The sequence below is a fragment of the Scyliorhinus torazame genome, chromosome 28 (genome assembly GCF_047496885.1).
Source record: "Scyliorhinus torazame isolate Kashiwa2021f chromosome 28, sScyTor2.1, whole genome shotgun sequence".
Classification (NCBI taxonomy): domain Eukaryota; kingdom Metazoa; phylum Chordata; class Chondrichthyes; order Carcharhiniformes; family Scyliorhinidae; genus Scyliorhinus; species Scyliorhinus torazame.
The window spans coordinates 8,725,342-8,797,430 of NC_092734.1; the positions used below are offsets into that span (position 1 = coordinate 8,725,342).

The 72,089-nt window shown below is 50.1% G+C and overlaps 1 long non-coding RNA gene across 1 annotated transcript; it reads right to left on the reverse strand.

The window, feature by feature from the left end:
* Positions 1-17,392: 17,392 nt before the first annotated feature.
* On the reverse strand, positions 17,393-38,831 carry LOC140403447 (uncharacterized). The gene is made up of 3 exons (XR_011938318.1): positions 38,703-38,831; positions 21,234-21,354; positions 17,393-17,711 (listed from the first exon to the last, which is right to left on the reverse strand). It is a non-coding gene; the product is annotated as an uncharacterized lncRNA (long non-coding RNA).
* Positions 38,832-72,089: the final 33,258 nt, after the last annotated feature.

Here is a 72,089-nt window from a genome sequence, read left to right on the forward strand (position 1 = left end):
TCGCTGTCTACACCTGGAGTGCATTCAGCTCGCTGTCTACACCTGGAGTGCATGTAGCTCGCTGTCTGCACCGGGAGTGCATTCAGCTCGCTGCCTACACCGGGAGTGGATTCAGCTTGCTGTCTACACCGGGAGTGCATGTAGCTCGCTGTCTACACCGGGAGTGCATTCAGCTCGCTGTCTACACCGGGAGTGCACTCAGCTCGCTGTCTACACTGGGAGTGGATTCAGCTCGCTGTCGACACCGGGCGTGCATTCAGCTCGATGTCTACACCGGGAGTGCACTCAGCTCGCTGTCCACACTGGGAGTGCACCCAGCTCACTGTCTACACCGGGAGTGCACTCAGCTCGCTGTCTACACCGGGAGTGGATTCAGCTTGCTGTCTACACCGGGAGAGCATGTAGCTCGCTGTCTACACCGGGAGTGCATTCAGCTCGCTGTCTACACCGGGAGTGCACTCAGCTCGCTGTCTACACCGGGAGTGCACTCAGCTCGCTGTCTACACCGGGAGTGGATTCAGCTTGCTGTCTACACCGGGAGTGCATGTAGCTCGCTGTCTACACCGGGAGTGCATTCAGCTCGCTGTCTACACCGGGAGTGCACTCAGCTCGCTGTCTACACCGGGAGTGGATTCAGCTCGCTGTCGACACCGGGAGTGCATTCAGCTCGCTGTCTACACCGGGAGTGCACTCAGCTCACTGTCTACACCGGGAGTTCCCAATCGGAACCGCAGATCAATTCGGTCCCAATCCAGGCCTGCTGTTAAGGATGCCATGAGCCACATTCGAGTCATCCCCATGGGTCTCGTGAGGGTTATTTCAGAGGGAGTTCCAATCCTGCACCCCTCTTCCTGCACCCCTCTACCCTCACTAAGTCATTGGCTTTAGTGGCTTGGCCCAAAGTGACAGACAACCAAAGATAGGCCAAGCAAGAGCGGCACTTTGAGCTGAGCTGGGCATTGACGGATTAAACTGCAGCTTCATTGAAAGCGAAAGGCATTAACAGGCGGGCTGATATCATATTCTCCAATACCTATTTGCTTAGATTATTGAATGAGTCAAGGACAAATGATCTCGTATCAGGCCTTAACCAAATGTATTGCAGAATAAAGTGGAGTTTGGAATGAAAGAGTCTCACTTTGATATAAATAATTTGCGCAACTGTATGGGGCAGACAGTTTTCCAAACAGGACTTTGTTTTCTTGATTGAAATCCATTCCCTTTTGGCACATTGTGTAGAAAAGCATCTGTAGATAAATAGCATAATCGATGAGTGCGCTTTTAGAAGCAGAATCAACGAACATTAAGTACAATACTGAGCACCGTATCGACAAGCAGAGTGATCGGGGACACGTCGCTCAGTCCTGCACACTCATTCCCCGATCGAACCTGAACTAGTGGCGCAACAACCAAAACTTGCATTTATATAGCACTATCAACCACTTGATGCATGTTTCATAACCAGGCCCTGCTGCCCACCCCCACTGACTTGTCCAAGCTCATTTACTGCTGGTTTTACAGAGAAAGGTCCCATTACGCCACCAATTAAATTTGAATTCCTTCGCCCTGCCTCTCTACGGCCGTGATAAGGAGGTACCTTGAAGTAAGAACTACTTTGCAGGACCACAGTTAATCTATATTCAATACAGCCCTGCAATCAATTATCCTCACAAGTGAAATCTGGTGAAAAGTTTTGAATCAATCAGCCTGTTGTGGTTAATTGTTGTAGATTTGGCTGCTATCAGCTTGCAGACTCTTAGATATTTGCTGATCCCAGTGTAAATATGCCAATCTCAATTGATTTCCCATTAATTACCCTGATGATCCTGCAGATGGCTAAAAATGAATAATTATTATTTACGTTGATGCATAAAAGATCAAAATGAAACCTTTTTTCAACGATGGCATTATTTTCCTTCTCATCAATTGATATGGTTTTATTAAGTTGGATCATTGATGGAGGTGACAGGGGGCTGATCCATCGACAGGCAGGGCAGTGAGAGCACCCCCCCCCCCCTCCTCCCACCCGCGCCTCTTTTCAGGAAGGGCCACCGCATCATGGGAGATTGTGGCATGGCGGTAATGTCACTGGACGGGTGACCTAGAGGCCCAGGCCAATGCTCTGGGGTCACGGATTCGAACCTCACCATGGGAAGCTGGTGGAATTTAAATTCAATGTAAAAGCTAGTCTGAGCAATGGCGACCATGAAACTATCATCGATTGTGGTAAAAACGCATCCGGTTCACAAATGTCCTCCAGGGAAGGAAATCTGCCGTCCTTACCTGGTCTGACCTACATGTGACTCCAGATCCACCCTAAAGTGGCTGACTCTTGACTGCCCCCCTCTGAAATGGCTGAGCGAGCCACCCGGCTGCACACCCTGCACTGGAATTGACTGCGGCGCTTCATGAAGTCAGCTGGCCAACACCGTTGTGAAGGATGGCAGATATAAATACAAAGTTATAAGAGAATCCAGCTACAAATACGGAGGTATAAGATGAAAATATTGATTCTGATCCGAAGTACGGATTAAAAATTGAAAGCAGAGTTGAAATGAAAAGCAGGATTCATCTGCTGGACGAAAGGAAACGGTTAAAATATTTACAAGGAATAATTGTGCGCTCCGGCATCCTGCAGCAGAGATTATGGTCTGACCGCTAGCATCAGGCAGTCTGGAGAAAAACAGAAACTGGCCCCCACGTCATCTCACCAAGGGATTGATGAATTGTAAGATTGTGCAGTCAAATGATGGACCCCTTAAGGTTGACCCTCAACAACTTGTTAACGGAATCCTGGAAACTGGGTCCTGCCCGTAAGTGACTACTGTCTGCACTTCGCAGTATCCAGTTAGATTGAAGGATATTGACAAGAAACAAGGGATGTTGTCCAACATGGGTGCTCAACATGCTTCCTGCTGGTTTAGCTCTTCTGAGGTATAAATATTAGAACCATGCAGTAGGATTTTTACTTTCACTGGATTCACTCCAGTGTCTCTCGTGTCACGGTTATGGTTGTTGTAGTGAATTGAGATAGTTTCCCCCTTAATTGGGATAGAGGTATCTTTCTAGACTTGTTCGCTTTCTACTCAGGGATTTAAGATAAATATTACCTTAAATATTGATCGATAATTGAAATATCTTTCTGTAACAGTAATAAAACTTGGCTTCTCTATTAGGAACAAGATTATACCTACATATCTTAGAATGGTCAATGCTGTGATTGAATTAGCATCAAAAGTGCATGTTTGAATCTTTAATTAACTTTTATGCAATTTAGAAAATATATTTGTCTCATGTCTTTTTCAAACTCAAAAAACCATCCCTGTGCACTCTTCACTGGAGAGGTATGTAGTTACGGCGAAATTCTCATACCCCCCTGTCCCCCTGTATCCCATGTGTATCTGCCTTCTTTATAAGCCTCCCATGATGCATGGTAGATCTTTCAGCAAAGGTTTTTTTTGCAACAAGGAAGCATGTTGAGCCTCGAGGGGGAGAGTTGAGGAGCACCTGCCAAAATGGACCAAAGAATGAAACGCCCTCCCAGTTGAAATTGTTGGTCATGGGGAGACGTTTCAAACAAGACTGAAGAATGAAGAGTTTCGGGAATTGCTTGATCGAAGCCGAATGTTCGGCCACTGACGGCCAATCCTATTGAATCTTACAGGACAGAAGGAGGCCATTTGGCCCATCACGTCCTTACTCCAAATAGTCTAACTATCCAATGTTGGCGGACACACAATTTGTACATAGAACATAGAACATAGAACAATACAGCGCAGTACAGGCCCTTCGGCCCACGATGTTGCACCGAAACAAAAGCCATCTAACCTACACTATGCCATTATCATCCATATGTTTATCCAATAAACTTTTAAATGCCCTCAATGTTGGCGAGTTCACTACTGTAGCAGGTAGGGCATTCCACGGCCTCACTACTCTTTGCGTACACAAACAGGTCAATCAGCTTGCATGCTTTACACCGGTAGTTATGCTCCACGCAGTCCACCACCCCCCTCCCTCGTCCCTCTTTTTCTCCAGCCTATCAGCACGGTAGCACGGTGGTTAGCACTGTTGCTTCACAGCGGCAGGGCCCCAGGTTCGATTCCCGGCTTGGGTTACTGTCTGTGCGGAGACTGCACGTTCTCCCCGTGTCTGCGTGGGTTTCCTCCGGGTGCTCCGGTTTCCTCCCACAAGTCCCGAAAGACGTGCTCGTTAGGTGAATTGGATGTTCTGACTTCTCCCTCGGTGTACCCGAACAGGCGCCGGAGTGTGGCGACTAGGGGCTTTTCACAGTAACTTCATTGCAGTGTTAATGTAAGCCTAGTTGCGACACCAATAAAGATAATAACATCCTTATTCCATCACATGTTGATCCAGCTTTCCCTTGAAGACACTTGCTCTACTCTCCTCAATTTAAAAAAAATCTTTTTATTGGCATTTTCATCTAATCTCCTCAATTACCCCCCCCCCCCAGTAACTAGTGCCTCATTCGCACCATTCTCCCAGGTCAAGAGGTTTGTCCTGGATTCTCTCGCGCGCTCTTTTCCCAGTTCGCCATTCAGCCTGTACGTTATAGAAGGATCACAAATCTCGTCACTGAGCTGGCCTCCTGCCCGGTTTAGACTGACTCACTCTGCAGCCGACGGGTGACTCCTCTTCTGGCAATGGTTTGCAACCAACATCCCTCCGTGTGACAGGCATGAACTGTCCGGACATCATCGCCCCTATTGTGTCAGCCCAGTGCACAGCTTGAATTGATTAAAGCTAAACTCTGTGTGGCGCCAATAAAAGTGTTTACTGCGACAGATGTAACAGTGCCAAATGGCACAACAGTCAGTGACAGTCAAGCTAAGGACTAAGAACAGGCTATTCATTCTGGGAACTGTCCCTATTTAATCCCACTTTTAACCGTTTTCTGAAGTGATTTCAACTTTCAACTGCGAGGGATTCAATACTGGCTCGATCTCACATTCCACTCCGATCACTGCTAAACACACATGGAGTCGGTCTGTTGTAAGTGGAGCTTAGCTATATCAGCTCCCGCCCAGGCCCCGGGAGTGCTGACAGGCTGCCGAGAGGGACAGGAGACATTATTAGATGATTTAACCTGATCTTTGCTGAGGTTACAAGCTGCGCTCCCCTCTGAAGTTGTGAGAGAGAGAAAAAAAAACCTTTGATCCAATCATCGGGCTTTCTTGATCTGTCCGTGTACAGTAAGGATTTCTGCAGGCAAAGGGGAGGAGTTGGAAACACAAGTCAATCATTTAACAAAAATAGAGAAACCCAGAGTTTTTCAGGCATGTTACAGGATCTCAGTGATATATGGGATGACACGCACAAAGCTTAGAATTATATCACCCTGTTCGTCATTCAGACTCCATCCTCTGCTTTTATTCCAGTCCTTCCAAAGCATTTTCTTCTCTTAAGCTGCTTAATTACAGGCAAAGTATTGATCACAATTCATTTGCAGTGAATCTTTATTGACAGTCCTCCTCATTAAACCAGCAGGAGTAGTTTATTAATCCCTTTGCCTTGCGTAGGGTGTTCAGCATGTAATTCTGGCAAACTCCATCATTCCATTAATCTGTTATTGCAGCAAGAATTGGAAGAGAAAAGGGTTCTTGGCAATAATTCATAGAGAAATCAGGAAAACAGATTGAGCCGAGCTGATGGGGTTAGATTCACTTGGCCCTGTATTTATTCTTGGCCACAAAGATGCAGGCGCAATTGACCCATTGAGAAAGCATCGCTGGCCCCAACCTTGCTGGAACAAGGTATCGCACAGCGTGCATCATTATGTCGACTTCGTCCTGCACCTTTTAGCTTGAAAACGCCTGCAGTGTGACTTGCTGGGGGTGTGAGCTGATGATGGGGCTGTGGTGGCGACAAGGCTTCCAGGGCCTCAGTGAATGGTGGGACCAACAGTTTACCTCCATGACCAATCCTGTTCAAGGATGGGCAATGGAACAAAGAAACCATGGGGAAGAATCAGTGAGAATTCAAATCAAATTAGGTCCAAAACATCTGTAAAGAAGTGGAAAGAATGATAGGGTTACGAGAAAGAGAAAACAGGAGAAAGGAAAAAAAACAAGATTTGTTTAGAAAGCCTCTAAACAGAAATGACAACATGCTGGAATGAGACGGAACAATCTAAATTGTTACTATACTGGGCCACAGAGGCTGAATGGCATTGCATCAACAGTTGTTGCGTTATTAAAAGTAGACAGACCCTCCCAAACATCAGTCCTAAATCGATGCACAGATTAGCAACAGTGTGTGCTCATATCCAAACACCAAAACCGAGGACTTGGCTCCTCCCTCTGCGACTGGATCCTCGACTTCCTGACCCATAGACCACAGCCAGTAAAAATAAACAGCAACACCTCCTCCATGATAGTCCTCATTACCGGAGCCCCGCAAGGCTTCGTACTTAGTCCCCTACTATACTCCCTATACACACACGATGTACGGCAAAATTTGGCTCCAACTCATATACAAGTTTGCTGATGACACGACCGTAGTGGGTCGGATCTCGAACAACGATGAGTCAGAGTACAAGAGGGAGATGTATATTTATGTGTGTCCTATGTTTTTTCATGTATGGAACGATCTAGGTGGACTGTACTCAGAACAATACTCTTCACTGTACCTCGGTACACGTGACAATAAATCGAATCAAATCTAATCTTTATTACATTGTTATTTCCCTGGCAAGATTTGACCTACTTTACCTGGACTGTGCTGCTATTTTAGAAACCAACCATGATATGATGAACATCATTTCTACAGATTCACACTTTTGTATTTAAAAAGGTACAAGACATCCCTGAGTGGTCAACTTGCCGAGGAACATTCATTGGTGGTCTTAATAAATACCGAGAGCTGACTAGTCCAATACACATGGGACGGGATTCTCCACTCCCGCGCCGAAGTGGCTGCGCCGTCGTGAACGCCGTCGAGGTTCACGACGGCGCGGAACGGTCCCGGTCCCGACCGATTCAGGCCCTGACAATGGGCTAGGATCGGGGCCGCGTCAACTACATGCGCCAGGCCTTGTCGCCCGCGTAAAAGCGGCGCCGCATAGATGACGCGGCCGGCGCCGCATAACGGGCGTCATCCGCGCATGCGTGGTTGCCGTCCTCTCTAAATCCGCCCCGCAAGAAGATGGGGGACGGATCTTGGGGGGCCGCGGAAGGAAGGAGGTCCTCCTTCAGAGAGACGGCCCAACGATCGGTGGGCACCGATCGTGGGCCACCCCACATTCCAGGTGAAGCCTGGTGCAGGATCCCCCCTCGCCCCCCCACAGGCCGCCCCCCCAGCGTTCATGCACCGCCCACGACTGCAGCGACCAGGTGTGGACGGTGCCGGGGGGAACCCGCCGTTTTGGCCTGGCCGCTCGGTCCATCCGGGCCTCAGAATAGCGGGGGTGCCGGAGAATCGCCATTTTGCGTGTCTCCGGCCTGCGGCCCGCGAAACTCGACCGGGCCGTTCCCGCCACTTGGGAGGGCGTCGGACCGGCGTCCCCGGAAATGTTGGCAGCCCAGGCGATTCTCCCAACCGGCGTGGGAGTGGAGAATCGCGCCCATGGTGTGGATATAGTTGAAGCTCGCAGGCTGGTGTGTGAACAATGGCTCGCTTGATCGGCTTCTTTAACAACGTTGTATTTTCCGTTCACAGCGATACTAAAGTTGTTTCCTATACATTCCTACGCACTCATATACATTCCTCCTACAAATTCCTATACATTCCCTTCGCTTCACCAGTGGCTGGAATGCCTTCAGCCATCTTGTCCTCACACTCTGGAATCTGAGTATTGCTGAAAGGAGGGACATACTGTCAAAGTTTTCCATATTGCACTTATCAGTACAGATACAAGAACACCAACTTTCAGAAGTACCTGAAAAAGGTGCCGATTGGATCGGCGTGATTCAGCGACCGTGTTGGACCCGGATCTGCGCCGCATCGGGCTCTGCACCGGGTGTCGGTCGATCGTGAGTCACCCGACTCATCCGCCCGGCACAATCTGGGTCTCGCCCTCACTAGGCGAGATCCAGATCTGCATATTTAAATGAGCCTGTATGTGGATTTACCGGGATTCATCCGGTACCTGAGACTCAACGGCCACGCCTGCAAGGACGCCATTTAGTACTCATCCACACAAACGTGGACCAGGTGTTATGGCACCGCGGGAGGGTCTCGCAAGGCATGAGAGACTCCCTGGTGGTCAGAGAAGGGTGGTACCCTGGCATACCCTGGCAACTGAACACCTGGCATCCCGGCAGTGCCACGTGAGCACATTAGCAGCACCACTCTGGCACCACCAGGTTTCCCAGGTGATGCTACAGGGTGCTGTGGGCACTGTCAGGGCACCTGGCTGGCAATGCAAGCGTGCCAGATTGGCACTGCCAGGGGTCAGGCCCGTGGTGGCCTTTCCAATTGGCGCGGGGGGGGGAGGGAGAGGGGTGAAGGGGAATTCCTAGGGGTTTCCACAAGGTTGAGAGCTGAGAGAGGGAATTCAGAAAACCTGGGGTGCGGGGGGCTGAAAGAGGGGGAAGATTGGGGCTGCCGATCAAAATGGCGGCCCGATCTGCAAACAGCTGTTCCTGTTGGTGAAATCGCCTTGCCAGCAAGAAATCTCTCTGAGTGCGGCCCCAAAGGGGAGAACCCTCCTGTGGCCATAGAAAAGGCAAAATATCGTTGAATAGCGGGGTGATTCTTGCTGTTGCAACCAAACGTTTCAGTTTTAATTCCGCAGAATTGGGCCCAAGCTCCCTGATGCCTTCACCATGGCATCGCCTCAACCAATCAGAGTTGGCTTGCTGACCAATCAGCATTCTTTCCTCATGCGGTATAAATTGTTGCTCCCTTTGAAATTTGGTGATCCTGCCTTTGCCCTGATGAGTGCAAGATAGAAAGCTTCGGGAGCTTGTCTCTTTTTCTAAACAATTCTCTGGAATTCCCTTCTGCGTTCTTCCGCCTTTCCACTTGCCATTCTCACTCCCAGACACTCCCATTATATTGAACATGTTTCTGCCCACCATTTCTACCATCTTATATCGTCTCAATGTCCCTTTTGATGATGACATCTGAGAATATTTTTTAATGTTAAAGGATGGTAGGTGTTCTTATTGAGTCTTGTGAGACAAATCAATACACTTTCAAAAATGATTAATGAGGACTTCTCCAAAAACCCAGGGGCCTCACATTCAGGAAAAGGCTAGCTTATCGCAAAGTTAGAAAAACAAACAAGAAATTATGGCCTTTCTTTCCCTTTTTAAAAGGGATGTTTTGCTATTTTGATGTGCACGACATGGAATACTAGTCAGCATTGGAAGCTGGGTGGCCACGTTGTGCCCAGCAAGGCCTCACAAACAGCAATAATGATCAGACAAGCTCATTTTGTGATGTATGTTGGGGATAAATATTGGCCAAGCCACCAGGCACATCTCCCCCACACTTCTTCAAAGTAATATCTGGAATTTTTAAGCCCAGCTGAGGGGGCAGACTCAGTTTAACATCTCGTGCACGGGGGTGATTTAATGGGCAAAATAACAGTCCTGTTTTGGGCGTGTACGCTAATAACGGGTCTCCGCGGTTTACTGGCCTCGATTGGGCATGCCCTGACGAGGCTGCACTTACCTCATTTTCTGCACCGATCCCCAGCACGGGTAACGTGGAACCCGGGCACCTTAGCACTGCCAGCCTGGCACCTTGGCAGTGCCCTTGTGAGCCTGGTAGTGCCACACAGTCAGTGCCATGGTGGTATTGCCAAGATGCCCAGGTGGGTGTGCCAAGGTGCCAGGCTGGGTGTGCCAAGGTGCCTGTTGCCAGCAGGAGTGCCAGGATGCCAAACTGCCCAGAGTCTGACCATCCGGGGGTCTCCAACGGCCTGAGAGACCCCCCCCCCCCATTATGCCTGGTCCACGTTTGTGTGGCACAGTCAACACTTTTATGAAGTTAGAAGAAAGGGGAATGTATAGATTTTGTAATGCAGGAATTTCAATGAGTGAGCGAGATAGGAGAGCTGGATTTTGCTTCAGGCTTGTCGGGGCTCAGTTGTTTCTGAATCACACCTTTATAATCAATAACGTCTCTCGGGAATTATTTTTTTCAACACTGGCAGCAGCTAGAAGATAGCTAGGAGCAACACAGCTTGCTCAAAGGCTAGCGAAGCTGGCATGGGTAGACCTGCAGCTGTGACGTGCCAGATGAAAATGCTGCTGCCTTTGGCACCAATGTAAATGTGATCATCATGTGATGAACAAAGACTTCTGTGCAGTTAAAGCCCATTTCTGTGGGGCTCAGAATGAATGATTTTCGATCTGTGCGACTGTTTAGCCCTCGGAGATCCACGGGGGCGACCTTGAGCCAGTCCAGGGAGGAGCCAAGCTGCAGGGTAGTCCTGACTGGGACCGGGGATGTTATTTGTAAAGACGTTCTGCCCGGAAATAAACTTATTTTTGACTTCAAAACCACAGGGATAGGAAACCACAGTTCAGCCAGCAAACCCGCTGCCCTGCCCGAGGGTGATGCCAACCAGAGCTAGGACCCTCCACTTAGAAGAACCCGATGATGAGGAGGGTATGCAATTGCACTGCATTGCCATGCCACAAGTCGCCTCCATCAGGATTACTGTCCAGGTAAACGGCCACCGGTTAGAGATGGAACCGGACAAGGAGGCCGTGGTTTCAGTAATAGGCAGGCAGACCTTTGAGAGAATCATGACTGGAGTTCAACAGTTGGGTTTGGGGACACCGAGGGAAAGAGAGTGGTCTGTGCGGGCGAACCTCTCACCATAGCAGGCATGGCAATGACCCCGGTTACTTATGGGCAGCAGTCCGTTAGGCTGCCGTTAATTAAGTGCGGGCCCCGGATTGAGTCAGCTGGACTGCGACTGGCTGAAACAGAGAAACAAAGCGAAATGCAGGCGGCTCTGGACCAGGAGTTTCAAACTTGGGGAGGTGGTGTACGTCCAAATCTTCGGGGACGGTGCCCATTGGATTTCAAGGACAATGGTTACGCCAGACTGGACTGGTTTCGTACCGGGTGAAGTTGCGGGAGCAGGTGGTGCGGGAGCACCTTGACCATCTCAGGAGCAGGGGGCCGGAGTTGGGACACTCCCCATCAGAAAAACCGTCTTCAAGCCCCAACACCCTGGCACATGGGGCCCGTGAGACTGAGAATCGAATGGTGACGGACTCCGACTCTGAGATGGAAACCCAGGCATCAGAGGATTCCGATGGTGACCGTGACAGGGAACAAGTATCAGCGGTACCTCCCAGACGGTCATCTCGGAAATGATGTTCTCCGGCACGCTCTACGCCCCCCCGACCCGGACCCACAACCACTGGAAGTGGAACCGCGGGTAAAGAGGAGCAGACATCCTGCTCTCCCTCCTTAAAGGGGACTTACGGACTTTGGGGGGGATATTATTTTAAAAATAAATGTAGAGTGCCCAATTCATTTTTTTCCAATTAAGGGGCAATTTTAGCGTGGCCAATGTACCTACCGGTCACATCTTTGGGTTTTGGGGGTGAGACCCACGCAGACTCAAGGGGAATGTGCAAACTCCACACGGACAGTGAACCGGGGCCGGGATTCAAACCCGGGTCCTCGGCGTCGTGAGGCAGCAATGCTAACCACTGCACCACTGTGCTGCCCCGTGGGCGGGGCTGTTCTAATCACCACGAGAGCCATGGGAACGACCCAATTAAGCCTTCAGTCAGCCGCGAGGAGTACGAGCTCCCCCATGGAGGGGCGGAGATCCATCAATGTGCTCGTTAATTCAGTACCATAAAAGCCTGCTGAGGTAGGAGCGAGCGGCAGGGTAGCTCCTACTGGGACTGGGACTGTTACTTGTACTTGTACTTGTACTTGTACTTGTAAAGACGTTCTTCTCGGAAACAAACCTGTTCTTGACTCACCTTTCCAGACTCCTCCACGACTACTCAAGTTACCCTGGCTTCGCACTTTCCTTTTCCCCCCTTGTTTCGCTGCTTGTCTGTCTTTTTTTTCTTTGCTTCTTTCTCTCTCTTTCTATTTTCTTCCTCCCCTCTTTCGCATTCCTGGTTCTCCGACAATGTGAAGCCCGGGTGAGGGGAGGAAGGTCGACCACTGTTTCCCCAGGGATTTAGATTGACTTTCACAGGATTCACCAGACGTTACCTAGTTGCAAGAATGGAAACGGAATATTGACCTTTACTGGGAGGCAACTATTTCATGGAATGTGGACGACGCTGGCTAGGCCAACATTTTTGTTGCCCGTCTTAATTGCCCTTGAGAAGGTGGTGGTGAGCCCACTCGGTGCCCCCTCCCCTCCCCGCGGCCTCAGGACTCCCCACTTCAACCAAGTTGGTGGAACTTCCAGAAGTTGGCACCGGTCGCAACGGGGCGGCAATCTCTTACCCATAATCTTTCATTCCTATAGCGTCAGCTTTTTACAGATGTTCCCTTACTTCCACGAAACCAATGTTTCCGTTAGCTTAAGACAGCAATTTAGAGACATCCCCTACATCAGTGCCAGATAATAATCCAGGCTGATGCTGGAATTGAGTAGCGAAGGACTGTTTTTTCTGGTTAGGATGCATTCATAAGGTTCTTCATTCAGTCTTGGGTTGCAATTAACTGTGAAACAAGTTCAAATACAAACTTTAATCTCTGATTTCATATTTATGAGTTCTGGAGTGTGCCTATGAATATCATCGGATCTTGAAGGCTGCAAACCTTATTATTACAGAACAAACACTTCCCTTGTTCTGGCAGAAACTCTACCGTCATTAATGCAGATATTGAGCTCCTAATTCAATCAATTAAGGAACTCATTGCTCCACCTGCATTCATGAGGTGGCCTGACAACTTGATTTGACAATTTGTCGAAAGAGCGATCTTCGAATGTGTTCAGCCTGAGGATTCCAGTTGCTGTTCTATTGGGAAGAGATGTAGAGTGTTTCAGAATGTTTTGCGAGGCTCAAATCTTTGGTGCATGAAGAATGTGTAATATGCCAGTAATTTGCTTAACAAGAGCCTTGTTAAGGGGAGGTGCAGATGGCATGATTCTTGTTTGCATTCATCCCCTTTTCCAAAGCCACAGCATGCTGAGATTACATTTCTAGTTTGAAATTGCTAATCCTGGAAATAATCGGAAGGCAGGAGTCTTAAAGGTGTAATTCCTACACGGAATCGAGATTATTGGGTGGCACGGTAGCACAGTGGTTAGCACTGTTGCTTCACAGTGTCAGGGTCCCAGGTTCGATTCCCGGCTTGGGTCACTGTCTGTGCAGAGTCTGCACGTTCTCCCCGTGTCTGCGTGGGTTTCCTCCGGGTGCTCCGGTTTCCTCCCACAAGTCCCGAAAGACGTGCTGTTAGGTAATTTGGACATTCTGAATTCCCCCTCCGTGTACCCGAACTGGTGCGACTAGAGTGTGGCGACTTGAGGAATTTCACAGTAACTTCATTGCAGTGTTAATGTAAGCCTACTTGTGACAAGAAAGATTATTATTAATATGGTGTTGAGTCAGAGTCTTAACATAGGAAAATTTAGTGGAGGCTTGAAGGTACAGTTTTTGTATTGAGCGCAGTGACTAGGGGAAAGGAAGGGGTGAAAGACCATCAGTAATGTGCAGATCCGAAAGGTGGGGAAGAATATTGGATGAACCTAGTCGTTTGCACACAGGAGCAGCATTTGCAATGTAATGCAAGTTCCAAGTTTCTAGACGTTCCATGGGCTAGATTCGCCGATGGCAAAGAATCCAAATTCCCGACAGAATCAGGGGTGGCGTTGCTTCCGCGATGCTCCACCCCCTCCAAAGCGGCGTACTCAGAGAGTACGCTGCACCACGTATCCACGGCCTCAGGCCATTGGCTGAGGCCCGGCCCCCCACCCCCTGATGCTCCGTCCCCGACCGGCCGAGTTCCCAACGGCGTGGGACATGTGTGGTCTCACCCGTCGGGAAGTCAGCGTGGCGTCTGCGGACCCAGTCCAGCACCGCCACAGTCGGAGAAGGGCCAATCCACAGGCAGGGGTGGACATATTTAAACAGTCCGAGCTACATCTGTCGTGGAGTGAAATTCGGAATTACGTCTTCACACACAGGTCGGGAGAAGTTTGGAATCACTTCTGCAAATGGCAATGGCGCCAAGATGAACTTTACACGCTAACATTGATCCACATTGATCACAACAATTTATTGAAGGCTGGCAAATGGGGTTTACTCACAGATCAGCTGCAACCTCATTAAATGTTTTTTATCGTGTTTTTGAACATTTTTGAACAATTTAGAGTACCCAATTCAATTTTTCCAATTAAGGGGCAATTTAGCATGGCCAACCCACCTACCCTGCCACATCTTTGGGTTGTGGGGGCGAAACCCACGCAGACACGGGGAGAATGTGCAAACTCCACACGGACAGTGACCCAGAGCCGGGATCGAACCTGGACCTCGGCGCCGTGAGGCCGCAGTGCTAACCACTGCGCCACCATGCTGCCCTCCCTCTTCCTATCTTGAGAGTAATTTTTTTTTTTTAGAACATACAGTGCAGAAGGAGGCCATTCGGCCCATCGAGTCTGCACCGACCCATTTAAGTCCTCGTAACCCAATAACCCCTCCTAACCTTTTTTGGTCACTCAGGGCAATTTAGCACGGCCAATCCACCTAACCTGCACATCTTTGGACTGTGGGAGGAAACCGGAGCACCCGGAGGAAACCCACGCAGACACGGGGAGAACGTGCAGACTCCGCACAGACAGTGACCCAGCGGGGAATCGAACCTGGGACCCTGGTGCTGTGAAGCCACAGTGCTAATCACTTGTGCTACCCAAAGTAATGTTACAATGGGCATCATTTAGCCGCCTCGCCGCACCTGCCTTGGTGTCGGGACGAGGCTGTTGAATTTCGCGAAAGAGATTTCTCGTGAGATTTGCGACATTCTAAACGCCTCGAGGGATTTAACGCATTCTCCTGCGATGTCACAATCTGCATCTCACCCTCACTGGGCATGATATTTAAATGATCCAGCAGGTTAATTTAAATATATGTTCGCGGGATTCTCCCAGTGACCTAACAGGTTGGGAGACCAGTCATAATGGCACCTGTGGGATCTCCCAGGCCATTAGGGACCTGGATGGTAGGGGACAGGGAAGAGGCGGCACGCTGGCACTCCCTCTGGCACCTGGGCACTGACATTCTGGCACTGCCTCAGTGCTAGGGTGGCAATATCAGACTAGCAGGGGCACCGCCAGGGTGCTGGGCTGGCAGTGCCAAGGTGCCTGGGGGCCAGGTTGGCATTGCCCGTGATCAGTCCCGGGGGTGCGGGTAGGGGGCCTTACCAGGTGGCAGGGGGGGGGGGGTGGGGGTGTTCAACACTCTAGCCTTTCAAGAAGAAGTGGATCTATGTTATCACAGGAGGTAAGAAGAGTGGATCAATAAAGGTATTAAATCCCTTCCCAAGATACTTACCAGCAGCCCCTTATAACATGCAGTAAATGTAGTGTGAGATCAGCCCACAGTGGGCCAATGAAGGACATGGGCTCATTAAGCTTATTCCAATTTCATTGCATTTAAATAATCACATAAGTAAATGAGAAATTTAATTTTATCAAACATTGCACACCAGGGAAGATTGAAGTTTTCTCTTAGGCTCTTTACAGTAGCCATCAGCTTTCCAACAGATTAATATTTTATTAAAATTTAATTTCCAAGATGGTTTTAGAAGACATTCTGAGGATAATACTGGATTTGGAGTCAAATGGGAATGATAGCCCCCTCCATCAACTCTCAGCAGTTTTTGTATCGTTGAACACAGATTTTGGTGAGTTCCGCCCTCACTTCATTCACAAAGCGGGTAGCAGCAGCTATTCCCGTTTTGCCCTCCGATTGACTTGCGGCGAAGAGGGTGAGATTCATCCCCAAGATGTTTCCTGGCCAATGAAAAACGTTCTGATTTTTAAACCCTGAATCCCGTGCGCTGTGGATATTCCTGCATCGCCGGTGCTCCTGTACTTGGATACCATGTGTGCTCCAGCTCCCTGAACACATTCCACGTTTCCAAAACTCTTTGTTTGAGCTGCTGCACGGAATAATCAGGGCAAGGAATGTATTTCGCAGCCCGTCGGTGATATGATGGTTCATGTCTTGAGCGGCTCCGCTGGGAATCTTTCGGAGCCGGAGCCAAAGATTTGCTTATCAGCTCGACACATTGAGCTGTGCGTGCTGGAGTCCTTGACATTTCCCAGGGCCCAGTCAGTTGTAACTTCTGATCACCACGCGATGCCTTTTGAACAATTATAATGTGTGTCAGAATAGCTGGTCCAGTGGAGCTTTTAGCCTGACACACAGAGTGACAGAATGCAATTAATGCGAATGTTTCTAATTTAATGCAAACTATTTGGGCGCCTGGATTGAATGCAACCACTATAATTGCTTTAAAAATGTGTACATGAATTTCATCAGGTCCAACAAATGATACACACGGACCAACTTGTCTGCAGGCAATAGCTTTACGCAGACATAACCTGATGTGTTCAACACCATATGATGGCCCATGATTTCCGATATCCTGAGCGTTTGGTACCCCTGGAGGGTCCCCAAAGGTGCACTTGGGACCCCCTCCTCTCCCCAGATTCCCACATGTAAGGATTGCCCGCTTGGGAAGTTCAAATTTCCATTGCACAATTTCGAGAACCATCCAGAATTCAGACTTAAATTGCAAACTGCAGTGGCTTCGACTGTCTTGAAGCAATTGTCATCTGGGAAAACGGCGAAGAATTAAAACCACTTAGGACTCTTGGGTGACTATAAGAGTGACTTCCTCCCATCTCCACCTGACTACACCACCCCATCCTGCCCACTTGCCTGGGACACTTAGTCTCTCAAAGTGGCATGAAATTTGAATTTGCCAGTTTCTGGCAGTTAGTGCCAATAAAAGGGATTCTCGACACAGGGCTTCAGAAGCCCACCTTTCTCAGTCAGCTCGGTTCAGAACGTTGGGTGGGTGGGGGGGGGGGGGGGTGGTGAAGTTGTGGCTGAATTGCAGGGTAAGTAACTGGGAGTGGAGTGACAAACCGACTGTGCTGGAAGTTATGGCCCAGAGTCACTGTATTGTGAACACAGTAAATACTTATATGTGAACTTCACCAATCAGAATCCCTGTCGTATGATGTTTTTGCAAAGTTAACATTGAAGAGTGTACAAAGAGGTGAAAGGGGAGGAAGGTTTTGGTGGCAATTCTTCACTGTGACGTTTTGTCCTCGCGTTTTTTTGCCTCCACCAGCGTAAGAAGAGATTTGTTTTCCTTTGCTCGTTGTTTTTGGATGTTCCCTCTCTCTGAGGAGGCTGGGGGGTGGGGAGAGGTGGGGGGGGGGGGGGGGTTGTGGTTGGTGCTGAGACTGCTGGTGTAGGGGTTATGTGGAGGCCTTCCTGTGAGCCCTGGTCTTGCATGTCAATTAAGAATTGAAGCGGCCGGCAGCATTCGCCATTGACCGAGCCGTTTTGCGTCTGTCATGCAGAAATCGTCCGGGATCCACTCCTAAAGGTAGTGATCATCCTCTTGCTCAAATGTGAATTCAGGCGGTGAGCGGTCAGAGTTTATTGGCATCTCCAAGCCCACGGCTGTATTCGCCCAATGATTGTGTGTCAGTTCTCACAAAATAGCCAGCAAGGTGAAATGGAACATCAATGGAAGCTGAGGCAGAACTTGGCGCCTAAAATATACACCTGCATTTTGGAATAAATTGGAGTGTTATTGGCGGCATTTATTAAGCCCAGCCTGCAGTGCTTTGAAGACTCACTTCCTACTGCAAATAACTAACAAGGGCAGAGGTTCTCTACAGCATATAAGGCAGCCTGGACAATCAACAAAGCCAATCGGGCATTGAAATACAGAAGCAGCACAGCTGAATTCCCTCTTGAGTGAGTCGCAATAAAACTGCACAGCCTTCTGGTCAGCTCCTGCCTCAAGTGAGTATTTTGCCCAGTTTGTGCTGTAATAAAAGAGACTTTGAAAAGCTGAAGGCATTGTGACAAAGACCCAAGAGAGCGAGAGAGCAATTCCTAGTGCCAGGAACTGGAGGTATGATGAAGGACCAAAGTTTGCTTCCTGGAAAAGAGGGGCCATTGGAGGCGACTCTGGAGGTTTGATCAGAGGGGAAGAGGTGTGGCTAGGGTTAATGGGGAAAGTTAAAACCATGTGAGCATGACAAGGGGGACACAGTACAAACTAACAAAATGTAACTACAGAATTGATATCAGAAGGTGTTTCTTCATGGAGGGAGTCGTAACATTTTTCTACGATAGGCCTTTTATTTTTTAAAATGCAACTTTTAAATTTCTTAGCAGACTGGAAATTTAGCAATCTGAAATGAGACAAACTACTTAAAAATGCAAGGCCAAGGGCAGCAGGGTGGCGCAGCGGATAGCACTGCTGCCTCACGGCTCCGAGGTCCCAGGTTCGATCCCAGCTCTGGGTCACTGTCCGTGTGGAGTTTACACATTCTCCCCGTGTCTGCGTGGGTTTCGCCCCCACAACCCAAAGATGTGCAGGGCAGGTGGATTGAACACGCTAAATTGCCCCTTAATTGGAAAAAAAAATGAATTGGGTACTCTAAATTTATAATTTAAAAAAAAGAAATGCAAGGCCACATTCCAAGGTGGTGAAGGTGAAAAACAAACAAATCACTCCCGGGAGACTGTGAAGAGAGAGACATTTCCTATATTTCAGAGACCCATCAAAACTCACCACTGACTAAGGAAGAGGCGTTAAAATGTAAAGTATTGTATATTGAAACAATGGCTGTCACAGACAGATCCACAAAACCTCCTCAGAGTTGCTCAATGGCTGAAGTATTTCCAGCCACTACAGAGAGAGGTTACAAGACATATTTCAGCAGCAGAGACAGGTTGATAGGGCTGTTCTTTCTCCCTCTCTCTTTTGGAAGAGAGAATTACCTGGTTTAGAAGCAAACTTTACTAGAAATCTACCAGTGAACCGAGATCACGTAATAATTGGAACACTTTTCACATTTGTCCGCAACCAGAATACAACCTGGCTGCAACATTTCAAAATCTCCAAGCAATGGGCCAGCAGCTCCTGTGCCCTTGGGCTACGCGCCGGAAAATGGAAATGGCTCCTCACCTCCTCAGTTCCCCCTCCGCAGCCACTGCGCCAGCTTCACGCTTTAAAAAGAGAGGTGCACAACGGCGCCCGCGGGGTTTCTCGCTGGGGATCCAGTTAATCCCCGGGAGGCCACCGCATTCAACTTCACTCCCGCTAATGAGATGGAAATTAATGCGAATGAAGGTTAGTGATATGCTCGTCATACTTGGGCGTGATCCAGCACGCGCCATTGGGAATGGGCCGATTAGATCGCAAACTGATTCGCACCTGGTGTGAATCAGGATTTTGGTCTTTTCCGTTGTTTAACCGGCTCTCCCAGATCCATGCCGGGCACAATGCAGTGGTTATACACACTGCATATGTTTTTTAAATTAAATTCCCTTACTGCTGATACCCGTGTGTGTGAGATGTCACCTTTTCAAAATTATTTTGGTTTAGTGCTTAATAAATTTGCTCTTTCTTTCCTGAAGAAGACCTTGTTTGAGTGACTCCTTGTTGTGCACAGATGAAATAGCTAAATACGTTTTGATTGGGAAAAGGCGTGTCCTACTTCACCCTCCGTTGTGATAGGGGTCCGGACAGTTTGGAGTGGACAATGGTGAAAAGAGAAAGGCCCGCGTTTTAATGGCTGGAGTTTAGGAAGCAGATTTTGTTTTCTTCGTTAGTGGGATGTGGGTGTCGCTGGGCCGGGCCAACATTTACGGTCTATCCCCGAGGGCACTCGAGAGTCAATCACATTGCTGTGGGTCTGGGGTCACATGTAGGCCAGACTGGGTAGGGACGGCAGACTTCCGTCCCTAAAGGGCATTTTTAAAACAAAACACTAAAGTCACTAATAATTATAGTTTGATTAATCTTTCATGGGTTTTCTACCCCGAACATGAAATGTCAGACTTCGTGATGTACCGAGGTTTACTATCATTACAGATGCCTCATTCTCTGTGTTGCTGCTTGATGTGACTTTTAGAAGTGTGGCGTCTTTTGCAATGCAGCAGCTAACGGATGCACAGCAAGATCCCACAGACAGCCACATGCTAATGACCAGGCAACTTGTTTGATGTTGGGTGCAGGGATGCACTTGGCCATGGAGAATGCCTCACTCACCCTTGAATAAGTTCAAGTGGATCTCTCACATCCGCCTAGAAGGAAATGTGAGCCTCAGCTGAACCTCACCCGAAAACCGGATGGCCCACCTGACAGTGCTGCACTCCCTCAGTAATGGCAGCCAGAATATCAGCCCGGACTATGCGCTCAAGTCGCCAGAGTTGGGTACGAGCCCAGCAGCTGAGGTGGGAGCGATACCCACTGGACTGCGGCTGAAGTACAATCAGACCAATCGTGGATATGTTTCCTTGCCTCTCCGCCCCAGCTGAATATTCATTCTTCATGCCTCTCTCCAATTGGTATATCATACACTGTTAGGTGCTGAAACTTGTGCAAATCGCTTGCATCATTTAGAGCTCATGACAACCCCAGAGGCATAAGCTGATGAACTTCTGTCTGAGATTTTCACTGTTTCAGGAGGAACATTGGAATGAACTTTTTTGGGTTTTTAAATTACACATACAGCCGAACAAGAAGTAGCAACCTTTCCGTAGAGACTAACCCTGCTCACGAATCGTAGAATTTACAGTGCAGGCGGAGGCCATTTGGCCCATTGAGTCTGCACCGGCCCTTGGAAAGAGCACCCTACATAAGCCCACGCCTCCACCCTATTCCCGTAACCCCACCAAACCTTTTTGGACGCTAAGGACAATTTATCATGGCCGATCCACCTAATCTTCACATCTTTAGACTGTGGGAGGAAACCCCGGAGCACCCGGAGGAAACCCACGCACACACTGGGAGAACGTGCAGACTCCCCACATTCACCCAAGCCGGGAATCGAACCCGGGGCTCTGGAGCTGTGAAGCGACAGTGCTAACCACTGTGCTACCGTGCCTGCCCCAAAATACAATGCTTGTTGTGTCCTAAGTGTGTAAACACCATTGGCCATATCTCCTTTCATCTTTCACAGCCTGGTATGGAGTGAACAATGAACAGCTCAAGGAAAACATAAACACCGATTCATTCAACATTTCTACAGAGTCTCTCTCAGTCTCAGGACATCCCCAAACACTTACCGTCAATGAAGTACTCTTGAAGTGTAGTCCCTGTTGTAATGTCGGAAACATAGCAGTCAATTTGCCCACAGCAAGACCCTACATGTTGGAACGACCAAAGCATCTGTTTTTGCGATGTTAGCTGAGGAATAAATACAGGTTAGCACTGCTGCCTCGCGGCGCTGAGGACCCGGGTTCGATCCCGGCCCCGGGTCACTGTCCGTGTGGAGTTTGCACATTCTCCCCGTGTCTGCGTGGGTCTCACCCCCACAACCCAAATAGATGTGCAAGGTAGATGGGTTGGCCACGCTAAATTGCCCCTTAATGGGAAAATAAAACTAATTGGGTACTCTAAATTTAAAAAAAAGGGCACAAGAGAAAACTCATTGTTTGAAGTCGTCACCATGCGATGTTCCGCATTTATCTGAAAGGGTAGACCTGCCTCAGTTTAGCAGCCCATCCACTTATCGTTCCCTCAGTGCTGCCGTGAGGATTTTTGTGTTGGAGTGGAATTGAGCTCACTATGTTCTGAGTCAGAGTTGTGAGAGCTACCTGCTCCCCCCCCCCGCCCCCCCCCCCACCACCCCCCACCCCACCCCACCCCACCCCACCCCACCCCACCCCCGAGTCAGAGCTGCCACTTTTTCAGGAAAATGGTAGCGTCACAGAGAGAGCACAGAAAGAGTCCCTTCGGTCCATCATGACTGCATTGCCCATCAAACACCTATCCACTCAAATCCACTTTCCATCACTTGGTCCGGAGCCTTGTGTGCTCTGGCATGTCACGTGCTCATTTAAATGCTTCTTAAATGTTGTGAAGGTTTGTGCCGTGACCACCCTTTCGGGCAGAGAGTTCCAGATTCCCTCAACTCAGGGGAAAAGTTTCTTCCTGTCCACCCGATCTATGTCGCTCATAATTCTATACACCTCAATGAGGTTTCCCCTTGGCCTTCGCTGCTGTGAGAAAAACTACCCCAGTCAATCCAGCCTCTCTTCACAGCTGAAACACTGCTGCCCAGGCGACATCCTGGTGAATCTCCTCTGCACCCTTTCCAGTGCAATCGCTTCCTTCTCAACCTTGCCCCTCGCCTGAGGTGTGGTGACCCTCAGGTTAAATCGCCACCAGTCAGCTCTCCCCCCTCAAAGGGGAAAGCAGTCTCTGGTCATCTGGGATTATGGCGACTTTACCTTTATAGTGTGGCGACCAGAACTGCACACACTGTGCTCCATCATAACCTCCCTGCTCTTATATTCCATGCCTTGGCTAATGAAAACAAGTATCCCAGATGCCTTAACCGCCTTATCTACCTGCCCTACTGTCTTCAGGGATCTAAGGGCATTCACCCCAAGGTCCCTCTGATCCCCTGTACTTCCTAGTGTCCTACCGTTCATTGTATTTACCATTGCCTAGTTCGTCCTCCCAAAATGCATCACCTTACATTTTTCAATGTTAAATTCCATTTGCCACTCTGCCCATCTAACCAGCTCGTCTATATCACCCTGTAATCTAAATCTTTCCTCCTCCCTATTTACCACACCACCATTTTTTGTGTCATTTGCAAACTGACTGATCATACCCCCTATGTCATGATATCCACATCAGCATATCATGGTGCAATCACACACACACTGATGGACAGGTAGTTGGACCAACCAACACACACATAACATCGCAGCCAATCACCAGTGAGAGCACACGCACTATAAAACAGGGAACACCACAGTTCCCGCTCATTCTACCAGGAGACAGCTCAGAGCACAGAGCTCACAGCGTGCCACTCAGACATACACCATGTGCTGAGTGCCTCTCTAAGATAGTGATAGGGCTGGCTCCACAGGTTAGCTGGTGAAGCACGTACCCAAGCCAGCAGTTAGTAGCTGTCGTTGTTAAGACAATAAAACAGAGTTGTACCATCTACAGCCGTGTTGGATCATTTGTGCATCGGAACACCCAACACGACACCACTTTCATCATTAATGTACACTACAAACAGCAGCGGACCCAGAACCGATCCCAGCAGTGCAACAGGCTTCAAGTCATAAATAAAACCTTTGACCAACACCCACTGCCTCCCGCCACTGAGTCAATTTGCTAAATTACCCTAAATTCCATGGGCTCTTACCTTCTTGATCGGTCTATTACAAGCCAATCGCAAACAAAGATGGGCAGTCAATTTCACATTTTGGGCCCAGATTTCACATCGACGACAAAACATCACGATGATCTTAACTTCTTCAAAGGGTCGGGTTAAAAATCTAAACTTTAAATGGGATTAGAGGAGTTTGAACCTTACTGACAGTATTTGCATGTGACTGTTTACTGTACTCATACTCTTAGTCTACTGAACATGAACTGTTAGTGCTGGTGTGAAAATGGTGGCCACTGGGATACGTGTCCAATGTGAGGTGGTTGCTCATGAAGCACTCCAGAGAGACGAGCCTGCATTTTTATAGCGCCTTTCGTGACCTCAGGAAGTCCCAAAGTGCTTTACAGCCAATAAAAAACATTGGAAATCGAGGGCGCGATTTACCAGCCAGAATCAGAACGGGACGCAGCTGGTAGATCCGGGGAGGGGCTTCTCCTGATGGTCGTTACACCTTGTGAGATCTCGCGAGATGTTGCGATCCGGATCCCGCCCACAATGGGGCAGAGTTAAGTGAGTTTTAAAGCTCACTTAACTCTGCCCACGCCAGATCGAACCGCACTCCCAGGGTCTACCATCCTCACGGAAGAGAACTTGCCCCGGTGCCATTCAGCACTGGCCCCCACAAATGGATTTCTGCCCAGAATGGACTCTGTATCTTTTGATTAGCCAGCACCCAAAGTCGCAGGAGGAATGTAGGAAACGCAGAAGCCATTTTCACACAGCAAGGTGCCGAAAGTAGCAACGTGATAATGGTTCTACAATGTTCCGGGGGTGCTGGTTGAGAAAGAATAAAACTTTTCACGTTGCACTTTCCATCACTCCCGATGTCTCAGCCAGTGAAGTGCTTTTTGAAGTGTCGTCGCTGCTGTAATTGAGAAAATGTGGCGTCTAATTTATTACTCAGCCCCCTAAACAGCGATGTGATAACGACCACATAAACTGTTTTAGTGATATTGATTGAGTGATAAATATTGGCCAAATAACCTTGGAGAACTCCCCTGATCTTCAAACTAGTGCCATGGGTTTGTCAATGTCCGCCTGAGATGGCTGATAGGGCCTCAGTTCAATATCATATCTGAAAGTGAGGGCCTCCGACAACGCAAAACCCCCTTCGTCCTGCAGGAGAGTGTTCGCCGAGATCATGTGCTGAAGTCTCTGTGATCCATTCTGGCTCACAAAGCTTCGCAACCATCAACATTATACTGGATTCTTCTTCCGTTTGTACTTTTATTTAACTGCCTCACGGAGTGATCTCTGTATATAAATGTACATGATCAATATATGTAATGCTAGTAGAGGCAATTGAACACTAGAGGTCTCGCTATCAGAACCTATATTAATAGTTTTCCCGCTCTTTCTGATAGCAGTGTGTATCAGGAGTGCAGAGAGAACAGACATAGTAAAGCTAGAGAGAGAGAAGAAATTATTTGTTATCAAAGCATTGTATTGTATAATTTAATTAGTTATCTCGACAATTGTTTCTTTATTTACTCGTTGAGTATTAAGTAAAAGAACTCACAATATTTATTTATATTACTCAATAAATTAGTTTATATTTAAAAGACGACTATTACTCATTTCATAGAATCATAGAATTTACAGTGCAGAAGGAGGCCATTCGGCCCATCAAGTCTGCACCGGCTCTTGGAAAGAGCACCCTACCCAAGCCCACACCTCCACCCTACCCCCATAACCCAGTAACCCTACCCAACACTAAGGACAAGTTTGGACACTAAGGGCAATTTAGCATGGCCAATCCACCTAACATGCACATCATTGGATTGTGGGAGGAAACCGGAGGACCCGGAGGAAACCCACGTACACACGAGAAGAACGTGCAGACTCCGCACAGACAGTGACCCAAGCCGGGAATCGAACCTGGGACCCTGGAGCTGTGAAGCAATTGTGCTAACCACTATGCTAACATGCTGCCCTGATAACTCGTCTGGTTCAAAAGAGTAATATATATATTACGTAAGGTGATATAACACCTCATTGTAACTTGTAGCGAAATTACAGTCACAAACTCTGAATGGGTGTATTCCTGAAGGTATCACATGATCTCTAATCACCCCGCACCCCTCCCCTCCCCCACCCACCTGATTAAAGGACTGTTCCCTGCCTCCAGGGAGGAAGGATTTACAAAGAGACCACACAATTTTTTTAATGGCACTACGCAGCCTTTTTAAATAACATCCATTGAGTGACCGATGTGGGTCGACCATTCCTGTCCTTCGTTGAATACGGTCTTTAGATCATTACACGCAACCTGAACATTCTTACTGCTCCTCCGTTTAATGTCACCTCTCAAAATCAGGACCTCCCAAATCCTTTGGTGCCGCACTGAAATGCCAGGGGAGGTTTTGCACTCCAGTCCTGCAGTGTGGCTTATTGAACCCTCGACCCTGTCTCTCCGTGGGTAACACCAACGTGGCATTGGGGGGGTGGGGGGGGGGGGGGGAAATCGGGCAGGTTGCTTTAGTGGATCACTGCTCTGCTACGATGAACGTGAACCCCAATACACGTCAAACTTCCAATGCCTCAAAAGTGTTTTTTTTAAAAAGGAACGTTCGTTCCCACTTGGCTCCGTCCAACCTGGAGCTGAAGAAGCTCTCGCCAACCTCCGAAGCAATTAATCGCCAACAGACTGCAGTAATCAGAGTGCATGACCTTAAAGTGACAGGGCAGGTGAAGCATCGCTTAGCGGCAGAGTAACAAATACATTGTGGAATTTCTGGTGCAGTAATCCTTATCAATCCAAACCAGACGTATTAGCAGAGTTACAATGAGCAAATCAGTGGATGATTGCTCTGCAGGTTAAAATAAACCTTCAAGATACAGATTAAGATATTGCACCATTAGGACAACCTTTATATGCAAAAAATAATTTAGACTCACTGTGATTCTGAATTATTTAATCATCTCAGTGCACACCCAAAGTGAGCAAACATTTTGATTGGACAAAATCAACGAAGCAGACACCTTCGATATATTTAAGGGCTGTCGAGAGAGAGAAAGAAATAGACAGATAGACCGAGAGGGTGAAGGAAGGGGAGGAGAGGCGCGAGTAGAGCATAAACACTGACACAGAGCAGATGGGCTGTATGGCCTGCCTCTGAGCTGTAACTGCAACGTGACTTCCACTTTGTAGCCAGGGTCCAGGTCTCGATGAAAATGGACAGCAGGAACTAACTGCAGCACATTTTCCGAGTGAATTAATCCCAGCTGATCATGACTTCTGCTGAGCTGGCCAGCTACAGACACAGCCTGAGACAGCCTTGCTGACGCCTGTATGAGTATCGATGGGAACATTGACGGTGCATCAATCCATCGACCTGTCACAGACATACAGCAGCCAAAGTCCGAGCCACTCCGAGCAAATGTTTCAGGGCCAAGGAGCTCGGAAAGCGGCCGCATAACGTGATTAAATCTGGTTAAACAACCAGGTCCCTCCTTGACTCTAACCATTGTCACTCAATCCTTGCAATGCGGTGTCACCAGAAGGAAAACAAGGGAGAGTTCATGATTAAAAACAGAAGAAATTGAAAATAAAACTTCAATTATTTTTAAATGGAGCAGTTCAAATCGTTTCTATTGATTATAGGGGTAGGATTGATAACAACTTCATTTGTGTTCTTTTCGAAGTGAGGAGATGGGTGAGGAAGCAGATGAAGATTCACTCAGTTCCGCACACTGAGTTCTCACCTCGACGTGACCTCGACTCTAACACGTCAGGGGATAAGAGACCCGAATTGGAGGAGTGCAGAGGAAATGGAGGGCTGTGGGGTTGGAGAAGATTGCAGAGATAGGGAGGGGTGAGTCCGTGGGAGCATTTCAAAACAAGGATGAGAACTTTATAATCAAATCTTTGATTGTTCGGAGCCAGAGAGGGGGGGGGGGGCAAGGTCAGCGAGGACGGGGTCAAGGTCAGCGAGGACGGGGTCAAGGTCAGCGAGGACGGGGTCAAGGTCAGCGAGGACGGGGGGTCAGCAAGGACGGAGGGTCAGTGAGGACGGAGGGATAGGTCAGCGAGGACGGGGTCAAGGTCAGCGAGGACGGGGTCAAGGTCAGCGAGGACGGGGGGTCAGCAAGGACGGAGGGATAGGTCAGCGAGGACGGAGGGATAGGTCAGCGAGGTCGGGGGTTAGGTCAGCGAGGACGGAGGGTTAGGTCAGCGAGGACGGAGGGATAGGTCAGCGAGGACGGAGGGATAGGTCAGCGAGGACGGAGGGTTAGGTCAGCAAGGTTGGGGGTTCAGTGTGGACGGGGGGGTCAATGTGGATGGGGGGGTCAGTGAGGACAGGGGGGATCAGTGAGAACAGGGGGGGTCAGTGAGGACAGGGGGGGCTCAGTGAGGACAGGGGGTCAGTGTGGACAGGGGGGTCAGTGTGGATGGGGGGGTCAGTGAGGACAGGGGGACTCAGTGAGGACAGGGGGGTCAGTGTGGACAGGGGGGTCAGTGTGGATGGGGGGGTCAGTGAGGACAGGGGGGCTCAGTGAGGACGAGGGGGTCAGTGAGGACAGGGGGGGCAGCGAGGACAGGGGGGTCAGTGAGGACAGGGGGGGTCAGCGAGTACAGGCGGGTCAGTGAGGACGGGGGAGGTTCAGTGAGGACAGGGGGGGTCACTGAGGGCAGGGGGGTCAGTAAGGACAGGGGCAGTCAGCGAGGACAGGGGGGGGGCAGCGAGGACATGGGGGGTCAGCGAGGACAGGGGGGTTCAGTGAGGACAGGGGGGTTCAGTGAGGACAGGGGGGGTCAGTGAGGACAGGGGGGGTCAGTGAGGACAGGGGGGGTCAGTGAGGTCAGGGGGGTCTGTGAGGACAGGGGGGGCAGCGAGGACAGGGGGGTTCAATGAGGTCAGGGGGGTCAGCGAGCACAGGGGGGTCAGTGAGGACAGGGGGGGGTCAGCGAGTACAGGCGGGTCAGTGAGGACGGGGGAGGTTCAGTGAGGACAGGGGGGGTCACTGAGGACAGGGGGTCAGTAAGGACAGGGGCAGTCAGCGAGGACGGGGGGGGGGCAGCGAGGACATGGGGGGTCAGCGAGGACAGGGGGGGTCAGTGAGGACAGGGGGGGTCAGTGAGGACAGGGGGGGTCAGTGAGGAAGGGGGGGTCAGTGAGGATGGGGGGGTTAGTGAGGTCAGGGGGGTCAGTGAGGACAGGGGGGATCAGTGAGGACAGGGGGGTTCAGTGAGGACAGGGGGGGTCAGTGAGGACAGGGGGGGTCAGTGAGGACAGGGGGGTCAGTGAGGACAGGGGGGGTCAGTGAGGACAGGGGGGGTCAGTGAGGACAGGGGGGGTCAGTGAGGATGGGGGGGTTAGTGAGGTCAGGGGGGGTCAGTGAGGACAGGGGGGGTCAGTGAGGACAGGGGGGGTCAGTGAGGACAGGGGGGGTCAGTGAGGTCAGGGGGGTAAGTGACGACAGGGGGGGGTCAGTGAGGACAGGGGGGGTCAGTGAGGACAGGGGGGTCAGTGAGGACAGGGGGGGTCAGTGAGGACAGGGGGGGTCAGTGAGGTCAGGGGGGGGTCAGTGACGACAGGGGGGGTCAGTGAGGACAGGAGGGGTCAGTGAGGACAGGGGGGGTCAGTGAGGTCAGGGGGGGGGTAAGTGACGACAGGGGGGGGTCAGTGAAGACAGGGGGGTTCAGTGACGACAGGGGGGGTCAGTGAGGATGGGTGGGTCAGTGAGGACAGGGTGGTTCAGTGAGGTCACGGGAGGACAGGGGGTCAGTGAGGACAGGGGCGGGTCAGTGAGCACAGGTGGGGGTCAGTGAGGACAGGGGGGGTCAGTGAGGTCAGGGGGGCTAGGTCAGCGAGCTCAGGGCTGATACGGGAATGAGACCAGGAGTGAGTTCGGACACGGATGAGCTCAGGTTTACAGAGAGTTCAATGTGCAGCTGCAGACAGGTGTGCACAGGTGCAGTCTGAGTATTTGGGGTGAATGTAAATGTCGCCACAGTCCCAGAGGATGAGAGGCTGCTCTCCCCTTTGAGAAACAGTGACACAGTGAGTAATATCTCTGTCTCTCTGGCTGGAGACCCACCCCTGACGTTGCATTCAGAACATTGCCAAACGGATTGAATAACAACCTGGAATTCCTTCCGATAGCTGGAGGTAGGCGTGGAAGAGATTCCTGGTCAGCGTGTGCCGGAAAGAACATTGGAGAATCAACGATCGCTATCCATAGCTCCAGATACAACACGCATGTAAACGTGTATGCTGCCACGGCATTTGTGTGAGTGGGGGGTATCACAGCATTGCCTGTTTGACCTTGCTGTGTGCAAGTTTCTCACACTGCAACAGCGACCACACTTCAAAAAGTATTTCATTGGTTGCAAAACTCTTTGGGACAGATCTGCTAGGTGTGTAAGGGCTAATTGTTGAGTGTCAGCAGATTATAAACTCTGAGCTCAGCTCGCCCACTGGATAATCCCCTCACTGGCATGAAACACGTCCTTAATCTTTCTGAGAGATGTGATCACTCTGGATAGGAGGGGGTGGTTTCCTTAAACCCTGGTAGCCAATAGTAACAGGGATGTCTCGGCGGTTGCAGAACTTTCCGATCGCCGCCTTGAAGGGTAATTTCATTACTCCCGGAGCAGGGAGTCATTAAAGGCGGAAATTTAGAGCAGGCCTTTGACAAATTATTAACGACTATACGCACTCTTCCAGCACTTCCTCGGAATTAAGTACACTGTCGGGAAGCAGTCCCGGTCCCAAAACTGGAATAAATTTTCAAAGCACTGGCACTCGGAGGAGAACGGAAGGTCTTTTCACAGGACCGGGCCACCGCGGTTTGTTGAGAATAAAGGGTATGGTTTGGTCGGGCATGACAGATGGTAATGATCTCCAGGAGCCTGCGCTCTGAGTGATGAAACCCAGAGGTGAGTTATAGCCACCTAAGGAGTGCAGACGTTTATCACATTATGTCCGTGTGTGAAATATTCCACTCACAGTGTTTGTAGTATGTTTTAAAATGAGGAAAATCAATTTAAAGGTAACTGAAAGAGTGCCATGGCTGCCTTGTGGGCTGATGCACTCCCCGTCATTTCATTTCTTTGGCAAGACGACCGGTTTGCTGATGTTTCCCTCACGGTGTTGGACAATTTCAACAATAAACTCATGCAAAGGTCCGTCTCACTTTGTAATTTTTCATCTACCCTGCGCTAACGTTGACCTTCGTTTCTTCAGGATCAAAGCCCCCAAACTCCAGAACCAAAGTAGAATCCTGGAGATGTTAATGATAGAATTTACAGTGCAGAAAGAGGACATTTGGCCCATCGAGTCTGCACTGGCCCATGGAGCGAGCACCCTACATAATTCCACACCCCCACCCTTCCTCCACACCTCCACCCTTTCCCCGTAACCCCACCTAGCTATTTTTGGACACTGAGGGCAATTTAGCATGGCCAATCCACCTAACCTGCACATCTTTGGACTGCGGGAGGAAACCGGAGCACCCGGAGGAAACCCACGCATGATTCAACTTCATTGTAAACGTAAATGCGAATAAAAATGAAAAGCAGTAAGGAGAAGCTGTAAACATTTATGAACAAGTTTTGTTTTTATGTATTCAAACATTTTAAATGATTTGATCCGTGAATGATAATTAATATGAAATGTTTCGTTTTGCTAGTTTTAATTTACTCCGTTGTGGCCACCTGTTTTTGGATTTCGCTTGGGCCCAGATCGAACACATGTATCCTCCCGGAAACTCTACTCGTGTAACAGGTTTGGGATACAGGCTGGACGGCCTACCTTTTCTGAAGTGAGTGTCATCCAAATCAGGTAATTATTTCAAACTGGTTTGTCTACACTACATCAGACCATAAGACATAGGAGCAGAATTAGGCCACTCGGCCCATCGAGTCTGCTCCGCCATTCAATCATGGCTGATATTTTCTCATCCCCATTCTCCTGCCCTCTCCCCATAACCCCTGATCTCTTTATTAATCAAGTACCTATCTATCTAGGTACATGATGGGCTGCTAAGTAGGTCCAACTCTCTTGAGTGCAGACTATTCCTTCTGCTGTACAGAGACTCTAGCACATGACTGCTGATGTCACCGCCCTCCCCCCCCCATAACCGAGATCATCCCCAACCTACCCTCCCTTCATCGGGAGCCCTGGTACTTAAGAGTGGTCCAGCCCTGGAACTTGTTCTTAATAGTAATAATAGTCTTTATTGTCACAAGTAGGTTTACATTAACACTGCAGTGAAGTTACTGTGAAAAGCCCCTAGTCGCCACACTCCGGCGCCTGTTCGGGTACACAGAGGGAGAATTCAGAATGTCCAATTCACCTAACAAGCACATCTTCCGGGACTTGTGGGAGGAAACCGGAGCACCCGGAGGAAACCCACGCAGACATGGGTAGAACGTGCAGACTCCGCACAGACAGTGACCCAAGCCGGGAATCAAACCCAGGACCCTGGAGCTGTGAAGCAACAGTGCTAACCACTGTGCTATCGTGCCACCCGGTGCTCATGCATGGTGCTGCAGTACCTCTTCCGGCCATTGCAGCACTGTGCCTGGATGGGCTGGAGAGCAGTCAGCCAATCCATTTGATTGGAAGTCCCGCCTGGTGCCTGTCGGAGGTCAGTTTAACGTGAGGGCCTGTTTCCCGCTGGCTCTCAGGAGAACGGACATCGAGCGGTCGCCATCCTGAAACTCCAGGCCCATGGCCTTCGGCCTGGATAATTGGTGCCAAAGTTTCACCTTTTACAGGATTATATATGGTAATAATTTTAATCTTGACTGATAAACATGGCAAAGAGATTCCAACTCATGTTCACTCTCTGCAGATGTACTCCTTGCTGTGTAGATTTGCTGCAATCTGATCACTTGTCGACATCCTTATTTGCTATTTGATTTGTTAGCCTCAACAAAACTTTAGAAGCCATCCTCAATACTGGACTCTCTGCACGAAATAAGTCAACAACAACTTGCATTTATGTAGCCACCTATCATAGTAAATCGGCAAAAGGCACTTCACAGGAGCGGTAGAAATCACTCGCGGTCGAGCAACAGGACATGACAGCCGGTGACCAAAATCTTGGTCAAAGAGGTAGATCTTATTGAGTGTTTCAAAGAAGGAAAGTGAGTCTTTGGGAAGGGATCGGCTGAGCCTGGGGGCGCAGGCCGCCGAGGGTACGGCGGCCAATGTTAGAGCGATGGAAATGAGGGATGCACACGTGGCTAGAATTGGAGAGGTGAGTACTCCTGCGCCATCAGTGGGCACGGCTGAACCCAGGCACTAGTAGAGATAAGTCACGATTGTAATGGAACACTTGTATTAAAAATCACTTTCTTCACCCATATGGATCCTCCAGGATGTCATGGCAAGGTGCCATGCAATCCCCCGTGTACAGCTGGCGCTTCGTCCCTGTGCGGTGTGAGAATGGCAGCGTTATGTCTCTTCCACCTCCCACACTGGTGATGCAGTAAGTCTGTCCCGCTCCTGGTGTGGAGACCCCCAGCCCCAACTCACCATCCAAGGAACGTTCTTCCTCCGCCTCCTCCGTGGGTCGCCTATTGCTGCCCTCCTCAATATCCTCCTCCCCCGAGGAGATGTAGCTCTCCCCCATCTCCTCCTGGTCCAGCTGCTCCCCCGCTGCAGACCACAGTCATGTGGGACACCCTCTGGGGGCTGTATTGGAGGGCAACCCCCCCCCCCTCCCCCAAACTGTTCCAGGCACCAGAGCTGCACCTTGAGCCGTCCAATCGCCTGCCCGACTAGTGTGTGCGGACGTTTGTGGCCTCCGCACTGGCGTCATTAGCCACCTCGTGAGGGGGTAACTTTGTCCCCGAAGCGCTATCCCACCGGCCGCTGCTCTCCCTCAACAATGGCTGCGATCTGTGAACACCACAAGATGTAACTCTCATGGGTGCTGAACAATAAATGAGCACAAACCTGCCTGATGTGCAACATGTGGTAACAGAGGGTCTGGGCATTGAAGGATTGGAATCCTGTGTGATTCACAAATGGAGTCCCCGTGCCAGCAGGGGGAGCACTGAGCTATGTGGGTTCAGTCAATGACACCCTGCACCTGGGGCATGCCCGCTATGCAGGAGATGCCCAGGGCCCTGGCCTCCTGGTTCGCCCCGGCCTCCTGGCTCACCTGGTCCCGCCCCAGCCTCCTGGCTCACCTGGTCCCGCCCTGGCCTCCTGGCTCGCCCGGTCCCGCCCTGGCCTCCTTGCTCGCCCGGTCCCGCCCTGGTCTCCTGGTTTGCCCGGTCCCGCCCTGGTCTCCTTGCTCGCCCGGTCCCGCCCTGGCCTCCTGGCTCGCCCGGTCCTGCCCTGGTCTCCTGGTTTGCCCGGTCCCGCCCTGGTCTCCTGGTTTGCCCAGTCCTGCCCCGGCCTCCTGGCTCACCTGGTCCCGCCCCGGCCTGGCTCGCCCAGTCCCGCCCTGGTCTCCTGGTTTGCCCGGTCCCGCCCTGGTCTCCTGGCTCGCCCAGTCCCGCCCTGGCCTCCTGGTTTGCCCGGTCCCGCCCTGGCCTCCTGGCTCACCTGGTCCCGCCCTGGCCTCCTGGCTCGCCCAGTCCCGCCCTGGTCTCCTGGTTTGCCCGGTCCCGCCCTGGTCTCCTGGTTTGCCCGGTCCCGACCTGGCCTCCTTGCTCGCCCAGTCCCGCCCTGGTCTCCTGGTTTGCCCGGTCCCGCCCCGGCCTCCTGGCTCACCTGGTCCCGCCCCGGCCTGGCTCGCCCAGTCCCGCCCTGGTCTCCTGGTTTGCCCGGTCCCGCCCTGGCCTCCTGGCTCGCCCGGTCCCGCCCTGGTCTCCTGGTTTGCCCGGTCCCGCCCCGGCCTGGCTCGCCCAGTCCCGCCCTGGTCTCCTGGTTTGCCCGGTCCCGCCCTGGCCTCCTGGCTCGCCCAGTCCCGCCCTGGGCTCCTGGCTCGCCCAGTCCCGCCCTGACCTCCTGGCTCACCTGGTCCCGCCCTGGTCTCCTGGCTCGCCCGGTCCCGCCCTGGCCTCCTGGCTCGCCCAGTCCCGCCCTGACCTCCTGGCTCACCTGGTCCCGCCCTGGTCTCCTGGCTCGCCCGGTCCCGCCCCAACCTCCTGGCTCGCCCGGTCCCTCCCTGGTCTCCTGGTTTGCCCGGTCCTGCCCTGGTCTCCTGGCTCACCTGGTCCCTGTCCAAATGGGCCCTCGCAAATAGCGCCTTTGTGACCTCCTTTTTGCACCTGTGCATGGTAAACTGGGAGATACCGCACAGGTCACCTGTGCAGCCCTTAAACGAGCCGCTGGCAGAGAGGATCAGAGCAGCAGTAACCTTCAGGGCCACAGACACTGGCTGACCTTCCAGCCCCACTCTTCAATCACCTGGAAAATCACCCCTGAGAACAGCCGCAGTCTTCTCCAGCACTCGACCTCTGACATCTGGAGGTGGACGTTCACGATGGTATCCCCTTGATGGGCAGCATCTCCTCTGAGGTTCTGCCATTTGTGGCCCTCCTCCTGAAGATCAGCAGGCCGTGCCCCCCCCCCCCCCCCCCCCCCCCACTCTGCAGGGCGCTGGTCCTGGCTGTGGATCGCGGCTCGTCGATGTCGCTGCTGCTGGTCGATCACATTCAGGAGAATGGCCAAGGCGACTGGCTCCATGATTCTCCCGAAAAGAAGAGAACGTCAAAGTGAGCGGAGAATGCCGGGTCGGGCCCGCTAATGATATGCCGACGGCATTGACTGTACGGGCATTCTGGAACGCAGTCACTCCGCTGTCGAGGCAGCAGAGAATTCCGATTTGGCACGAAATCGTCGCCTGCCGCAATATCGGCGCCGGAACCGATTCTCCGCCCAATCATGTTGGAGAATCCTGCCCCTCATGTCACCAGGCTTCACAGTGCCGCCTGAGTGTGGAGATTCATTCTTAATGCACTCGTCCCCCCCCCCTGTGTGTGAGGGTCTTCGGCCCTCGTGAGGCTGCGACTCACCCCCTGTCAGTGCCCTCACTCTCCCCATACCACCTGGCATCTGATAGGACCGCCCCCAGGAACCTCACAGCCGTCCCCAGTGCTGACCCCATGGATCCACCCGCTCCCACCCACTTTCCAGCTCCCATTCTGGAAGAGGCTTCCCTCAGCGGTTATATCGCCACACGCCCACAGCAAGGAGGACACGTGAAGCGCTACCTGAAAACCAGCCACCAGATCCCTTCACACCTACAGGCTCACAGACATGAAGGGTCCCGAAGGCCTGCGGTCGACTCCCCCCCCCCCCGAGATGTCGAAACTGAACCCCCCCCCCCCCCCCCGTCCCCAGGTTGAAATTATCTGGCCCCCCCGCCTCCTCTCCGCTGCCTCCTCTGCAACTGGCACCCTGTAGGGTGATGCCGACCTGCGCGCTCACCTCCGATATCCCCTTCGAAGGAGTGGTCGGCGGGTTCTCGATTTTATTCAGCTGTTGTAAATTACATCAGCGTGACGTCACGCCGGCGCGCGAGAGGTGAGGGGGGAAAGTTCCCGCGGGAAGGCTCGCTAATGATATTCTCATGTATTTAAATGAGGTTCCTGATTTTCCGTGCCGGGATTCCCGTTACGTCACCGAGGTGCCTGGAATTGTGTTTCCCGATTCTTGCTGTACATTGCGTCCCCGCTGACGGCGAATGTGGGCTGAGAATCGCCCGACATTCCTGATTATCAGACACATTAAATTCAGCTGTCTCTGATCAATTCTGCTCTCTGTTTCCCTCCTGCATTGTCAGAATATTCCAAACTATGCGAGCTGGCCGGTGTAAATTCCCTGCAGGAGTCGGGTTTTGTGATCTATTATTTGGCTCTGAGTTTCTATTGCTGGTGTTAACAACAGAGAACATGAGCCCGTACGTGGTTCGCCATTAATTAGTTAACTGAAATAATTAACAGACAAATACATCTCTAATGCAATGCCATTGTTTTCTGCTGATGTGCAAAATTTAATTCTGACCTCGACCTGCGAGAGATTTGAGGCAAATGGATAACTTTCCACATGGTCGGTTCAATCTCTTTGATTGCGATTATTTTGTTTCATTGATCTCTGTGCCATATCACAGCCAAACAACATTCGTTAGCGAGCATCCTCTTCAAAACGATTAACAAGCAAGGGCAGAAATGCTCTCTTGAAAGACATTTTACAAGATGGGAGATGTACGGAATCATTTTAATGGTGTACATGATCAGGCTCTGTTTAACGAGACCGTGCTTGAACTTGGCACTCGACAGCTTTGTGACACTCAAATTGCTTCTAATCCAGTCGGGCGGCACAGTGGTTAGCGCTGCTGCCTCACAGCGCCAGGGACCGGAGTTCGATTCTGAGCTCAGGTGACAAGGTGGAGTCTGCCCGTTCTCCCCGTGGGTTTCCTCCGGGTGCCTCCCACAGTCCAAAGATGTGCAGGTTAGGTGGATTGGCCACATTAAACAACTTAGGGGACAGCTTAGGGGCTGTTTAGCACAGGGCTAAATCGCTGGCTTTGAAAGCAGACCAAGGCAGTCCAGTAACATGGTTCAATTCCCGTACCAGCCTCCCCGAACAGGCGCTGGAATGTGGTGACTAGGGGCTTTTCACAGTAACTTTATTTGAAGCCTACTTGTGACAATAAGCGACTTTCATTTCATTTTTTTTCAAATTGCCTCTGTGTCTAAAGGTTAGGTGGTTACGGGATAGGGCCGAGGCAAGATGGCCTTTCGAAGGGTCAGTTCAGACTTATCATAGAATTTACAGTGCAGAAGGAGGCCATTCGGCCCATCGAGTCTGCACCAGCCCTTACAAAGGACACCCTACTGAAGCCTACGTATCTCCCCTATCCCCGTAACACAGTAAACCCCACTTAATGTGTTTTTTGGACACTAAGGGCAATTTAGCATGGTCAATCCACCTAACCCGCACATTTTTGGACTGTGGGAGGAAACCGGAGCACCCGGAGGAAACCCACGCTGACACGGAGAGAACGTGCAGACTCCGCACAGACACTGACCCAGCTGGGAATCAAACCTGGGACCCTGACGCTGTGAAGCAACTGTGCTAACCACTGTGCTACCGTGCTGCCCATATGACCTCCTTCTACACGGTAGGGATTCTATGAACTCAATAGCTGAGTACATCGGGCAAGGGCAGGGGCAGAGGGGGTGGATAGTGGGGGAGGGGGTGTGGGTGGCGGGAAGGAGGGTGGGGGGATGATGGGGGGTGGGGGGGCGAGCAGCATGGAGGAGACCAAAACTTGTAGCCATAAACATAAGACGGTTTCTGATAAATCAGGTCAAGAATTAGAGAGGAACATCTTTACACAGACTATCACAATGATAATCTTAATAATCTTTATTATTGTCACAAGTAGGCTTACATTAACACTGCAATGAAGTTACTGTGAAAATCCCCTTGTCGCAACATTCTGGCACCTGTTCGGGTACACAGAGGGAGAATTCAGAATGTCCGATTCACCTAACCTGCACATCTATCAGGACTTGTGGGAGGAAACCGGAGCACCTGGAGGAAACCCACGCAGACACGGGGCGAACGTGCAGACTGTGTTTCGGCAGCTCGGTAGCACAAGTGGATACTACTGTGGCTTCACTGTGCCAGGGTCCCAGGTTCGATTCCCCGCTGGGTCACTGTCTGTGCGGAGTCTGCACGTTCTCCCCGTGTCTGCGTGGGTTTCCTCCGGGTGCTCCGGTTTCCTCCCACAGTCCAAAGACGTTCAGGTCATGTGGATTGGCCCTTAGTGTCCAAAAAGGTTAGGAAGAGTTATTGGGGATAGGGTGGAAGTGAGGGCTTAAGTGGGTCGGTGCAGACTCGATGGGCCGAATGGCCTCCTTCTGCACTGTATGTTCTATGGGGCTGGTTTAGCACAGTGGGCTAAACAGTTGGCTTGTAATGCAGAACAAGGCCAGCAGCGCGGGTTCAATTCCCGTACCGGCCTCCCTGAACAGGCGCCGGAATGTGGCGACTAGGGGCTTTTCACAGTAACTTCATTAAAACCTACTTGTGACAATAAGCGATTATTATTATTATGTTCCATGACTCCGCACAGACAGTGACCATAGCCGGAAATCGAACCTGGGTGTCTGGCGCTGTGTAGCAACAGTGCTACCCCACTGTGCAACCCTGCCGCCCATAAGGTAGTTGAAAGAAACCTACACCACATGGACTGCAGCCATTCAGAAAAGGTGGTTCACCCCCACCTTCTGAAGGGCCATTAGGGGTGGATGCTACATTCTGGCATATCCAGCAACACCCACATCCCCTGAATGAATCATTTTTTTTAACAGTAGCATTGATGCATCCAGATAGACACGAGGGAAGGGGATGGATGTGGTGGCAATGAAAATTGAAATAGGGTGGGGAGCAGGCTCACGGAGAACATAAACTTTGGCACTGACCTGTTGGCCTGAATGGCGTGTTTAAGTGCTGTAAATACCACGGGAATCCATAGAACCTCACCTTCGACACCAAGGCTTCCAACACAGGTTTCAATTCCTGCAGCGTGACCATATATCAGAGTTCCATAGTACAGAAGTCTCATAGACTCTAAAATATAATGTTATTGACCTTTAAGATCCAAGAGTTCTCATTGCAACAGAAAGGACAATGAAAACAAACAGAGCTGTCTTGGTGTTTCGATAACTTACTCCCAGTATAAATATATCACTGTTGTATTTCACAGCGATGCCACATAGTCACTCAGCAGCCACATAACTGCAGATAATAAATACAGGGTGAGGATGCATGGAGGGACAGTTTGAGAAATGGCCCATAAAAACAGGACATCTAATGTATGGGCAGGCATTTGGGGAGTGTATGCCCTGAAAGCTCTTGACAGATTTAGATGGCTGGTTGTCAGGCAAAAGGTCTCAACATTTGCCCTGCATCACACCCCCCCCCCCCCCCTCAACCCCAACCCCTTTTCAAAACTTAAAATAGCTCCCCCTCTTAAAAACAAAGGTGACTCAACCCCAACCATTCATTGTAAGGGACTCACAGGGACTCATAACTGAAATGGCCACTCCAGCTAATGCTGCACTGTACAGACCGAGGGCCAAGGTTCAAGCTGAATCAATGAGGGTTGCATTGACAGAGATTGTTTTATTATTTACTCTTGGATTTTCCTGGGTCGAACGTCACTGTAATTTATGATAACAATTCTTCACTATGCTCTGCGAGACAGCGTTGCGATCTGATGTTTAGATTGGGGGAGCGCCTTCCTGATTTCACTTGACACCTCTTACATTTGATTTTTAAAATTCATTTCCCTTCCTCAGCAGGAGCGAGGCCTCAATATGAAAATTCAGTCAGAAGTTGTCCCGCCAACCAGTGTTCTAAAGAGTTTACACATCATTCTGCCATTAACTGCGCTAATTATAATCATTAATTTGCATAAATCTGTTAATTACTGTTGAATCAACTTTAATGTCTGCAATTCTAATCCGCGATCTGATAATTAAGGATCAAAACAATAAAATGGGGTAATTTAATGATTTTTTGTTTCTTTATTTGATGTGGGATAAGAATGAATAACAGCAAGGCTGAGGCAAATGAATTCTCATTAATTAAAGAACAGCGGGGAAATGATGTCCTGGTTATATCTGAATAATACAATTAATTCAAAACTCAATTATTGTTCCCACGTCAAGCACCGTGTGCCGTGAATTAATTGAAAATAAAATTAAGTGACACTCCCTCAATAATATTTGATGGAAATGGATATTTTACTGCATCACTGCAAAAAGTCAGCACAGAACAAAGCATCGTAGAATGGTACTACACACGGCTTTTCATCACACTGTATGTATAGCTGGCTTGTTGGTAAAACAATCCAATTAGTCCCCCTCCCAGGCTCTTTCCATGTAGCACGGTTTTTTTCCTCTTCAATTCTCTTTCGAAAGTTGCTGTTGAATTTTCTCATGCCATTTTTTCATGCAGCGTGTTCTACATCCCAACAGCGTATTCCACCTCACTGTGGCGTGTTCCACCTCACTATGGCGTGTTCCACCTCACAACGGCGTGTTCCACCTCACAACAGCGTGTTCTACATCACAATTCCGTGTTCTACATCACAACAGTGTGTTCCACCTCACTATGGCATGTTTCGCCTCCCAACGGCATGTTTCACCTCCCAACTCTCTGTGTAACACAGAGAGTTTCCTCGTGCTCTAATTCCTTTGCGAAGCACCTTAAAGCTGGGTGATCTGGTTACCGACCCTCCTGCCACTGGAAAGGTTGGCTGGATTTCTCCGGCCGTTCGCTGGCGGCGGGATTCTCTGCTCCTGTCGGCAGAGCACGGTTTTCCGGCGGCGAGGGCCAGCTTCAATGAGAATTCCCATTGACAGCGACGGGGACAGAGAATCCCGCCGCCAGGGAACGACATGTCGCCTCCCGCAGCCGGGAAGCACGCGGCTGGCAGGTCGGAGAATCCCATCCCGCTTCCCCTTACTTACTCTTATCAAAACCCTTTGTGATTTTGGACACAAGGCGTAGTAACCCAGTCTGGATATATTCGGGGAAATGTTGACACAAGTGACGTCACGGAAACCTGGGAGCGTGCCGCGAACGGTTTCGGGATTGGGGGCATTGGAGAAGGGCGTTTGGGGGTGGTAACCTCAAAACTGGCAGGTCGCTTGACTGAGAACAGGTTAGGCATTTGAACACCATCCACTGGACAGAATGAATTTGCAGCCTGCTCGATTCACGAAGTAGAGAAAATGACCACTGTTAACCGCACTTGTAAATCGTAACACTCCCAGCTGTTCTAGGAGGGCTGGCAATCCTATTGAACACCTCTCTCACATCACTCTTAACCTTCTCTGTTCTCCACATAACTGAAGTCCCTCATCCCTGGAGACAGTCAAACAAATCTCTTTTGCAACCCCTCCAGCGAGGCATTGACATCCTTCCGAAGACGTTGTTCACAGCTTTAGCCACAATATTCGCAACTGAGGCCTAACTCGTGGCTCACAAACGGTAAGCTTCACATATTTGCTCTTCTACTCTAGTCCTTGATGAATAGGTCCATGGATATATATATACTCTTTAAACAGCCTTCTTAACTTGCTTTGTGATCTTTAAAGATTTCTGTAACTTCAAATCTCCCTGCTTCTCCATCCCCCTTTTAAAATTATACCATTTAATTCATGTTGCCTCTTCCCAGTCTTCCCGCCAAAATGTGTCACTTCACACTTCTCTGTAACAAATTCCATCTGCCAGGTGTCTGCCCCCTTCACCAATCTTCATCCTCCTGTGATCTATTATTTTCCTCCCTGTACATCTCTGTGCCTTGGATCATCCGCGCACTTTGAAAATACCTCCTGTAGAGCCAGGCCCATGGAGGCCATGTCCCTACCTCTGGGCCAGAAGCTCTGGGTTCAAGTCCTGCTTCAGGACTCGATGGTCACGGAAGGTCTGCTCGTGCCATATCCAAAGAGGTTGATTATCAGCCTGTCATTCTTTCCAGTATGGCAGGTAGTAAGAGCGGGAGAGTTTCCTGGTCAGCCACACTGCGGAAGACAATGAATGGCAAACCACTGCAGTACTTTGCTGAACATAATTATGGGCCAATCCAATGGAAGTTCATGGTCACCAATGCCCTCTAGGGGCCTGGTACCCATCAAGACCGAGGAAGCCTTTGGAAGAGAATAAACACAAGTTTATTATAGACATAGAAAAAGGCCTCTTTGGTGGCGTGCACATAATCAGTCCTCGTTGTGACTACCAGAATGCCAGTCCCTGTCCGGAGCGGCTTTTACACAGTCCAGTAATAAGCCCCATCTGGGCGTGCCTCCGCCGACTGGTAGGGAAGCTCGTATTCCACGGGTCCCATGGCAGAACCCTGAGGATCAATGACATACAGAGTGATCTGGGCATTCAGGTCCATAGCTTCATGAAAGTGGCAATGCAGGTGGATAAGATGGTCAAGAAGGCATAAGGCATGCTTGCCTTCATCAGCTGGGGCATTGAATACAAGAGTTGGCAGGTCATGTTACAGATGTATAAAATTTTAGTTAGGCCACATCTGGAATATTGCGTGCAGTTCTGGTCACAGCACTACCAGAAGGACGTGGAGGCTTTGACAAGGGTGCAAAGAAGGTTTACCAGGATGTTGCCTGGTCTGGAAGGTGTTAGGTATGAGGAGAGGTTGAATAAACTCAGATTGTTTCCGTTGGAAAGACGGAGGCTGAGGGGAGACCTTATTGAAGTCTACAAAATTATGAGAGGTCTACGCTGGATGAATAAACAGAAGATTTTTCCCAGGGTGGAAGACTCCATTACAAGGGGACACGGGGTCAAGGTGAGAGGGGAAAAGTTTAGGGGAGATGTGCAGGGAAAGCTTTTCAAGCAGAGGGTGGTGGGTTTCTGGAGCGCGTTGCCAGTGCTGGTGGTGGAGGCAGGCACGATAGCAACGTTTAAGATGTATCTTGATAGACACATGAACGGGCGGGGAATGGAGGGATACAGCTCATTTGGACAATAAGTAGGAGGTCTAAATAAGCAATCTGGATCGGTGCAGGCTTGGAGGGCCGAAGGGCCTGTTCCTGTGCTGTAATATTCTTTGTTCTTTGATTATGATATCCCTGTGGGCCTTGAGAGGGTTATTAGAGTATCCAAGTCCAGGTTATTAAAAGACCCTTAAACAAAGAAATCGTTGCATTTATATAGCATCTTTCACAAACCCAGGCTGCCTTAAAGGGTTTCACACCCGATGAAGTAGTCACTGGTGAAATGGAGGTAACACAGTCGTAGGTAACAGGTTTATACGATAATCGATAATGGTTTCATGGTCACCTTTAGACTTTTTAATTTCAGATTTTTATTGAACTCAAATCACATCAACTGTCATGGCGGGGTTTGAACGCGGGGTCCCAGAGCATTACTCTGGGTCTCCGGATTACTAGCCCAGTGTTAATACCACTATGCCATTGCCTCCCCACACAAGCCTCCTCCAACCCTTTTTTGTCAAACCCCATCAACATATTTTCTCTTAATTTCTCTCTTACGCACTGTATCCAGCTCTCTCTTCACTCGATCAATTCATTTCATTAAAAAAAAAATGCATTTTATTCAAACTTGTATCAAAGTAATTTACAGCAAATAAACAACCCGGGAAACATTCTCCCCAACAATCACCCCCCCCCCCCCCACCCCCACCCCCGCCTGCGACAAACAGCTCCTCAAACACGGTCACAAACATCCCCCACCTTTTCTCAAACTCCCCTGCTGAGCCCCTTAACTCATACTTTATCTTCTCTAATTGCAGGAAGTCGTACAGGTCACCCAACCAAGCTGCTACCCCCGGTGGCGATGCTGACCGCCACTCCAGCAAAATTCCTCGCCGTGCAATCAGAGAGGCGAAGGCCACGACATCGGCCTTCCTCCTCTCCATGAGCTCCGGCTTCTCTGAAACCCGAAATATCACCACCAAAGGGTCCGGGTCCACTCCCTCCTCCACTATCCTGGCTATGACCGCGAACACTCCCGCCCAGAATCTTCCCAATTTTTCGCAACCCCAAAACATGTGCGCATGATTCGCTGGCCCCCGCCCACACCTCTCACACTCATCTGCTACCCCCTGAAAGAACCCACTCATTCTCGCCCGAGTCATATGCACCCTGTGCACCACCTTAAACTGTATCAGGCTCATCCTTGCACAAGAGGAGGTCCCGTTTACCCTTCGCAGTACCTCACTCCATACTCCCCAATTGATCTCCATTCCCAACTCCGCTTCCTATTTCTCTTTGATCTTCACCACCCGCTCGCCTCCCTGCTCCCCCAACCACTTATATATATCCCCAATTCTTCCCTCCCCTTCCACATCCGTAAGCAGCAGTCGCTCCAGCAGGGTGTATCCCGGCAATCTAGGGAACCACTTCCAGACCTTTCGTGCAAAGTTCCTAACCTGCAGATACCTGACCTCACTGCCCCTCGGCAGCTCTACCCTCTCCCTTAGCTCCTCCAGACTGGCGAACCCTTCCTCCAAATACAAATCCCTCACCTTGACCAGCCCCACTTCCCTCCACCTCCTCTACACACTATCCATCCCCCCCGGTAATTCTATTCATTTTAACTACCGCCGGTGATAGAGAGTTCCTCAACGTCGCCACTCTCCAAAGTTAGTCATGAAATCCCTAAATGATTCTTCTATTGATAATCCTTGAGTTTTAATCCTTCCTCCATAACTTCATCTACCCTATCAAACTACTTCATTGTAAATAAATTAGATCTGGGTGACACTGGATTGAAGTCACACATTGTGCACTGTCAAACCCAGGAGGTCCGAGTCGCACTCCTCCCTCCCGCGCAATTCCCCTCCAGTAGAATCATAGAATTTACAGTGCAGAAGGAGGCCATTCGGCCCATCGAGTTAGCACCGGCTCTTGGAAAGAGCACCCTAGTTAAGCCCACGCCTCCACCCTATCCCCTTAACCCAGTAACCCCACCTAACCTAAGGGCAATTTAGTATGGCCGATCTGCCTAACCTGCACATCTTAGGACTGTGGGAGGAAACCGGAGCACCCGGAGGAAACCCACGCAGACACGGGGAGAACGTGCAGACTCCGCACAGACAGCTGGGACCTTGGAGGTGTGAAGCAACTGTGCTAACCACTGTGCTGCTGTGCCGCCCACACCTAACTTCAAAGTTATGCTGTCATTTAATAACGCTGTGAAACTCAACAGCCTCAGTCTCCCTCTCTCTCCCTCCTTTAAGGGGCTTGTCGGGGGGTGGATAGCGTCCCCGCTGGAAATAATGGGTTTGACTCCCACCGCAGGACTTGGTGGCTGAGGAAGGTGGGTTCATAACACGGCCAAACTCCTCCCAGCCCACACCAGTGCCAGGCGGTAAGAGCGGGAGAAATTCCCGGTCAGTCATGAGATGGAAAGAACATTGAAGCCTCAGCCTCACTATGCGTGGCTCCAGGCTGTAACGTGCAGGATGCCACGGCAACTCAGACTCCCGGAGTGAACTGGAACACACCACTACCCTCCTTTAAGGCACTCTTTCAAACCTACGTCCTTGACTAAGCTTCCAGATCACCCAACCCAATATCGCCTTATTTTGCTGTTAACATTCCTGGACTATGCTAAAGGTGCTATTTAAATGCAAGTGATTGTTGCTGCAGAATCCATCACCAGAATGTTGCATCAGTTCACAACGACGCAGCAAGGATCAAATTTCTTCCTTTAAATTAAAGTTACATCAATATTGCAGCCATAAGAACTCATCTTGATAGATCAAACTTCACTTGAGTGGATTGATTGCAGAATGCTGCACAACTCACAATCAGAACACCATTATCTTCCTGTCTATCTGGTAGATTTTGTTCTGTGCTGTTGAGGGGTAATGTTCTGTCTAAGACAAATCTGAAATCTATTGCAAATTAACCTAATGCTTAAATAAAATAAAATAAATGGAATTTATTAATTCCTCAGGGGCTGCAGTGGGCACGCCTATGATTCCCTCAGGGTTTTCCAAACCAGAAACAGAGGTATAGGCTGGGATTTTCCGAATGCCCATTGACTTTTGGCAGGACTGGAAGGTCCTGATGACGGGCTGTCAACAGGAAACATAATTCAGCTGGTTTTCAATCCAAGAGAAGGCGGAGGTATTATTCCCCGAGTATCTGTTTTCTTCCATAAATCAGAACGATTTATAGAGTATGTATTGGTTGCAATCACAGAGTACATCTCAGGCCAAATGCGGTTAATAAAGAATTGGGTAGATTTTGTCATTTCAGAGTTTACTGCTAAAAGATTGTTTTGTTAGGGAAAAGGAATACAAAGCAAATTGAGCTGAGGATTATTGATGACAATTACGGAATATATTGGATGGATAGATTGATGGAAAGAATAAAAGGGACAAAAGTTAACAGAAGACACAATAAATTTGTACGGTATCCTCACACCTTCAGAATATAAGATAATCTTTAAAATAATCTTTATTGTCACAAGTAGGCTTACATTAACACTGCAATGAAGTTACTGCGAAAGCCCCTAGTCGCCACATTCCGGCGCCTGTTCGGTATCTCAAACACTTCAATGCCAATGAATTACCTTTTGAAATCTAGTCACTGTTTTTATGTCGGATAATGTGAGACCAAATTTGTGCACAGCAGGGCAGCACGGTAGCACACATGGATAGCACTGTGGCTTCACAGCACCAGGGTCCCAGGTTTGATTCCCCGCTGGGTCACTGTCTGTGCGGAGTCTGCACGTTCTCCCCGTGTCTGCGTGGGTTTCCTCCGGGTGCTCCGGTTTCCTCCCACAGTCCAAAGACGTGCAGGTTAGGTGGATTGGCCATGCGAAATTGCCCTGAGTGTCCAAAAAAGATTAGGAGGGGTTATTGGGTTATGGGGATAGGGTGGAAGTGAGGGCTTAAGTAGGTCAGTGCAGACTCGATGGGCTGAATGGCCTCCTTCTGCACTGTATGTTCTATGTCTGTATCTATGTAGGATCCCACAGGCAGGCAGTGAGCCCAGTGACTCGGTTTTGATGGCGTTGGTTGAGAGAGGGTATTAGTGAGCGCACAGTCATTGCAAGAATAGCTGTCTGACATGGAGCACTTTATAGGTGCAAGTTATTCTCGCTCAAGTAACTGAAAACATTGGGGTGTATTTTATGTGCCCCACCAGGTGTGTTTTGGACGGGTGTGGGAGGTGGGTTGGAACAGGTAAAATAGGGTGGGTGTCCAACCCAACAACTTCTCGCCCACCCGAGGACACACTCACAATATGCCACAGGTGCCAATATTGGCATACTGCCCACCAGATTCAAATAAAGTAATCGAGGGTCAATTAGGCTTGTTGTCAAGTCAATTGACCCTGATAATATGCTGCACTCCTCATAGACCATAAGACCACAAGACATAGGAGCAGAATTAGGCCACTCGGCCCATCGAGTCTGCTCCGCCATTCAATCATGGCTGATATTTTCTCATCCCCATTCTCCTGCCTTCTCCCCATAACCCCTGATCCCCTTCTTAATCAAAAACCTATCTATCTCTGCCTTAAAGACACTCAGTGATTTGGCCTCCACAGCCTTCTGCGGCAAGGAATTCCACAGATTCACCACCCTCTGGCTGAAGAAATTCCTCCTCATCTCAGTTTTAAAGGATCGTCCCTTTAGTCTGAGGCTGTACCTTTTGGTTCTAGTTTTTCCTACAAGTGGAAACATCCTCTCCACGTCCACTCTCTCCAGGCCTTGCAGTATCCTGGAAGTTTCAATAAGATCCCCCCTCATCCTTCTAAACTCCAATGAGTACAGAAAAAATGAAATGAAATGATAATCACTTATTGTCACAAGTAGGCTTCAATGAAGTTACTGTGAAAAGCCCCTAGTCGCCACATTCCGTCGCCTGTTCGGGGAGGCTGGTACGGGAATTGAACCGTGCTGCTGGCCTGCCTTGGTCTGCTTTCAAAGCCAGCGATTTAGCCCTGTGCTAAACAGCCCAGAGTCCTCAACTGTTCCTCATACGACAAGCTCTTCATTCCAGGGTCATTCGCGTGAACCTCCTCTGGACACTTTGGTCTCAGCTGCTGAGTGGCAGTGGGCAGCCCAATTTTTAAAATAACTTCTTCAAAGGGCAGGAAGGAAGAGGGGCCGTTTATATTTGGGGGCTGCCCTTTGCCGATTGCCCCGCTAAGAGTGAACCCCGCCCCCGCCCCCGCTTGCAACCTACCCCCGACTTACCCAAACCCTCCCTGCCCAGGACCCCGGGTGGACCTTCTCCGGGGATTCACAGGCCTTCCTTCTCCTGCAGTTCCGACAACCGCCACTGACGCACTCCTGGCGCTGCCGGGGCTGATGGAGGTGCCGGACAATCTGATTGGCTGGAAACTGCGGAGAGTGGGACTACCTCCTGGTGAGGGGTGGAGGTCCCACTTGGACCCTCGTTTAGACGCCCCGCAGCCGTTTATGGCTGTGGGGCAGATCGTAGTGGAGTATTTCGGCTACAACTTTGCTTTCAGGGTGTTGGTGCGAGCTGTTCCTCCCATCCCATCCTTCCTCCCCCACCCCCACACCCCAGCTTTAAGAGAGAGTTAGGTTATCAGTACAAATTGGTGTTACGAGCAGAATTGATTTTTCTTTGCCATGTGAAGGAACACAACACTCGTTCAAGTGCCCTGGATGGAGTGGGGTGAAAGGGCTGAATTATTTTTGACCTCAGCATTGAAGGGTCCGGGTGCAGCCTCTGGGGAGGGAGGGGGGGACCGACCATGGGCGCACGGCCTCCATAGTGGCCTGGCCCGCGATCGGGGCCCACCGATCGGTGGGCCGGCGTCTCTGCCCCCCGGCCTCCTTTCCTCCGCGCAGGCTCCTGTAGCCCTGCGCCATTTGGCAAATGCGGATGCCAGGATCAGGCCGGGATCAGCAGCAGGGGCGGCGTGGGCCGCAGAATGGGGTCCCGGAACGGGTGCTGACGCCGGAGTAAAACACTCCCGTTTTTATGCTGGGGTCGGCACTTAGCCGCCCGTTGGGAGAATCTCGCCCAGTGTTCTTACAGGGAACAGATCAGTCTGGGGGGGAGTCGTTGAGGAGTCTAGTAGCTGCTTCTCCAAGATTCCAGTTTTGCAAAAGGGGCGCACCTTGCTTGCTAATGCTTGCTTCAGGCGTGAAGAGGATCTCTGCACAACGGCCAACTCTGCTGCTTCTCTGTTGCGTCATCCTGCTTTTTTGTTCTCGTCCTTCCAACCCCTTCGGAAACCCCCTGCCCCCCCCCCGCCCCTGCACACGCCTCTCCGGTGATCTGGAGTGGCACAGTTTGCCGGAGAACCAGCCAGCAATCTCTCCACGCAGGCAGTGTGGAGGTACGTCTGCAATCCTGACATTGGAAACCTGGCACAGCGCCGTGGGAGGAAACAGAAGGGCGCACGGCCTCCGGCGTCCGTGCAGGTTTCGGTGAACTGGCTGCTGGTTTGGCGAATCACTGGGCCAGCTCGTTATTCCAGCAACATTCCTTTTTCAGGCAGGAACCGTCAGCTAGTTATCCAATAGATAAGCGGGCCGCTGGCTGCAGGGCAGATTCAGTGCCGAAGGGGGATAATGAAATGTCACAAGAGGTGATTTATAATCTAATTAACCAGATTTTTCAAGTAAAATTAACATTGCACTTTTGCTGAGTGCTGAAATAAGTCCTTAAAGCCTTGGCCAGGAGCAGGAATGATTTCTCGAATCGTCCGTGTGCTGTCATTTTGTTTTTCCATTCAACATTGCAGAAAGTTTTATAATTACGAGAATCACCCTAAATGTAATTCAGCTCTTTTAACAGGCAGGTCGATTAGCAGTGTAATATCCCTCAAAGAGAAATCCCTCTTTTGACCATTTACCTACCAGACAAACTCTGTTACTCAGTGAATGTGGGAACCCGTGGAGTCATTCCTTAACCAAAACGCATCATTAAAATACGCACTTTTGATTCTAGAAGTGGTTACGGGTCACGCGGATGCGCTGTGTTCCAGCAGGTGGGAAACATCTCCTCAACAACTGCCAGTAAAGAATGCCGCCCAGCACCAATCTATTGTTTCCTGCGTTACAAAATGCAAAAGATCGCGTTGGGCGAGATTTTCAGGGCCCGTGCCCGTGGGTGCAAATCCCGTTATGACAGCTAATTCTCGGGAGAGGGCCACGACGAGTGTTTTACAACCTTTCAATGTAGGTCCCACAACCCCAATAACGATAGAGCAAAACCTGCCACTGGCTATGAAACCTGGGTATCCGTGACGAACAAGAGTCTGGCATAATCACCTGAAAAAAGGACCATTTCAAAAAGAACATTTTAAAATTTATTTCCTTGTGGCGTTAGAAGAAAAAGGGATGTTCCTCTCGGTTGGATGGGAAGGTTTAAAGCTTCCTCCTTGCCCCAAACCCGCAACCGCCACCGTCCCAATTGTGGACCCTCAGCAGTTAAACATTTGCACCATTCTCTGCTGTTGAACATACAGTGCAGAAGGAGGCCATTCGGCCCGTCGAGTCTGCACCGACCCACTTAAATCCTCACTTCCACCCTATCCCCTTAACCCAATAACCCCTCCTAACCTTTTTGGTCACTAAGGGCAATTTATCATGGCCAATCCACATAACAGCACGTCTTTGGACTGTGGGAGGAAACCGGAGCACCCGGAGGAAACCCACACAGACACGGGGAGAACGTGCAGACTCCGCACAGACAGTTACCCAGCGGGGAATCGAACCTGGGTCCCTGGCGCTGTGAAGCCACAGTGCTAGCCACTTGTGCTACCGTACTGCCCTGAGGAGCGGCCTCCGAGCTGTCATTGGGATTTCTCCGGCTTTCTGCCCCTGGGGTGGGGAGATCAGCCGGCAGAGTGAGTCTGCTGCCCCAGGAGTTAAAACCCCATCTGTAGGGCAGCACGGTGGCGTAGTGGTTAGCACTGCTGCCTCACGGCACCGAGGTCCCAGGTTCGATCCCGGCCCTGGGTCACTGTTCGTGTAGAGTTTCCACATTCTCCCTGTGTCTGCGTGGGTTTCACCCCCACAACCCAAAGATGTGCAGGGTAGGTGGATTGGCCACGCTAAATTGCCCCTTAATTGGAAAAAATGGGCACTCTAAATTTATTTTTTTTAAACCCCGTCCATACTCTGGGGCCTTATTTCTGCAGCAGGGGAGTTTCCATCTCACTCGCCCACCAAAGGGGGAGGCAGTAGCACAGCGGTATTGTCACTGGCTTAGTAATCCAGAGACCCAGGGGTAACGCTCTGAGGTCCCGGATTCAAACCCCACCACGGCAGACGGTGAAATTTGAATTCAATAACAAATCTGGAATTAAAAGCCTAATAATGACCATGAAAGCATTGCTGATTGTCGTAAAAACGCACCTGGTTCGCTAATGTCCTTCAGGGAAGGAAATCTGCCATCCTTACCCTGTCTGGCCGACATGTGACTCCAGACCCACACAGCCCTGCTGTTGACTCTTAACTGCCCCTCTGGAATGGCCCCTCAGTTCAAGGGCAATTAGGGATGGGCAACAGTGCTCGTCCAGCCCAGCGACGCCCACATCCCAAGCACGAAAAAAAAAAGACTCGGCCAACTGGTTTAATGTCTTATCTGAGGAAACATCCGTCCCTTGTTGGTACCAACTATGCCTCAATGGGTAACACTGGGAGGTTGTGGGACGTTGAGGGAGCGCTGCACTGTCAGAAATGCATTCTTTCGGATGAAATGTTGAACCCAGGCTCCATCTCAAGGGAATGTGAAAGTTCCCAGTTTGAAGAAGAAAAGCAGAAGCCTTATCCCTGATGTCCCGCCCAATATTTATTCTACTCATTAAAAGTAGATTATCTGATCACTATTGCGTTCCAGCTTGTGGGAGTTTGCTGCGTGAAAACTAGCAATTATTTTTCCTGCATTACACCAGAGACTACACATTGTTGACAGTAAAGCACTTTGGGATGTACAAAGGTCACGCAAAGCGCTGTATAAATGCAAATCTTTATTTTTTTTTCTCTAATATTGCAGCGAGCTCAATTTATTAGCTAATCAGGAATCCACAACCTGTTGACTCGATTGGGTGGACTGCCAAATCAGCCAAGCTAATAATATTCTATCAAATATTTTACCTTAGACGCTGCTCCATTGCCTCGAAGGACAGGGGCAGCAGATACCAGGGAACCCCACCACCTGCAGGTTCCCCCTCCAAGTCACTCACCACCCTGAATTGGAAATGTATCGCTGTTCCTTCACTATCGCTGGGGCAACATCCTGGAACTCCCTCCCTGACCCACTGACAGTGTAGCTACACCACATGGGACTGCAGGGGTTCAAGAAGGCAGCTCACCACCACCTTCTGAAGGGCAATTAGGGAAAGGCAATAAATGCTGGCCTAGCCAACGATGCCCACCTCCCAGGAACGAATAAGGAGTTGAACCCCCATGCTGAAAATCCAGAACAATATTTGCCCAAGTGCATATAGAGTTTTAAAGAACGATGTACCAGGAAAGATCGGAATGAGCTGAAATATTTGAGATATGAAATAAAGGGGGTGTGACATTACATCTCTTTGTTTCAAAACAAGGAATTACTTTGTGGTCACTAATAGATGCTGCAGAGGACAACAAACAAAATCAACCGGACTGACGTCTGGGCGCCCGTCCAAAATCTAGAGATAGATTGGAGGAGCAGAGGTTTTTCTCCAATCGGCAGAAAGGTTAAGAGGGGATATGATACAACTATTTAAATTGGAGTTGATAAATGAGACTGAATCAATTCTATATGCATAGCAGAGAACATTGATATGTAAAACGATACGGAAGGCTTTGGCCAAGCAAGCAAGAGCTTGCATTTATTTATACGTCGTCTTTTGCAGTCCCCTTTGCTGCAATAAGATGCTCCTTGAATGATTTTGGCAGTCTTTCGCCTCCCCTTCAGCCCCTAGGAGACCATTTCAAGGTCCTGGCATGCACCCTTCGCACTGACGGAAAGACTGGGAACAACAAGACACAGGTTTAAAGTGATTGCTGACAAAAGGAATCTCACGGTGACAGGAGAAAGAAGTTTTATTTTTGAAACGCAGCGAGTGGTTAGGATCTGGAATATACTGCCTGGGAATTGGTGGAGGCAACTTCAATCTTGGCTTTCAAAAGGCAATTAGATAAGCACTTGAGAATGGGGACGAAGAATTAGAGGACGACAAGTATAAGATAGCAGAGTGGGGCTAACTGTTGTAGGCTGCTGGCCTGGGCCTTGACATGGCCTCCTTCTGTGCTAGACCCATTCTATCTATTTTTGGATACTTACAGAGAGAGAGAAAAAAAATTACCTTTTTTTAAAACCATTGTCCTTATCCAGAGACAGGAATCCCAGACGGTTAGCAGTAATACTGAGAGTGAATCAATTTGCATTTATTAATCATATTTCATAATTCTTTGGTGTTCCAACCTGCCTTCCGCCAATGGTATATCTCTGAACGGTAGTCACTGTTGTAATGTTAAGAAATGTGGTCATTTGCACATAGAAATCCCTACAGTGCAGAAGGAGACCATTGGCCCATCAAGCCTGCACTGACCCTCTGAAAGAGCAGCCTACCTCGGCCCAATGCCCCGCCCTAGCCCCGTAACCCCACCGAGCCTACACAGCCTTGAACACGAGGGGGAACTTTTAGCATGGCCAATCCACCTAACCTGCACATCTTTGGACTGTGGGAGGAAACCGGAGCACCCGGAGGAAACCCATGCAGACACGGGGAGAACTTGCAAACTCCACACGGACAGTGACCCAAGCCGGAATCGAACCTGGGACCCTGGCGCTGTGACGCAGCAATGCTAAACACTGTGCCACTGTGCCAACCTAAGAAGGGAAGTTAGATGGAATAAACACCAAGTTGTTCTGAAGATTAATTTATGGTCAAATGATCTTGTGGTCAAGATGATATAAACCGTATTTGGACTGATTAAAAAACATGGTTCCCAAAACAATCATTGACAATTATGTAAAATATATTTGCTCGAAAGTGACTTAAAAAGGAAATAAGAATGAAGAGCATACATTATTTGAAGGAGTGTTTTGACGCCTGGAGTGAGGAATTTCCATCCCCACTTTGTGATTCATCAAGATTGAGGATGCTGTGAAGTGGAGAAGTTCTCATGTGGGGCAGCCAACATCAGTGTCAGGCACTCCGATCAGGGGCAAAGTGGTGCCAACTTCCGGACGTTCAACAACTTGGTTGAAGCGAGGGGTCCTGAGGCCGCGGAGGGGCGCCGAGGGGGCTCACCACCACCTTCTCAAGGGCAATTAGGGATGGGCAACAAATGTTGGCCCATTCAGCGATGCCTGTATCTGTAAACAAATTCAAAATAGAGGCGTTGCCACCAAGGAGCACTTAAAATTGGGGTTTCACATGAGGCTAAAATTAGAGGAACACCGATATCTCAGAGGGTTCTAGCGCTGGACGAGGTTACTGAGAATAGGGTGGAGTGAAACCGTGGAGGGATTCCTGATATAAAAACAGAAAATGTTGCATTTTTTATGGACAGCTGATTCTGAAAGCTAAAGTATCAAATCTGATCCACATTGTGGTCCTTGCAATGATGCCTCAGCCAAAGTGATTCAGAATGAATTCAATTAACCTTTTGTGTTGGACGCTGAAGACAGCAAAGTTGACAGTTTTAAAATGTTTTGACTGTGCTCAAAGGTGTCTTGGTGCAATGAATTTATTTGTGAATTACCAGAGTTATTTTTTCACATTTCACAAAACGGTGACCGCCCTAAACCAGCAGTGTACTTTTAATACTCAATGTCGAAGTCAACCCCCAATTTTTGGAAATATTTTTGGGGGCTTCAGAGTTTTCTCACACACCGTGGCCTACGATCTATGGTCGTTCCAGCCCTCAAGTGAATTCTCTGCGCTTTGGCAGACTTGAAGCCCATGTAAAGTAGGCTGACCACAACACTGTGAGGTGGCGCGGTGGAACAGTGCCACTGTCCCTCACAGCGCCAGGGACACAGGTCCGGTTCCAGTGTTGGGTGACTGTCTGTGTGGAGTTTGTACGTTCTCCCCGTGTCTGCTGGGTTTCTTCCGGGTGCTCTGGTTTCCTTCCACAGTCCAAAGATGTGCAGGTTAGATGGCCATGATCAATGCGCAGGTTTACACGGATAGGGAGGGTGAGTGGGTCGAGTTTGAGTGCTTTTTTGGAGGGTCATTGCAGACTCGATGGGCTGAATGCCATTCTTCTTCACTGTAGGGTTTCTACGGATTCTTTGGGATGTGGTCATCTTAGAAGAGCCTGATAAAGATTTGGTCTCATGTGGATGTCATTGGCTGCTGTGGCCAAGTGTCACCATACTGCATTGTGAGGAATTACAAAGTCCTTACAACACGGAAACATTCAGCTCATCTGGTCCAAGCACCTATTTCTGCTCCACATCAGCCTACTCCTTCCCTGCTCCTTCTAACTCTATCAGCATATCTTTCTCTTCCTTTCACTCTGAGCTTCCCCTTCAACGCACCTCAACCACTTCACGTGTAAGTTCTACATTCTCCCCGATCTCCGGAAAGAAAGGCTTCACCTGAATTCCGTCAGATATATCACTGACTTTCTTATATTTGTGTCTCCGAGTTCTGGGGCGCGATTTAACTGGGAAAAAAACAGAGCCCCGTTGTGGGCGTGAACAGCGATGTGTTTCTCGGAGCCTGCAGCATCGAGAGTGACCCCACAATCAAACGGGTCCTTTTTTCTGGGGGGGGGGGGGGGAGGGGTACATCTGTGAGGAAAACCCCACCGAGGCCACTCTTGTCCTTCACTGACAATGTCAGCTTGTTAGTGATCGGGGCGCCATTTCTAAATGCCCCTGATCTCTCAACCCCCCCACCACATGCGCCTGACTCGCCCCAACTTACCGATTGGGGGTTCTCGAGCCCCCCGCCCCTCACCCCATCTCATAAGGGCAGGGCACCCCTGGGCCAGTTACCACCCGGCAACCTTGGCACTGCCAGCCTGGCACCCTGGCAGTTCCCCTTCCCGCCTGACAGTGCCAAGGTGCCAGATTGCATTGGGATGCCTCGTTACCACCCTGCCCACAGTCCTAACATTAACCACCCGGGGTCTTCAGATCACCTGTGCCGTTACGCCTGGTCCACGTTTGTGGAAACCAGTGCTAAACTGCACCACGGTGAGGTCTCCCAGGCACGGGCTTTCGATCCCCGACCTTGGGACAATCCGGGGTAGACATCATTAAGTAAAGCTAACTGCTCACTTAAATGAGCCCATCTCGCTCAGTGAGGCCTCTCGCGAGATCTAACAGCCTTGTCGTGTTTCCGAGTCAGGTGCACCAAGGCTGTTTGATTGGGCTCTATGGTCTTCCTTGCTAGTGGAAATATCCAGGTTAATGATGGAGGTTCCACATGGAAATCTGTGAAACGTCATTTACATCTAGGCCGAGCAATATGGCAAAAGTTTCAAAGGAAGCCATTGATTCTTATTCCCTATTCCATTTCTCATTCACAAGGTACAGAAGGGCAGCACGGTGGCACAGTGGTTAGCACTGCTGCCTCGCGGTGCCGAGGACCCGGGTTCGATCCCGGCCCGGGGTCACTGTCCGTGTGGAGTTTGCACATTCTCCCCGTGACTGCGTGGGCCTCACCCCCACAACCCAAAGATGTGCAGGGTAGGTGGATTGGCCACGCTAAATTGCCCCTTCATTGGAAAAAATGAATTGGGCACTCTAAATGTATAAGAAAAAAAAAACAAGGGACAGAAAACATGATGTTAACTTGGGCATATGCACTGACATCTACGTCCATCATCAGCTTTGTTGCCAGATCTCTTATCCAATATCCAGTTCTATGTATTTCCTACAGCTACACATAGGGAAGATTGAATTGATTGTTGTCTCTGACCTCCCCATCTCAAGCTGGCAGAGATTGAACCTAAGTCAGATGGATGAACGAATATCTCAGTTCTCTCGGCTACTTTTCAAATAAGAGACATCCAAAGAAGCCATCGAGTCGCTTGAGCTTCTTCCACCATTAAATTAGGCCATGGGTTCTCTGTATCTCGAGTCCGCTCAGCCACTTTGCTTCTCAATCCCTAAGTATACAGAAGTCTATCAAGCTGACATTTTCAACTGATACCCTCAGCATCAAGCGGTTTTTTTTGAGGAGGAAGTTCCAGACTGCTCACTGAGCTTGGCTCAGTGGATATCACCAGTGGTTCCAAAGAACCCGAATCAGAAATTGTTCATGGAAGACCTTAATAGATAAACGATGTTACTCATCAGTGACCTGCTGGAATGTGGAAAACGCTATTGTTTGGATGTTGCTCTGGGCCTGACCATCTCCTGCTGTCCTAGCAGACATCTCTCCCTCAACAAATACATGAGAAACAAATACAGTGGTTTTAAGTTTTACAGATCTCCTTTAAGGGAGCTGGCCTTGTGCAGTCTAACCAGAGTCTGGCCCTCCCCAATTCACTCCACAGGAGCTCCGCTAATTGGCAATAAATTGCCTCACTTACAAAATAGCTGCAGTTGTTGTATGAAGGTTGACATCGTTCCTCTCTGGACGTTAGGGTGTACAACAGGAGCTTGTGACTGCTGGCAATGATAACAAGGACAGACGTCTCACCTGAAGAATTAATATTGGCCAGCCATAGCCTGCAGCGTGCTGCAACAACACTAATTCAGCAAGTGATGAATAACCCAGCTCCAAATGGGCGATGACGTGACAGTCTGCACCAAGACACGAGCCTATTCCTGGGATAAGAGGGCCGTCCTAATCCGTGAGGAGAGGTTGAATACAATAGGCCCAAACCCTTTGGAGTTTAAAAGGAGAGGCAGCCTGATTGAAATGGATAAAATGTTTAGCAGACTCGACAGGGTCAGTGCAGAGAGATTGGCCAAAATTCTCCGCCTCGCGACGCTGCAAACACAAACCGCGATCTGGCGGAGAATCGGACGTCTGGCCAAATCCGAGGTCCGTGCCCGGCACCGATGCGGGGACATGCTGGCGGCGATAACGAGCCCTGCACCAGCGGGGACAGGCAAAACCGGTATTTACCTACATTTAAATGTGATCAGCGGGGTGGGCACAATACGTTCCGCCCATCCGCGGTTCTCCACTCCTCTCAGGCGGAAGTCTTGCGGACGTGAATTCCTGCAGGTATTTACAAACGGGGTCTGGGTGCCATGGCTGCGACGGGGGAGCGGGAAGCTAAAGGAATACTGAAAAGCCATTGAAAACTGTTGGGTTTGTTGGGGGATGGCTGCCCGGGCTGGGGGCAGCAGTGGGTAGTGACTTGATGCCAAGTCAGTGGACTTGGGGTGTCCCCCTTGGGATCGGGGTGGCCTCGCTCAGACCCCCATTGCTGCAGCCTGTCTTTTAAACTCACCCCTTTGGTGCTACTTATAGGCTCCTGGCTGCTCACACTGCTGAGTGCTGCCTGTATCCTTTAAATGCTCAGGAAGCCTCAGGTCACCTGGGAGCCCCCCCAGGCCGCCCCTCTGGACACCCTCAGACCCCAGCTGTATCATCAAGGGCTGTGGTGATACACCACTGTACTTCCCTAGCATTGTACATAGTTATATAATAGTTGTGTGTAACGTGGCCCTGTAATCCTGTGCATTGTACTGTGTATTGTACTGTAGCTCTGTAGAGGTTTGGTCACCTGTATGTAACCTGACCTGGCCACGGAGAGCTCCGCCTTGGCCACTCCCCTGGGAGTTAGGTATAAGACCCCGCTTCTGAGACCTGACCCATTTTGTCTGGGGTCGTCTGTGTCGGGTAAGCTTCCTATGTAGTGTATTAAAGCCTCGGTTAAAGACTCACATGTCTTTGTGGTTCTTGACGCTTAGTGCATCAATTTAATACACTACAGTTATAATGGAGGCTGCTCTGAAACCCGACAAGCTCTCGCTCGACCCCCACGCTCCACGCGCGGATCACCTTTTCAACTGCTGGCTCCGGTGTTTCGAGGCCTACCTGGAAGCATCCTCCGCCTTCGCCAAAACGGACGCTGACCGACTCAACCTCCTGTGCTCACGGCTCGACTACGGGCTTTTCAACCTCATCACGGGAACAACGACCTACGCCGATGCCATCGTGAAGCTCAAAAGCCGGTATGCACGAACTGTTAATTCTATTTACGCCCGCCACCGCCTCGCCTCCCGGCACCAGCAGCCGGGTGAACCCCCATCCGTGTTCGTTCGGGACCTCTGTGCCCTCGCGCTCACCTACAACGCGCCAGCAGTCTCCGCTGGGCAGAACACTGAGGCCCTGGCGCTCGATGCCTTTGTAGCCGGCATCGCTTCCGTCCCAATTCGCCAACTCCTACTGGCACAAACTACCCTGACTCTGGACACGGCAGTCACTATGGCAGAGGCCCAACAGGCAGCCTATGACAATAATGCGTCCTACACGCCTGCCCGAACTTCCTATGCGCCTGCCCACATTCCCTACGTGGCCACGACCTCCCTGCCACCCGCCCAGCAACAACCCCTGCAAGTCACGGCCCACCCAGCCACACCAGCAGTAAAAATAATGCCTGGGCCCCAGTGTTACTTTTGTGGCCAGGCAAAACACCCCAGGAAACGCTGCCCTGCTAGAGATGCTACCTGTTCAACCTGTGGCAAGAAAGGCCATTTTGCAAACGTCTGCCGCTCCACCGCTGCCTCGGGGTCCAACACCGCGGCCTGCTACTCCTGGGTGCCGCCATCCTCCGTTCCCGGCTCGCTATTCGACACGTGCGACTCATGGGCGCCACCATCTTTGATTATCCCCGGCCCGGCTTCCTTCACTTCCGGTCCGCCGCCGATCGTCGCTTCCGGGTCCGCCCCGCCGCCGATCGTCACTTCCGGTCCTGCGCACTCGACCGAAATGCTGCAAACAACTGAGATGCAGCCAACGACAGCAACCTGGCCTCCAACAGCAGCCGATGATGCCTGGGCGCCGCCACCTTCTTCCGCAGGCCGCTCCCCGGATCCGGCACCCTTCTCCAACAGCTCCACTATCGCATCCATCATCCTCGACCAGGACTGACCGCATCAGCTCGCCAGATCCACCATGGAGGTTCAAGTAAATTGTTTCACTGTTACCTGCCTCTTCGACAGCGGCAGCACGGAGAGCTTCCTGCACCCAGACACCGCGCGCCGCTGCTCCCTCAAGGTACTACCCACGCGCAGGCATATTTCCATGGCCTCCAACTCCCAGTCGGCCGAGGTTTCGAGCTACTGCGTCATCACCCTCTCAGTGAACGGCACGGTGTTCCAGGATTTCAAATTCATGGTCCTCCCACACCTCTGCGCCCCCGCGCTCCTCGGCCTGGACTTCCAATGCCACCTGCGCAGCCTCACCTTGCATTTTAACGGCCCCCTCCCCCCCTCACGGTCTCCAACCCCCAGTTCGTCCCTGATCCCCCCCCCGGGTCCCACCTGTAGTCTCTCCACACTCAGGATCCCCCCCCCACTTCACTGTTTGCTAATCTCACCCCCGACTGCAAGCCCGTGGCTACTAAAAGTCGGCGTTACAGTTTCGGGGACCGCCAATTCATTCGAGCGGAGATTAAGCGCCTTCTCTCGGAAATGACCATTACTCACAGCACCAGCCCCTGGCGAGCCCAAGTGGTGGTAGTCAAGTCTAGCGAGAAACACCGCATGGTCATTGACTACAGTCAGACCATCAACCGGTACACGCTGCTTGATGCGTATCCCCTCCCCCGCATATCTGACATGGTCAACCAGATTGCACAGTACCGGGTGTTCTCCACCATAGACTTGAAATCCGCCCACCACCAGCTCCCTGTCCGCCCGGAGGACCGTAACTTCACGGCCTTCGAGGCGGACGGCCGCCTCTACCACTTTCTTAGGGTACCCTTTGGCGTCACCAATGGAGTCTCGGTCTTCCAACGGGAGATGGACCGAATGGTGGACCAGAACAGACTGCGGGCTACCTTCCCGTATCTGGACAACGTCACCATCTGCGGCCACAACCAGCAGGGCCATGACATCAACCTCACTAAATTCCTCCAAACTGCCAAACGCCTCAATCTCACGTACAACGAGGCAAAATGTGTTTTCGGCACCACCCGCCTCGCCATACTCGGCTACGTGGTGGAGAACGGTGTCCTCGGCCCCGATCCCGACCGTCTGCGCCCCCTTCTCGAACTCCCCATCCCCACCTGCCCCAAAGAACTGAGGCGATGCCTCGGGTTCTTTGCCTACTATGCCCAGTGGGTGCCCAAGTACGCTGACAAGGCCCGACCCCTCCTCCGTTCCCCCTCATTCCCCCTCCCGCCCGAGGCCTGCCAGGCCTTCCACCTCCTAAAAACCGCTATCGCCAAAGCCGCCATGCATGCGGTAGACGAGTCTGCACCATTCCAAGTCGAGAGCGATGCCTCCGACTTTGCCCTGGGTGCCACCCTCAACCAGGCGGGCAGGCCCATCGCCTTCTTTTCCCGCACACTCCAAGGCCCCGAGATCCGCCACTCCTCTGTTGAGAAGGAGGCACAGGCCATAGTGGAAGCCGTCCGGCACTGGAGGCACTACCTGGCCGGAAAACCATTTACCCTCGTTACTGACCAACGATCAGTTGCGTTCATGTTCGACAACAAACAACGAGGTAAAATCAAAAATGATAAGATATTACGGTGGAGGATCGAACTCTCCACCTACAATTATAGTATCTTATACCGGCCAGGTAAGCTCAATGATCCTCCTGATGCCCTGTCCCGTAGTACTTGTGCCAACGCACAGGATGACCGACTGCGGGCACTACATAATGACCTCTGTCACCCGGGCATCAGGCGGTTCTACCACTACACCAAGGGCCACAACCTGCCCTTCTCAGTCGAGGAGGTCAAGGCCATGACTAGGAACTGCCAAGTCTGTGTGGAGTGCAAGCCGCAATTCTACAAGCCAGACAAGGCGCACCTAATCAAGGCCACCCGCCCCTTTGAACGTCTCAGCATTGACTTCAAAGGGCCCCTCCCCACCCACAACCGCAACACGTACTTCCTCAATGTCATCGACGAGTACTCGCGATTCCCCTTCGCCATTCCCTGCCCCGACACGACCTCCGCCACCGTCATCAAAGCGTTGCACGACCTCTTCATGCTGTTCGGTTATCCCAATTACATTCACAGTGACCGGGGCTCCTCCTTCATGAATGAGGAGCTGCGTCGGTACCTGCTCGCCAGGGGTGTTGCCTCGAGCAGGACGACCAGTTACAACCCCCGGGGGAACGGACAGGTGGAGAGGGAGAACGCGACAGTTTGGAAGGCCGTGCTGCTAGCCCTCAAGTCCAAAGGCCTACCAGTCTCCCGTTGGCAGGAGGCCCTCCCTGCGCACTCCACTCCATCCGGCCCCTTTTGTGTACTGCAACGAATGCTACCCCTCATGAGCGGATGTTTCTCTTCTCCAGGAGATCGGCAACCGTGACATCGCTTCCGTCCTGGCTCCTGTCCCCGGGAGACGTCCTGCTCCGCAAACACGTGTGGACCTCTAAGGCGGAGCCCCTGGTGGAGAGAGTCCGTCTCCTCCACGCCAACCCACAGTACGCGTACATAGCGTACCCCGACGGGCGTGAGGAGACCGTCTCCATCAAGGACCTGGCTCCCTCTGGGGCCCCTGCCGCCCCCGCCCCGCAACCTCCACCCCGCTCCCTCTCTGCTCCCGTCGATCCCTCTGCCTGTTACTACTCCGTGCCAGCCGCTGTCATCCCGCAGTTTCGCCTCGAGCCAGCCGAAGCGGTGGGGGACGTCATGCCGCCTCGCGACCCAGCACCACCGGCCGCACGGATACCGCCGGACACTACCTCAGCGCCGTAGCTCCGATGTTCAAAGAGATCGACCAAACCCATCGTTCGTCTCGACCTCTGACGACACGGAACCTCCTGATGGACTCTGTTCGTTACTCCCTGTTTGTTCACTGTGTTTGCTACTCCATATTTTCACCCCGGACTTCCTTCTAAATAAGGGGTGAATGTGGTGATACACCACTGTACTTCCCTAGCATTGTACATAGTTATATAATAGTTGTGTGTAACGTGGCCCTGTAAGCCTGTGTATTGTACTGTGTATTGTACTGTAGCTCTGTAGAGGTTCGGTCACCTGTATGTAACCTGACCTGGCCACGGAGAGCTCCGCCTTGGCCACTCCCCTGGGAGTTAGGTATAAGACCCAGCTTCTGAGACCTGACCCATTTTGTCTGGGGTTGTCTGTGTCAGGTAAGCTTCCTATGTAGTGTATTAAAGCCTTGGTTAAAGTCTCACATGTCTTTGTGGTTCTTGACGCTTAGTGCATCAAGGGCCAAGTTCAATCAGGGGCCCACCAGGTGTTGGCTCTCCTCAGAAGCTCTGGCCCACTGCAGAGGAAGCAGGGGATCAGCAGAGCTCACCCCAACCAGAGGACACCTGCACTGTGGCCTTTGGAACCCTCCCTGGTTCTCTGCCCCTCTCAGGGCAGAGGCCTCACCAGTGACCCCCACACCTCTGGGTCACCAGCTGCCTCCTCCTGGTGAGACTGGCAGTGCTGACTGCCTCTGCCACCCCCTCCCAGGCAGCATTTAGGAGTCGGTGGCCTACCCTGCGGAAGAGGGTCTTCATCTGCTCCTCACTGGCCTGGAGCTGTGGGTTCATCGAACTCCCAACCTCAGGGGACAGGTCTTCTCTGAACCATCGCGGTGGCTGCAGTGAGTGTGTGGGTAGGTGCAGCGTTTAATACAGCTCCAGCCGCCAGGCTCTTTGTGCTGACTCTGGCCGCAGCGATTAGAATGCCCACTGGGCCAGGAATCGCTCGGAATTCGCACCAGCAGAGTGCTGGCCCGTTAGCATGTCTGGAATTGCTCCACAAATAGCGCCCCCAACTGGAACGCGAACCGCACGCAATTCAGTCCCAGCGCCAACACTTAGGGCTGGAATTTTCAGCCCCGCCCACAGCAAGATCGCCAAGGGCGGGACGGGGACCATGGGCGGGAATTTCTGGTCGCATGGCGGGCACGGCTGGGGAATCCCACCCTTAGTCTTTCAAATGGAGAATTTTGTCCATTGTTTCTCCTGGTTGAAGATCCCAGAACTCGGGATCGTGATGTGAGGGTAAGGTTTGATCAGTTAGGACTGAGATGAGGGGAAGGGTCTTCACAGAGGATTGTGAATCTTTGGTATTCTCTACCCCACAGAGTTGTGGATGATCAGTCATTGAGCACATTTAAGACTAAGATTGATAGATTTTGGACTTTAAGGCAATGAAGGGATATGGAGACAGGCCGGAAAAGTAAAGTTGATGTAGAAGGTTCAGCGATGACACGATGAAACAGAAGAGTAGGCTCTGGAAGCCTTACTTCTATTCCCTACAACCTTACGTAACAGCTCCTGATCCTGTTATATATGAAATCACTTCCCCAAAATAATTAATACAATCATTGTCACTCTGTCGGCAAATATTCTGTACCGGTAACCTTCCTCTGTTTGTGGTGTTCGCAATGTTAGCTAGGTTGCAGAGAACATCCTGCTTTTTGAATAGGACCACGAGACATTTTCACCCAATGACAAAGGACAGAGCTTCCATTTAACACTTGACCCCAAAAAATAAATAGATAAACAACAAGGTCAAAAGGTGAATGTAGTACAAACAGAATGCAAATCACAAGACGTGGCCACAGCTAACTAGTGATCGCTAGTTTACCAAAGCCATTGCTGCGTGTGTCACGTGTATGTAAATATGCTGATCGGCAGCTCAATAAATTAATTTTAAACGGTCAGTGTGTGAGATGGCTGATTTGGAGAAATGCCTTTAAAGGTTGACTCTAGGACACCAGAGGGAGAAGCCTTCAGAGTGAATGTGGGATGCAGCTGCAATGCTGTAACCCTATAAGAAAGAACGAGGAGCAGGAGTGGGCCATTCAGCCCCTCGAGCCTGCTCCACCATTCAATACGATCATGGCTGATCTCCTCTCTGCCTCAACTCCACTTTCCTGCCCGTTCTCCACAACCCTTCAACCCATTACTAATTAAGAATCTCTCCCCAAATTTACTCAATGTCCCGGCATCCACCTCACTCGGGGGTAGAGAATTCCACAGACTCACAACTCTTTGAGAGAATTAATTTCTCCTCGTCTCTGTTTTAAATCTGCTACCCCTTGTCCTAAAACTGTGACCTCTCGTTCTAGATTGCCCCACGAGAGGAAGCATTTCCTCTACGACAACTTTGTCAATACCTTTTATCATCTTGTATACCTCAATTAGATCTCCTCTCATTCTTCTAAACTCGAGAGTATCGACCTAAACTGCTCAATCTCTCCTCATTAGACAAACCCCTCGGGCGGGATCCTCCGCGTTGCCGGCAGTGCTCCCACGCCCGCGGGTTTCCCGATGGCGTCGGGGTGCCCACAACGGGAAACCCCATTGGCCGGGTGCAGTGGGACGGAGAAGCCTGTCCCTCTTCTCTGGGATCAATCTAGTGAACCTCCTCGGAACTGCCTCTACTGTAACTACATCCCTCCTCAAATAAGGGGAACAAAACTGTACGCAGTACTCCAGGTGCAGTTTCACCAACGCCTTGTACAGTTGCAGCAACACTTCCCTACTTTTGTACGCTATTCCTTTAGCTATAAAGGCCAAAATTCCATTTGCCTTCCCTATTACCTGCTGTACCTGCAGAATAGTTTTCTTTGATTCATGCACAAAGCCACCCAGATCCCTCTATACAGAAGCACTCTGAAGTTTCTAACATATATTCCATTTGAATGTACCCCCCTCACTCGGAGCATAGGACTGACTCACGGTGCAAATTCAAGCCCCACACAACTTAAATCCCTTTGCAACATTTGTAATGGCCATTTTGAGATGTCTGTGATGTTTCTTTGACTGTTTTGAAGCAGCTCACAGTGCAGCATGATGTCTGTCGAGGACCTGAATATTATTGCACTTTGTGTGACGGCCATTCGGAAAGGTTTGCAATGTTCTTTCAGGTATTTCACGAATAAAGTATATTTTTGCAACATATAAAGCACTCTTGCCTCACGAGTGTGACGTTTGCCAGGTCAAGCCCCACACTAGATACTGAAGTGCATCGTCTAAGCTGGTATCCCAGTGCAGAACTGAGGGAGTGCTGCACTGTTGGAGGTACCATCTTTCAGGTGAAACGTTAAACAGAAACCCGGGCTGCTACCTCAGGTAGGAAAGATCGTCTGGAAGTATTGCAAAGACCAGCGGGGAAGATATCCCCAGTGCCCTCGTCAATATTTATCCTTAAACCAACAGCACAAATAAAGGACTATCTGGTCATCTTCCCATTGCTGTTTGTGGATGCTTGCTTTGCGCACTCTTCCCAGTATCCCAGTATTTAGCTGGAAAAAATTACTCATTGTCAGACAAGCAGTGTGACGAATCAGACACTGAAGGGTTGTGCAAGATGGGGATAAGATAGTACGGACATCGTGACCCTGGCAAAGGAGACCAGTGTCCCTGAGCAACACCTTAACATCCAATATATCACTCCATGCGATGGAGGTAGAGTAATAACATCCAACTCACCAGAGTTCCTGGCACGGAATTGAGAATCAGGCTTCTGATCGTCCCTACATTAAGGAACCAGCTGCTGGTTGTAAGGGCAGAGGACGAAATAGATTCTTTCATGGGCAACACAAGAGGCAGAAGAAAAAATTCACAGAACTTGGCATAATTGGTTTCTAAACTGCCTACCACTTAAACATTGCAGCTGGCACGGATGGACTGCACTCAATGGAATTATCTTTCCTGGCTGGGCAGCCTCGCTGAAGAAAAAGTAATTGTTTTAGAAACACTTGGAGAACAGCTGTACCTGAGTGTGAGCGAGAGAGAGTGTGAGAGAGAATGAGGGAGGGAGAATGTGAGAGAGAATGTGAGAGTGTGATAGAGAATGAGGGAGAGAGAGTGTGGGAGAGAGAATGAGAGAGAGTGTGAAAGAGAGAATGTGAGAGAGTGTGTGAAAGAGAATGTGAGCGAGAGAGTGTGTGAGAGAGAATGAGAGAGTGTGTGAGAGAATGTGAGAGAGAGTGTGTGAGAGAATGTGAGAGAGTGTGAGAGAGAATGAGGGAGAGAGAGTGTGAGAGAGAATGTGAGAGTGTGATAGAGAATGAGGGAGAGAGAGTGTGGGAGAGAGAATGAGAGAGAGTGTGAAAGAGAGAATGTGAGAGAGTGTGTGAAAGAGAATGTGAGCGAGAGAGTGTGTGAGAGAGAATGAGAGAGAGAGTGTGAGAGAGAATGTGTGCAAGAGAGTGTGTGAGAGAGAATGAGAGAGTGTGAGAGAATGTGAGTGAGAGTGTGTGAGAGAGAATGTGAGCGAGAGTGTGTGAGAGAGAATGAGAGAGAGAGTGTGAGAGAGAATGAGGGAGAGAGTGTGAGAGAGAGAATGTGAGCGAGAGTGTGTGAGAGAGAATGTGAGAGAGAGTGTGAGAGAGAATGAGGGAGAAAGAGTGTGTGAGAGAGAATGAGAAAAAGAGAATGTGTGAGAGAGAATGAGAGAGAGTGTGTGAGAGAGAATGTGAGAGAGAGCGTGAGAGAGAATGAGGGAGACAGTGTGTGAGAAAGAATGAGAAAGAGAGAATGTGTGAGAGAGAATGAGAGAGAGTGTGAGAGGGAGAATGTGAGAGAGTGTGTGAGAGAGAATGTGAGAGAGTGTGAGAGAGAATGTGAGCGAGAGAGTGTGTGAGAGAGAATGAGAGAGTGTGAGAGAGAATGAGCGAGAGAGTGTGTGAGAGACAATGTGAACAAGAGTGTGTGAGAGAGAATGAGAGAGAGTGTGAGAGGAAATGTGAGAGAGAGTGTGAGAGAGAATGTGAGCGAGAGTGTGTGAGAGAGAATGAGAGCGAGTGAGAGAGAATGTGAGAGTGTGTGAGAGAGTATGTGAGAGAGAGAGTGTGTGAGAGAGAATGAGAGAGTGTGTGAGAGAGAATGTGAGAGAGTGAGAGAGAAAGGGAGAGTGTGAGCGTGACTGAGAGAGAATGAGAGAGAATGTGAGAGAGAGTGAAAAAGAGTGTGAGAAAGAGAATTAGAGAGTGTGAATGAGAGAGTGTGAGAGAATGAGAGAGAGTGAGAGTGTGCGAGAGTGAGAGAGTGAAAGAGAGTGTGCGAAAGAGAGAATGAGAGTGTGGGAGAGAGTATCTGAGAGAGTGAGAGAGAGTGAGTGAGTGTGAGAGACTGTGAGTATGAGAGACTGAGAGAAAGAGTATGAGAGGGTTATTGTGTTATGCTTCTTGACGTAGCGTAAGCTGCTTCCTTGATGTATACTCTGACAAAGGAAGGTTCAGACTTGGAGATAGCTTTAACACATTTATTGAACAGTTAACATTTCTCCTACTTGAGTTCGACTCTCCTGCTGATCTTACTATAGTAACTCGACCTAACTAACCAGTCTGCTCTAATCCATGCGGTGGGTGTGATGCTTCCTGATCTGCCCCTGTCTCCCTGAGTGTCGCCTATGGAAAGAGAAAGAGCATGTGTGCCCTGTCCTTTTATATGGGTAGCCCCCTTGTGGTAGTGTCACGTCTGGGTGTGTCTTGACTGCCCATTGGTCGTTTCCTATCTTACTGACTTATTGGTTGAATGTCTGTGTGTCATGATGTCTCTGGTGCTCCCTCTAGTGTTTACTCAGTCCTAGTGTATCTACATTAACCCCTTGTGTATTTACAGTAATGCAATTCACCACAAGGGTGAGAGAGTGAGTGTAAGTGAGAGAGGGTGAGTGAGAGTGTGAGAGAGTGAGAGAAAGTGTGAGTGAGAGAGAGTGAGAGAGAGAGGGTGAGAGAGTGGCAGAGTGTAAGAGAGAGTGACTGAGAGAGAATGAGAGAAAGAATGTGTGAGAGAGTGAAAAAGAGTGTGAGTGAGAGAGAATAAGAGACTGTGAATGAGAGAGAGAGAGAATGAGAGAGAGTGTGAGAGAGAGTGTGAGAGTGAGAGAGAGTGTGCGAAAGAGAGAATGAAAAAGAGTGTGTGAGGGTGAGAGAGTGAGAGTGTAAGTGAGAGAGAGTGTGAGAGAGTGTGAGTGAGAGAGAATGAGAGAGTGAGAGAGAGAGGGTGAGAGAGTCGAGAGTGTGAGAGAGCGTGAGTGAGAGAGCGTGTGAGGGAGTGAGAGAGAGTGTGAGAGAGAATGTGAGAGAGAGAGTGTGTGAGAGAGAATGTGAGAGAGAGAGTGTGAGAGGGAGTGTGGGAGAAAGAGTGTGTGAGAGAGGGTGAGAGAGTGAGAGAGCGAGGGTGAGAGAGAGGGTGAGAGAGAGTGAGAGAGTGTGAGTGATTGTGAGAGAGTGTGAGAGAAAGTGTGTGAGGGTGAGAGAGTGAGAGTGTAAGTGAGAGAGGGTGAGAGAGAGTGTGAATGAGAGAGAATGAGAGAGTGAGAGAGAGAGGTTGAGAGTCGAGAGTGTGAGAGAGCGTGAGTGAGAGAGAGTGTGAGAGAGAGTGTGAGTGTGAGAGAGAGATTGTGAGGGAGTGAGAGAGAGTGTGAGAGAGAATGTGAGAGAGAGAGTGTGTGAGAGAGAATGAGAGAGAGAGAGTGTGTGTGAGAGAGAATGTGAGAGAGAGTGTGAGAGAGTGTGGGAGAAAGAGTGTGTGAGAGAGGGTGAGAGAGTGAGAGAGAATGAGAGAGTGAGAGAGAGAGGGTGAGTGAGAGGATGAGAGAGAGGGTGAGAGAGTGAGAGAGAGCGTGAATGAGAGAGAAAGAGTGTGAGAATGTGTGAGTGAGTGAAAGAGAGTGCGAGTGAGAGAGAAAGAGTGTGAAGGAGCATGTGAGAGAATGAGAGTGTGAGAGAGAGCATGAGATAAAGTGTCATAGAGAGTGTGTGTGTGAGAGACAGAGTGAGAGAGAGTAAGAGAGAATGAGAAAGTGAGAGCAAGTGTGATAGAGAGCGAGAGAGTGGTAGCGAGTACATGTGAGAGAGACACACAGAGAGAGAGACAGAGGACAGGATTTCCCAGCCTTTACCAATGGCGGGACCTTCTGGACCCGCCAACGTCGACGCCCCCCATGGTAGGTTTTCCGGTGGGCGACCAGCATGCAATGCAAATGGCCATTCCTACCAGCTCAGGTGCTGGGAAACCCGTGGTGGAGGGCCAGAGCGCCTTTGATAGAGTAGATAGTAAAACCACTGTTTACATTGAAGGCTGTTGGGAACCAGGACAAAGCTTTAAGGAAATAAGGTATAAAAAAGAGAGCGCGATGAGGACAAATTGGATTACGCAGTGTACTTTGATGATCTGGAATGCCTGTCTGAAAGTGGGGTGGAAGCGGAGTCAATAATCCCTTTCAAAGAAGGGAATAAACACTTGGAAAGGAGAATAATTGTTGGGATATGAGGCGAAAGGAGAGGGATACTGGGCTAATTAGGCAGCTCTTCCAAAGAGCTGGGACAGGCACAATGGACCGCGGGTCTCATTCTGTACTCATTCTATGATTGAAGAAACGGCCAACGCCCTTCCAACCTCCTGTCCATTCATGTAAACACCCACTGTTACTCCACGAAGATTTCAGTGTTGCAATTTTCACCAGGCCCGAGCTCCATAGAATGAGTTTCATTCGCAGCTGGAATAATTGGCAGCCCCAGTTTTATTAAAATCGAGATTCAGCAGTTTCATCGAGAGTCTGAGTGTGCGCCATGCTGAGGAAAGATGTGGAAAAGCCCCCAGAGGGTTGGCTGGCGCTGTATTCAGTTCAAACCATCCTTCTCCCAGTTGAATATAATCTCAACAGAGCTTGAAGGTACAAATTGAGGTCTGTTTTACTCGCAGCCTTAGTAATAAATCGAAGGGCGAAAAAAAGAAACATTCTATTCTGAAACAGGGCGATATTTAACAAGATTTGAACTACTCAATACTCCTAATTGAGAGTGACTACAAATGGAAGGGCAGGAATAGCATTGCAACACATGGGGAGACATGTTAACTATAGACTTGCCAATGTCTCCACAGAAAAATCAATTGAAAAATTAATTACAGTCAGCATGTCAATTTCTATCTGTTTATCTTCATATTCCGAGTCTGCGAGTACACTTTGAAATTGGCTTCTTAAGTGTCTGAACACAACAAAGGATGGATATAATTCTGACCTTCGCAGGCTCATTCAGCTTTGATCAAGGTATTTCCAGCAACAAAAGTCAATCCTACAAGTTAACTAACTTCACAACATTCACGCACTAGCTATTCACATGTCTGACAGTCTGGTGTGGTATTGAGTGAGAGTTGCTTTGCCAGATTTGATTCAGAGGTAGCTCTCACAATGACTTTGACCGTCGAGGGTGAATTTACCTCTTGAACTATCCTGCGTGCTCAGCTTGCTTTCCCTGTGATGAGGTAACAGGCCGTTTTCCAGATTGTTTACTAATGGATGTCGATGGCCAATGCACTCAGTCCGATCGATGTTGATGACATTCTCTGATGGCTGGATATAATTATCACAAGCTTGCTGAGTGATTGGTGGCGTTGATTGCAAAAAAGATAGTGCACCCAGTAACTAACACACGCTGACACTGTGTTACATCCAGAGAGCATAATGTAATCATCACTGGCTGAAGAGATAGGACACACGGACAACATTCTCCTCACCCATTCATAATGAACCTTCATTCGTGACCTCAGATGACAATTATGCCAGTCACTGTTGCGAATTAAAAGGCAAGTTGGTGTCTGAAGAAAATTGCAGGACTGACTTCCTGATGTAACATTCACACACCTGTAAAAAATGGTGCCCATTTATACTGACACCACTGGCTGCACCAGTCATGTTCCATCCACTTCCTCTCCCACAGTGTTGGAGCTTTTTTGTGCCCTCAGATTTTAACACAGTCTTAAATCTCGAGGGATGAAAGCACAAGGACTGAACTTGGAGGTTTCGAGGCAATGATTCGGGGTATCATTTATTCTGAGCCTCATGTTTCTAAGAACTTGCGAGGAGCAGTCCCCAGGCGAGGTTCCCCAGGTTTGCTAACCCGAACTAGGCCGCTCGATTTGTTGCCCTCCATGGGAACTAACCCAGCACAAGTCCCAATTTGTAAAAAAAAACACCCCGGATAAGATCCCTCAATTTGTTAACTCAGGGCTGGGATACGCTCAAATTGCTTTGCCGCGGGCTGAGTCAGGATAAACCTATTTCCATTCAACTCTCTGAGTTGCTCCTAATGGGATCAATGATTTTTTAAACATTCCTTCCCTTCACGGAAACTTTTCCCAGTTCCGATGTAAAAGGAGCCAATTTCACCAGGCTGTCTTGCGTGAAAGAAAGAGTGAGTTTATTAACCACCAAATGTACTTCATACAAATTAGGCCTGTTTTCTCTAGAATTTAGGAGGTTAAGGGGTGATCCGATTGAAATATTCA